Here is a 70,686-nt window from a genome sequence, read left to right on the forward strand (position 1 = left end):
TTAAGAACGTCACTGAGCTTAATCTGCTGTTTTGTGCTTTATGCTTCTAGTTTGCAGAGAAGAAGTTCGAACACTTACTCCAGTTCAGTAATCAAGTATTAAATATAATTATGGATATTTAAATATGATTTGCTATAACCTGACATAAAACAGATAAACAACTTCAACATTATGATTCTCAATGAATTGGAAAGACATGGCAGAGAATTCAGAAAATTATCAAAGTCTCCTGAGTGCCAGCAGCTTATCATTCTACGAGTGATTTAAGATCAGTGCTCCTGTGTTTTAATCCTGCACATGAAGATGAATTTATGAGAAACAGAATAAAAAATAAATGGACAAAACTGAAAAGAAAGGGAAGTCAAGATAAAAAAAAGTGTGCTAGTACTTTGACGCTAAGAAATATTTGGTATAGATTTATGTTTTGGTATTTTTGATCATTTCCATTGTGTAATTCATAATTTGTTAATCGCTCTGAGCAGATATTACATGAATCACGTCTGTCATCATGGATCTATCAGCTGATTGATAATAATGTGGATGTAGAAACCATTTCAAACCTTTTGATTTAACAAAGATGGAAACTTTGTCCATCTAAGTTAATCTAAAGGACGGCAGACAGGGAGCAGGGAACGGCTCCAGCTGACCCCTGACCCTTGATAAGTGCTACAGATAAAGGATGGATGAACAGTGGAGGGAAGGGGGGGGGGTTAACTCTGCTCTCAAAGCATCCAACGCAGCCATAACACATTCGACCACAAGCACAGTCACTACTTGTCACGGAAGAAGAAGCCAAAAACCAAACCAGACTATGATTTCACACGTAACCACTGTAAGTGCTGCAGAGCACGACACTGGGAACAACACATTGGGTTGGTGTGTGTGTGTGCAGCAATAAACACAAAAGGGACTATTTTAAGTTTTATTGTTTATTAAAAAAAGAACAAAATCAGAATTGAATAACCTTGCATAACACACTTATGCATGTGAAGGACAGAAGAAAAAAAAAAAAGAGCCAGTCACCCGACATATTCCCCGACAACAAGTAGGAGGAAACAAATGTTATTTATTTTCTCGGCAAACACGAGACTCGAGTCCGACATCAGACGAGCGACCGGTGCAGCTCAGCCACAGGTTCACACACATCTCAAAGCTTCAGTCCAGAACATTATTCGCTTACTTTTTGGTTTTTCCATTTGATTAAAACAGTCAATTAGGATCATATTTTCCTAAATGTTCCTCAAATTCATGGATCAATTGAGCTACATCTATTATTCCCTCATTTGTTTTTCAGTTTTTCTTTCACAATTTTTGTCCCATTTCCCCAGATTTGCCGTTGGAGCCGTGCTAACATCTACCCCCCCCGTTTCAAAAAGTACAAAATGTCTCTTCTGCATATCTTGAAAAAACGATGTCTGTGTATAGATGAGAGGATTTGAGTTTGAAGAAGCATAGTTCGAGACAGCACCAGGCGAGCGTCATGACGGCAGCTGTGGCCTCAAGGTTCAGAGTTTGTGACCGGATGATCACAGGTTACAATCCCTGGACGTGTTTAAATAAAAAAAACAAATGACATCTCAGTCAGGGTAGAGAATGAAAAGCACATTTCTGTCCCACAATAACGACGACAACGACTACGACGACTACTGAAATGCCCTCGAGCAAGGCACTGAACCTCCAACTGCTCCAGCAGAACTGCTCAGTGGTCTCAGGTGCGAGTGTGAACTTTACTTCCTATGCAGGCTGTGAATTCAAAAGTGATTTAAGGGAAGAGTTAAGGTCAGAGAACACGGTGAAATCAGCTTCAGTGTCACAACAAAACTCAAATTTCTGGGTTTACATTTTTTCAACACAACTTTCCCACAGTTCCTCATGTTCAAAACATCCTGTTCAGTGCAAATCTTTCTGCCTGCGAGTCGCTCCGGGCGTCAGAGCTTCAGTTTGTGTCTAAAGTGAAGAAACGGGTCTGAACCGTTCTGAACAGCGGTGAGGAAACGCTCCGGTGACCGACGGCTCACACGGAATCAAACAACACATTTACCAACCGATCGACAACACCTATTATTGTTGAGTGTCCATTGGTGTGATGAAGGCTTTTCAAATCTTCGGTGAATCACGGGGGGGAGGGGGGGCATGTAAACGGATTGGAGATGAGGAAGATGTTTACGGGAAGATTCGATCCAGAGAATCACCTCCTTCTGCTCACTGGCTACCGAGCCTGGGTGTCCATGAGCAAGGCACCTCCTGCTGAGCCCCAGCTAGAGTGGTTGGACTGGGAAGCTCCCAGATGTGTGTGTGTGTGTGTGTGTGTGTGTGTGTGTGTGAAGCAGGGCGCTGCAGGAACGAGACGCAGACGAGCTCTTGAGAAGCTTCCCTGGATAAAAGGTCAAATCTTCTCGCTAACGTTGTGCCTGAGACCGGAGACCGAGAGATGACGTCCCGAGTCGAGCCAGAAATGTCACTTCTTGGTTTAAAACAGACGTAAAATAGCTAAGAACAGCTGCTGTGGGGAAAACCCTCTCAGAAAGAAAGGCAGAGCAAAAACTACATGTGTCCCATCATCATGAGTTCTTAGGGGGGGGGACGCGGGGGGGGGCGGGAGTGGCCCCTGCAGCATCCTGTGTTCCCCCCGGCTGTGAAGGGACGGCTCTCGTGTTGTTGGCCAGAGAGCGATGTAGGTGAGGGTCGTCAGCCCAGCGTCCTGCTACACGTAGAACTGGTGCAGCGCCAGCTTGTCCATGAAGGGCCGCACCAGGTTGTCGGTGGCAAAGTAGAAGACCAGGCCGAAGAAGATGGAGATGGGCAGAGCCGGGAGCGCCTTCTTGAAGATGGCGAGGAGCAGCAGGGTCAGACAGAGGCCCTGCAGACAGACGGAATCACACAGGAAGTAACACAATGAGTGAGTGCTTGTGTACCAAACACCCTCAGCTCTGTTTACAGTTCACATGACGTGGAGGATGGATGTTGTGCTGAGAGACAGAGATGAGGTTGTGGAGACTTGACTCAGACATAAGCAGCTGTGGTCACTCACGATGAGGATGGCGACGAAGCAGGCGAGCGTGGTGTTCCAGTCGCCGCTGGCTGCGGCCGAGGCCTTTCCCACCAGCATGCTGTAGAAGATGAAGTCTCCGAGGCCGAGCTTGACGCCCCCTGAGAACACGGGACGACACCACATTCAGGGTGGAGTTAATTCGGACACAAGAGTTGCCCCACGCCCTCCAACCCCTATAGAAATCCTTTTCTCAACTGTAATTACTGTACAGCCGGGAGCGCCGACCCGGTACTTACTGAAGCTGTAGGTTAGAAAAGAGCGCCGGCCCTCAAATAGTACAGACATGAAACCTAGCAATTGTAGTGAATAATCGTTTCCTAATCTGAGCCGAAAGCCCAAAACATGGAGTCGCATTTAAAAAAACACAAATTTCACAGAAACGAGAAAAAACATTCTGGAAATGTTTTGTGTGTTTGGAGAAGAGGGAACAGAGGGATGATGATTACGCAGTGAGGAGGAGGAGGAGACAGTCAGATCATCTGGGTTTGAACAACTCAAATCTGCAGAATGTAAAACCTAGAAACTAATATTTGAAGACACTTAAGTCCGTTTATTGAATTTAGTCTTTTCTCAGACCCTGTGGATAGATAGATAGATAGATAGATAGATAGATAGATAGATAGATAGATAGATAGATAGATAGATAGATAGATAGATAGATAGATAGATAGATAGATAGATAGATAGATAGATAGATAGATAGATAGATAGATAGATAGATAGATAGATAGATAGATAGATAGATAGATAGATAGATAGATAGATAGATAGATAGATAGATAGATAGATAGATAGATAGATAGAGTACTTTATTCATCCCCGAAGGGAAATTAAGTTGTCATAGCAGCCGGTATATTTGAATACAATACAATACAATACAATAAAATTAAAAGGTAGAAAGAATAAAAAAAACAGATTCTAATAATAATAATCACATGGTTGAATAAACACTGTGCATCTGTGTTTGGATAGAAACTCACTCTCCTCGTCGTCATCATCCACCACAGGAGGCCGCTCGGAGGGCATCTCCTGGACCTCCCGCCGGGTGTCGTCTGTGGACTGGAGCGGTCCCAGCTGGTGCTCCTGCAGGTTGACCCAGTTGGAAGTGAAGCCGCCGTCGTCCTGTGACGGGCTGGAGGGGCCGGGAGACGCCACGGCTGCAGACGAAGGGGGTTATCAGTTAGACTAAACAACTCATCGGGAGGAGAACTTCCAGCCACAGGTTGGAGCCTGAGAAAAAATAAACACTTGGACACCCACCTTCTTGAGGGACTTGTTGTGGCGAAGCTGCTTCTGTGGAGTTCCTCTTCGGCGGCCACTCTGTGTCGGCCATGTTGACGAGCCACACCATCGTAGCTGGGGAAGAAGAGAGCGAGTCAAACTGTCAGTTTTAAGGTTTGTTTTAACCAGAAGAGTCTTGGATGGTCAGAGTCTGTCTTACAAGAATAGATGAGCGCTGGGAAGATGGGCTCGTTCCTCTCCTGAGCCGTCTCCACCAGGATCCTCAGCGGTCCTTTGGGACAGAGCACCGCTAACAGATCTGTGAGAGGAGAGGAGACAGAGACCAGAGGCCGATGAGCAGAGGACACTTTGAAAAGCTGAGAACACGTCAGCCGGACATCTGAGAGATCAGGAGGCTAAAGACACTGAGTGGAGAGCTGGTCTACAAGTAATGTTGAGTGCATTTGACTCGTATTTGATTTAGCCACACGCAGAACTATTTCAACATACAAAATGAATATGTGATTGTTGTTTTATCAAAAACACTCTTATTATCTCCACCAATCTGCTACGGCATCTTAAGTCAATAAGCCAGACTCATTATTATCCACAAGCCACTGTTCTGACCAATCCACTCTTCAGCAAGAGGGAAGCTTAAGAGAAGTTGTTCAAGCAGCGGAAGTGTCCACACTTCCTTTCCTGGTAGATCGGTCTTTCATCACACATTTGCTTAACGTGTTTGGGTGAAGGCTTTAGGGCTCGACACACGTGTTGACTTTCATCACACCACCTCTTTCTTTCATTAACACATGCAGCCGGAAAGAAAAACAAATCCTTACAATATATGAGGTCCTACTGGAGTTGTTGCATTTTACTTTTGGATAAACTATGCTTTGGTTCAGATGTTTTAGCTTTTTACGAGTTTGAAAAGGCTAAAAAGTTAAAAATTCTTCTGTATTTTAAAAGAAAGTCATGTTGCACATTTTGAGTTTCCCCTTTGTCTTCACGCACTAAAAGGAAGCAGATGACTGAACGCTGCAGCACAAAAACATCTTCAAGCAGTTGATTAAAGACGTATTTCTTCCTTAAAAAGACAAAGGTCAGAGGAAGCAGGAGAGGACAGGATTTACCGTAGACTGAGATGACAGCTAATATAAGCCAGGCGGTCCACTCTGGCAGGTACTTGATGAACACCAGGGCCATGAGGGCGCTGATCATGATGAGGTAGGCCTGCTGAAGCCTCAGAGGTCCTTTCCAATGAATACATATCATGCCCACCACGCCGAAGTTCCAAATGATTATCGACAGGGTGAGATAGTCCATGGCCACATTGTAGGTCTTGAAAACCTCTCTGTTGGACAAAGGAGAGACAGGGTGGAAACAACCTGGTGAGACTCCATCCATCATCGTCCAAGAAGGGACAACGTGACATGAGAATCTACGAGAGAGATCAAACGCTCGGGGGGCGGGGGCTTACTTGAGGTAGATGAAGGAGAAGAAGAAGAGCAGGAGGAGAGAGGAGAGGAAGAGCCAGCCTTGGATCACCTGTGGAGGAGAAGTCATGGGAATGTTTCAACTTGCAACTTGTTTGTTTTTCAAACTACCAAGGCGCCCGGGTGTGTGTGGGGGGGGGGTCATTGTCCTGAAGAGCTCGGCCCCACCCGTCTGCTGCTCAGAGCGAGTGGCTGGAACACGAGTTTAACGGATTAAAGGTTTAAACCATTAAACATTAGACGAAACTGTCATTAGTTCAAACTCAAGCAGGTTATTTTAAACTTAGTTTAAATGATAAACCTCCACAAGGAATGTGCAGCTTCACAGAAAGTGCTTCATGAACATTTTCTTTAATATTCTATTGGTTTCGGTGCAGAGGTTTCACTTCTCTTTCACATCTGAGTGTGAAGCAGCCGTTTTACCAGGAGGTGAAGTCGTACCTTGTAGCAGCGGTACTTGTATAACAGCACCAGCACCAGCGTCATCACGATGATCACAGTGATCATGATGGTGGCGTTCAGGATGGAGTTGAGCGCTCGCTGTCCCACCGTGTCCGTGTCTTCAGGGAACGGCGTGTAGATCCTGAGGGGAACATGTCAAATAGAAAGTGTTGCCTGATGAAAAAACTGGATTTGTCTGTAGCTGTTTTCAATGTGGTTCATGATTAAAATGACTCTGGATAAGAGGTAAAGATATTAAATGCTTTAAGATCTTATCTAGTAACACTGACAGTAACGTCCTGGTATTCAAACGATGTAGGACAGATACAGTCCATGTTGCATTGGCTCCACCTAGTGGCCGTGCAGCTGTATTGTATTTTCCTATGTGAATATAGAACAAGTGCCACATTATTTCCCAGCCTATCAGCATCCAGCAGCACTTACAGTCTCTGTCCGTCGTTCTGGGTGTAGAAGCTGACGGACTTGATGGTTGCCACGACGACCACCATGCAGAGGGTGACGGGAACGAACAGCATGATGACGTGTTTGGCGCCGTACTTCAAGGTCAACTCCTCGTCCTCGTCCTCCTCGCTCTCCATCACGCGGGGCGGTCGAGCGGCGGGAGGTTGGCCGTTCTGCTCCGGTCCGCTGCCGTTGCCACCCGCCGCCACGCCGCCGCCTCCTCCACCGCCGCCATCACCGCCCCCTCCTTCCGCTCCTGAACTTCCTCTGGACCGAGCCCTGGTCACCGCGGCCTCCTGCGGCGGCTGGGCGGGTTCCGGAGGCGCACTGGACTCCTGCTGGTCCTGTGGGTCCAGGGAGGAGCTCTTTGAATACTGGTGTAGTGACAGTTTAAAGGGTATTTCTATAATTATATAAACACAAACAAAACTAAATATATGTATTTACAGATAATTATGAGAGTGTGGATTATGCATAGCAAAAATAACACCAGGAATTTTTCAGAATCAACAAGATCAAGCCTGTTGACCAAGTGTTTCATCTAGGTGTGGTCCAATAACTGTGAAGACTTCTGGGACGTCCTGATGGGCTGAGACAGAAAGATTATTGTGTAGCATCTGAACAAGAGCATCATTTTTACCCTCTGTCAAGGAGGTTGTGTTCATTTTGTTTGTCGGTCTGTTAGACAACAGGATGACACAAAACTACCGGATGGATTTTGTTACGTTCAGGGTGCTTCTCCGGATCAGATCCAGGAATATTTCTGTTTCACTTTCTTAAATTTAAAGATCTATGGGCTATTTTTTGACATTTGTGTTCTCAAAGAATAATTCATTGATCTTGATGAAATAATCAGACGTTTTTTGGGGGGGTTGGATATTTTTGAGTGGGTGCAATTTGGTTTCAAATGCAAATTAAACGTGGATCTAGTGAATTTAAATGTGGTTTCATTGGGGACTTCCAGTTTCAGCCGGAACAGTTTCTGTTGCCAGCTGCTTTCAGGTCATCTGTGTTAGCGGATCACAGCTCAACTGGCACATTTACACTCACTACACCAGTTCCCAGATAACAACACTGCGCTGGTTCCCGCCCCCAACCCTGAGGATCTGTTCAGTCAGGAAAACGAATAAAGAGAAAACTCAAGGAGACGGTGTGACCTGAAACTCTCAGGGCCGAGGCCGGCGAGTCGAGACACGAAGCGAAATCATCCGGTTCAGAGAAATGAAAACAGGAGGCATCTCCAGGGACTGATCTGAGTAGTGAAAGCTGCCACGGCTCTGATAAACAGGCTGCTGTACTAAGTGACCTCACTGTGTGGTTTGCTGCATTGTAGCCCGGTGCTGGGAATCAGGCCAACGATTAGAACAAGAGCAACAACAGACAGGGACTACTTTACTGGATCAGTGTAGGTTGACTGTTTGTGGAGGTGCATTGATTCTACAAAATGTGTCAAACCTCCTTTATAGCCTCATATTGACCTGTATGACCTATTTGAGACCCCCCCCCCACCCACCACACACAGATATTGTTGTACTGCACATACACAACTGTTATTGTGTAAACACAAAACAAGAATTGCTGAGCAGACTGTGACAGTAAGAGCACTTTGACCCCTTGAATGCACCAGAGGCCACACCTTTATTTAGTGAGAGCAGAGACAGAACTCTTGCATTCATATTTCTACTTTGTTCTGACACATCTTCCTCCTTCTCACAACTTCCTTTATGAAAGAGGCCAAAGTAATTTAAGACGGACTGACGGTGACGCCGACACTGATCCACTTTGTTGCCAGGAACTGAACTGTGGGCTAATCATTACACAATGCACCCACGCTGAAAGTGCAACTGCGACATTTTCTCATACTCACCATATTGTTTTCAATATCCATTTCAATGTTGTTCACCATCGTTGGCTCGGCAGACACTTGTCCTCACATGCAAACCAAATTCTTGTGCCCTGATGAAAAGGAACAGAGGACAATATTCAGCTTATCGCCCATAAAGAGGCCACAAGTCAATTGAGTTAATAAAACACACATTACACTGATGTTGGATTCAATAAAGAGCAGATTGATGCTTTAGTGTTTTAAGTCCCAGTCGGTCTCAATTCCCAAAGATCCACTGTAACGATCAAATACTTTTTAAAAGACATGATCAGATTTTCACAGTCTTGTATGGAAATGAATTAAATGGGTAATTCCGAACCTCTTCTTCTGAATTATTAAAACCCCTCTTTGTGTTCCACAGTGTGTTCTCTTGCTGAGCTGCAGTGAAGAGAGACAGTGAAATCTGTACTAAAAACACAGAATCTTTAGGAGACACCATCTCTTTAATTCTCTGGTCACTGGGGGGGGGGGGGGACTTGAGAGTTTCTCTTGACACAGCGAGAACTTTCACGCCACAGGAAGCTAATAAGACACTTAAGTTAATATGTAAGCCTGGTTATAGAAGAATAAATCACAGGGACTAATTTAGTGAACACAAATACATATCAGCTGTGTGAAATGAAACATACATGTTTTGTTTTATTATAAGTGCTTCACTTCAAGTTTAAGTCCTTCGTTTATATATTTTTAAGTTTGTTAAAGCACAAATGCATCATAAGCTAAATATATTTTAGGCATCAAAGTAAGGGGAGTAATTCTGGTGAAAAGTTGCACCTCTGGTTAATATGTTATTAAATATCAGGGCTGGTGGATGTGGCCAAAAACTATATCAAGATATAAATTTAAAATCAGTCCATGTGAAATTTATCTGGCACTGATTTTCTCTGATGTAGATTGTTGTTAATTGTCATAACTGTTCATGAAACCAGTTTAAAAGACAGAAGACACAGTTTTAACTCTTCTTTACGAGCAGAGTCATAAATCTGAGGTCAATCAATAATATGTGATACCTGCTCACACAATGTAGAAGCAATATATCAATTTAAACTGGACTTTCGTTATATTGCTATCGATAAAAATTATATTGTGATGATTATTGATAGTGTTTTATTGCCCCACCCTGTTAGATATGATATTATCAGATCATCAGTAAGGAAGGAAATGTGCAGCAGCGGCAGAATCAGGTGTAAACGACCTGAAATCTACATCTGCGATAAAACCAATAACCATGTGGTGCCTCAGATTTGAACCTGTGTGTGTATTTCCTTTCCATAGCACCATGTGAGTATTATATGAAGATAGAGTATTTATTATAATATGAAAGCATCTTCACAGCAAATCTGTGCAGCACTTAAACTACAGGTATAACCTCTTTAACTGAGCAACTTGCATTTCTGTCTGTGCAATTCAATGTCTAATGTGAAACCATCTTCACACTGTATATCTCTTCTTATTGAATATATATCCTCATATTCTCGTTACACTGGTTATTAGTTATTAAAGTGGTTATAATCCATGTAGGCTTCTCTCTCGCAGGTTTACTCGCCTCCTCACCTGTGTGACTCCACTTCTCCCCTGTGAGGATCACACTGAGATAAACATATAATCAGAATCATGTATAAAGTAAAACACTAACTACGACTCGTAACCATAGTAATGACTTAAACCGTTACACACCAACCTGTGGACTTCCCCTGTGAAACGCTGACTTCCGCGGGGGACGTGACGTGCACGCCAGCGGAGGAAACCCGCGGTTAATTGCTAATTGATGAACGAGTGAAGGTTTAAAGAGACTCGATGCTAACGTGGTTTCGGTTAATTGGGCCGGAAGTGAAGCTACAGCAGCTAGCTAGCTCCCGGTGCCGTTAGGACTCCGGGAGGAGGCAGCGCCCGAGCTAGGTGGCTAATGCTACATGTCTCACCCGGGGGACAGGGGGACACGGGAGACACAAGCGGGACAGACAGGAGACACACTCACCGGCTACACGCTGGAGAGGAGCTGCTGGGTGTAGGTTGCGGGTTTGAATCCCGGGTGCTTTCCCCTCTTTGTTGTTCCTGTGTGTCCACTGTGCATCCGGCAGCCGCTGGTTACTACTTCCGGTTTCTGATGCCGAACACCGGGGTGCGTTCAGGGCCACACCGCGTGTTTCACGTTTCTCTGTGTTTCGCGTTTCTCTAGTAAACGATCCAGGGAAATTATTAATTCAACATCCTGATCTTTTTTCTGTGTTTTGATCTTTTAACTAAAAAGGGACTGAAACACTAATGTAAGGAAATAAAGTGTGGTCGTGCTGCGTTCAAGTCCTGCTGCTGGAGCGAGGGTACGGTGGCCGAGAGAGATAAACGCACCGCAAATTAAGAGAACACATGCAAATAGATAATTAAAAAAAGGGCAAATTAAGAAAAAACCACTTCCTCAATTTGAGGTAAAAGTCCTGCAGAAATTGACAGCACATGCGAAAATTGAAACGTTGAAATGTTCCAACACAAGCAAATGTAGAAACTGCAAAAAATCACAACACAAGCAAATACAGAACACACATATTCAATTTCCATTTTCATGTGCCTTTATTCCATAAATTCAATGTGCAGGGTCACATTAATGAAGGGTTGAGTTAGTGTGAATACATTACATGAATGGTGTGATTATTGTGTATATTTATGTATAACTTTAACATCATTCAATCAAGTCACTCTCTAGTTATTTGATTTATTTACTCTGACTCAATATGATAGAAAACACTTAATTAATGTGACAATTTAGATTGAATTTAGGTAACACAAATGTACAACGGAATTTAATATGTAATTTCAATACATAAAGTCACTGTTTTAAGATAGGATAAGATAATACAGCTTTATTGATGGGGGAATTCAGTTGTAACAGCAGCAGGCAGATCAGAGAGACACGATCATAGAGCATATCAAATAATGATAATATAGAATAAATCATTCTGAGTTTGTTCATAGTTTCACTGTTTATTGGACATTGGGGGAGTGTACGCTCATTGGACTTAATGCTCTTCTCTCCCACTCTGCCTCGGCTACTTGAACGCAGCGTGCCCGGTCCCTTCTACTTCCTGGTTCAGAGGTCAACCCGCTGAGACGAGGAGCCCGAGAAAGATCCACGGAAACGGACTGAACCACTCGACAACATGGTGAGTTCCGGTTGTGGGTTCGATTTCCACTCGGCAGAAGTTTGTTCGCTTCCGTGAAACGTGTTTGTGTTGTTTATCTCAGCGGGAGAAACATCCGGTGACGATAGAAACGATCGTGTGTTAGCTTGAATGTAGCCGCGGCTCGAACCCGTCACCTACACAAACACGAGAACCACACAAACACAAGAACCACACAAACACAACACAAGAACCACACAAACACGTGAACCACACAAACACACGATAATCAACAAAAACACGAGAACCACACAAACACGAGAATCCACACAAACACGACAATCACACAAACACGACAATCTACACAAACACGAGAATCTACACAAACACGAGAATCAACACAAACACGAGAATCAACACAAACACGAGAATCAACACAAACACGAGAACCAACACAAACACGAGAACCAACACAAACACGAGAACCAACACAAACACGAGAACCAACACAAACACGAGAACCAACACAAACACGAGAACCAACACAAACACGAGAACCAACACAAACACGAGAACCAACACAAACACGAGAACCAACACAAACACGAGAACCAACACAAACACGAGAACCAACACAAACACGAGAATCAACACAAACACGAGAATCAACACAAACACGAGAATCACACAACCACACAAACACGAGAATCAACACAAACACGAGAATCTCACAAACACTAGAACCACACAAACACGAGAATCAACACAAACACGAGAACCACACAAACACGAGAACCACACAAACACGAGAACCACACAAACACGAGAACCACACAAACACGAGAATCAACACAAACAAGAGAATCAACACAAACACAAGAACCACACAAACACGTGATCCACACACACACGATAATCAACAAAAACACGACAATCACACAAACACGAGAATCTACACAAACACGAGAATCTACGCAAACACGAGAATCAACGCAAACACGAGAATCAACATAAACACGAGAATCACACAAACACGAGAATCACACACACACGAGAATCACACAAACACGAGAATCAACACAAACACGAGAATCACACAAACACGAGAATCAACACAAACACGAGAATCACACATACACGAGAATCAACACAAACACGAGAATCAACACAAACACGAGAATCACACAAACACGAGAATCACACACACACACAAGAATCACACAAACACGAGAATCAACACAAACACGAGAATCCCACAAACACGAGAATCAACACAAACACGAGAATCACACATACAAGAGAATCAACACAAACACGAGAATCACACAAACACGAGAATCAACACAAACACGAGAACCACACAAACACGAGAACCACACAAAAACGAGAATTTCACAATCATTAGAACCACACAAACACGAGAATCAACACAAACACGAGAATCACACAAACACGAAAATCACACAAACACGAGAATCTAAACTGCTTCACGTCAATTAGTCAGTTAATGAACACGTACTTGTGTTTATAGTGTAAAGAATAAAGCAACAATCCATATTAAAGTGTTGTATAAGTATAAAAGTATTAAGTGTCCAGAAATGGAAATGCATCAGAAAAATACCGGCTTTACAATACTTATATACTTTCTATTATTGTTTTTACCCTTATATTAGTGTTGGCTGATACATGTACAGGAAGATTTAGCTCCTGGCTTCCATTTTTCGTTTAATGAAATTCTTATTAATAAATTAATCTTCCAATATCACTTTGTAGATAAATGATTTTAATAAGTAGTAAATATGCTGTTTATAATTACTGAGAGTTGATGTCTTCAGTCTAAACCCCCAAAGATTTTCTATTTACCGTCATGTATGACAAAGAAAAAAAGCAAATCCTCACATTTTAAAGAGGGAAACCAGACAGTTGACATTTCTGGTGTAAATTGACCAAAGTGATTATTGAAAGAAAAACATCTATTTGCGATAATAACTCACTCATAACCTGCTGTTAGTCCTCTCTAACAACTTTAACACCGTAACAATCGAAAGTCTGTACTATGTGAATATGTAAATGTTGAGATGAATAGTGGAACCCAGTTTAACCTTGTGTGTGTGTGTGTGGTTCTCCAGTCCCACACCATCCTGCTGGTGCAGCCCACCAAGAGGCCCGAGGGGAGGACGTACGCCGATTACGAGTCCGTCAACGAGTGTATGGAAGGTGAGCTGAGAACATCCTCTTTACTCTGTGGTGCTGGAACTGCCTCAGGACTTTACCTTCTACTACCAAAACAAAAATAATCTATTGGATCCTTCTTCTTCTTCTTCTTCTTCAGAAACACTGTGAATCGTGTTGATATGCACCAGTTCAACACACATACACACAACTCAGACTGTATCTTTTAAAATAGGAAAAATCTGATTATTCTTATTGTCATGTTTTTGCCTTGACTGAAATACAATTACAGATGTTAAAGAAAGATAGATAGATAGATTACTTTATTCATCCCCGAAGGGAAATTAAGTCATCATAGCAGCCGGTATATTTGAATACAATAAAATACAATAGAAAAAAATTAAAAATATTGAGGTAGAAAGAATGAAAACAAACAAGATAAATAGGTAGATAAAGCATAATAATAAAAGTACTGATGATATGATGGTAATTTTATTGTTAGACAGTATATAAAAATAGTACAGTATATATATAGTATATAATATAACATAATATATATTTATATAGGATAGTAATTATACCAATATAATAGCAGTATATAGCAATAATGGCAGCAACAGTATATATAATAATAATAGTAAATATAATAATAATAATAACATGTACACATGTAAGTTAAGGGGTTAACTAGATCGTGAATAATTGATCTATAAGATAAGACTTGTTCTTGTGCCAGCTTGCTCTGAAATGACAGTACAGAACAATATAAACTAAAATAATATACAGGAAAGATAAATAACAGTCTAAATTGTAAGTGTATTGTAATGATATATAATTAAGCGTATTAAGAGAAACTAATACTACAGTGTCAGTAAGTTGGGAGTAATATGGGATACTGCAAATGATATTGCACACGATATTGATTTTAGAATTTTTCAATACAGATGTAATTACATTAATAGAGTGTATTAATCTGGCAGTGATCTTCTGTGATGTAGACGATTAACAGCTCTTCTCTCCTGCAGGCGTCTGTAAGATGTACGAGGAGCATTTAAAGAGGATGAACCCCAACAGTCCGTCGATAACATACGACATCAGCCAGCTGTTCGACTTCATCGACGACCTGGCCGACCTCAGCTGTCTGGTGTAAGTTTGTGAGACTGGTTTCTGTCCGTTAAAGCTGCTGGTGATAAACCGGCCTTTAGGGTTAGGGACACACACTGCAGACTGTAGATAAAGATGGACGACACATCTTCACTTCCTCCCACTATCCAGACATGAAGCCAAAAAATCCCCCACTTATAAACGCTGCCATCCTCGATCTAGAGGTGTGGCCTATACATAGGCTCGACCAATCGTGAGTCAGAGTCAGCTGTCAATCATGATGCATCAAATAACTTGTTAAAACCAAAACGATGAGAAACACAACTCAATTAAACTAAAGTTGACAAAAAGCTTTTGAGAAAACGTAATGGGAAGTGTAATTTGACTTCTTAGTTAGGTCCGTGTCCCCTCTGCTAACATGGAGGAGGTCTGGTTTATGACCTTTACTCCAGACAGCCACCAGGGGGCGTTTGGCCGTGTATGATCTGAACACAGTATAGAAGAACAGCAGAGGAAGCTCACTGAGCCTGAAGCTGTGCTGGTTCATCTTTGCTGGCTTCTCGTGGGAGGTTCAGACCCCTGGTAGTACAACTCTCTGCCTTCGTGCCCTTTGGCTAAACACCATCTCCAGCAGCTGCCGGGGGGGCTTGACTCTCTCTCTCTCAGTCTGTGGAGCTGCACGTAACATTTGACCTGACAGAGGGGATAAGTCAGAGAGCTCATGTGGAAACATTAGGGGTGGGAATTGGCAAAAATGTGAGGATTCAATAGTATTGCGATATTTGGGCCACGATTCAATAGTATTGCGATACTGCAAGTATTGCGATTCGATATTGCGATTCCGGTCCCCCATATTATTCAAAGGCATTACAAAAAATGAGGAAAATAAGACTGCTCAACTCACTTCAAATGTCACATTTAATTCTGTGAACAACATTGTCTTCTACACATTAACTGAAGTGCAAAAACTTTGTCCTTGAACATTCAGGACACAGGACCTTTGTAATTATTTTCTGAATAGGAGACCTCTCACATGAACACTGAGCTCCCAGCACATAACTCACAGTTATTAAAATACAGTAACATAAAGCAGACATAATAGAGTAACATAAACTTGAGAATAATCCTATAAATAAGAGTAACCTAGAGCTTCAATTAAATTGAGAAAAATAAACAAATGTTTACTGCTAGAGTCCAGTCCAGTTGGCTGCAAGGTCATGACCCAAAATGTTAAATTCATTTGGGAATATTGGCATTTTTGTTTAGAAAAAGGAGTTGGTCAACATGCTCAGATGTTAAAGTTCCTCTGGGCCGTTACTATATCTCCTGCAGTGGAGAACACACTAGGTATCTTTTAAACTCTGAAACTCCTCGTCATGCTTTGCCAGGCAGGGGCTGTTACATATATAATTGTAAATAAAGTAAAAAAAAAAAAAAATTGCAATTCTTTGTGCTACAGTATCGATATAATCGCGGGCGCAAGATATCGCGATACTGAACAGAATCGATTTTTCCTCCCACCACTAGGAAACTTGTCCCGTTAGATTCTGTGTTTTACGTTATCTGTGCAGAGTTTTCTCTTTAGCCCGAGTGAAACATCTGATTTCTGTCCTCAGGTATCGAACGGACACGCAGACGTACCAGCCGTACAACAAGGACTGGATCAAGGAGAAGATCTACGTGCTGCTGCGTCGTCAGGCCCAGCAGGCCACCAAGTGAAGGGAGGGCTGGAGAGCCCAGAGGAGGGGGGGTGTGTGTGTGAGGGGGGGGTTAGTGTTATTTTTACTGTGTAACATGTGTTGACAAAGTTTGACCGAACTTATTTTTGAAAATATTTTGTTTCTTCCTGCAGAGGGGGTGTATTTTCTATCTTAATGTTTGACTTATTAATAAAGATTTCATTTTAAATACGTCTCTGGAGTTTCTTTCTTTCTTTTTTTGTGTTTCTTTATTTCCTTTCATTTAGTTTCATTCTTTCTTTTCAAATAAACATGTCATTTAATTTAGATTTTTTTATTCCTTTTTTCTCATCTTTAATAACTCTTCAACATTCTCGTGTCAACTGCAGAAACCTTTAAATGAATGATGACACCTGTGCACATGTTTATGAACTTTTTATTTTCAATACAAGCAAATACATCTCTTAAATAGATTTTACCATTAATATCTTTATGATGATTTAAAGATGTAATCGTTCTTTCTATTTATTGTCTTTTATTGTCTTTTTACTTCTGTCACTTCTGTCTGATTTCAGAAAAGTGCATCTAAGAGTTTTTCCTTTTAAGTGCCTGAATTTATTTCCCTGGATTTAAAAAACAGTTGGACCGTGAGATTATAAGATTAAAATAACATGTCTTGTCTTTAATTTTTATATGATTTCCGAGTCTGTTTCTCTTTACTGGTTTTATTTATCCCTCATGTCTTTGGGTTTTTTCCCCATCATCTCTTGTTCAATGGGAATAAAACCTTGCAGATGTAATTCTCCCTCCTCCTCTGGTCACAGTCTGGAAATATTGATTTGACATTAAATTGATTTTAGTATATTTTTTTTTTTTTGAATAGAGATAAATGAAAATCGATAGCCTCCATGTGGACGAACACGTGTCTCCCCGGGCTGGAGGAGTTCCGCACCGGGTCGTGTGCCGGCTGACGGAGCTCAGGAGGCGGCCACTCTCCTCCTCCCTCTCCTCCTCCTCCTCCTCGGTTGTAACCCAGTTCTCCACCTTTGTGTTGTGATCAGTGTGTTTCTCACACCCCCCACCTCCCCATCCTCTGCTCCCCTCCTCCTCCAGCCCACCCTGCCCCATCCTCCTCCTCCTCCTCCTCCTCCTCCTCCTCTTAGCATCTGAAAGGACCGCTGAGTGAGAATCGATGGCGCAGAGGCCCCGCTTGACAGGACAATAAACCACAAAGAAGAAGGGGTGAGTTTCCTCTCCTCCTCCTCCTCTCGGTTGTTGGTTTTCTGCGGGATTTGCTCTCCCGGCTCATCGGGCTGAGGAACCCACTCGGTTGTGTTGGAGCTGGAAATTCAACACAAGGCACCTTTTGTTACCGAGCTGTGGTTTTTTTACAGCCGCTGCCGCGCTGCCTCCTCCTTCTGAGACGTGACACATTATTATTCTCTTTAGAAATAAGCGGCTGCGCGTCCTGCACCGCTGCTCGGGCACATTCCTCTCACATGGACGCACATGATTCACCTTACGTAACCTGCAGCAGATGCGTCGCTGCTGGAAGCTGTTGTTGCATGAGGCTCGGCTGCAGGTTTTGCGTGAGTCCGTGTGCGTGGATCTCATTGGGCGATGCGGAACCTGGAGGCTGATAATGCGGTGGTCGTGTTGTAAACAGAAATGTGTCAGAGAGGTTCGTCTCCTGTGTGTGTGTGTGTCTGTCTCTCTCTCTGTGTGTGTGTGTGTGCGTGTGTGTGTGTGTGTGTGGTACCTTACACCAGGCTCCAGCTTCTCCACATTGTGTGTTTCCTCCTCCTCCTCCAGCCAGGAGGAGAGGAGCAGTCACCTCCCAGGAGCAGGAGGAGTCGTGTCCTCTCATGTCTGGGAGAGACACAACAATAGCTTCCATTTTCCTCATCAGCCCTCAGGCATAATCAATACATCCCAATATGAGAGAGATGATGATGATGATGATGATGATGATGATGAAGAAGGGAGACGTCTGCAACCGAACCTCAGCAGAAACCCCACGGACCGCAACGTGATGTGTTGTGGCTTCTGCTAACCTCAAGTGACCTGATGACATGTGTGTGTGTGTGTGTGTGTCTGTGTCTGTGTGTGTGTGGTACCTTACACCAGGCTCCAGCTTCTCCACATTGTGTGTTTCCTCCTCCTCCTCCAGCCGTGAGGAGAGGAGCAGTCGTCTCCTCACAGCTGAGGCACCTCTCATGTCTGGGAGAGACACAACAATAGCTTCCATTCTCAGGCATAATCAATACATCCCAAAAAAGAGAGAGAGATGATGATGATGATGATGATGATGATGAAGAAGGGAGACGTCTGCAACCGAGCCTCAGCAGAAACCCCACGAACCCCAACGTGATGTGATGTGATGTGGCTTCTGCTAACCTCAAGTGACCTGATGACATGTGTGTGTTTGTGTGTCTGTCTGTGTGTGTGTGTCCCCTCTCGTCCAGCCTGTCCAACAGTGAGGACGCAGCGATGCCCCCCCACAGGGAGGAGGACCCGTCTCCGTCCCGCCGCCTCGGCCCGGCTCCTCGCCGCCGCCTCCACGCTCCGCAGCCCGGCCACGACTTCCCCTGAGGCCGCCACCAGAACTCAGCTCGACCTGCTCTGTATGGGGCCTCTCACATGTGAAGTAGGTTGTGTGTGAGTGTGTGTGGACCACCACCCCCCCACCCGACCCGACCTGGGGGTCAAAGCAGATGTGAGAGGTCACGAGACATTATGTGCCTCTTCCAGTGAAATGTACCTTTACCTCTAAAACCATTTAAAACACAATCTTTATACAATATGCAATTTGTTTAAACAATATTCAAACCATTGAAGTTCAACACCAGTGGATGTTGAGACAAATCTTCAGTTATTAATCTTGACACTCAAACAACGATCAACATTTGATAAACAGCAATTAGTTCTTTATTGATTTTCATTTTTTCTTAAGACACAATAAAGGAAAAGTAGTGGAGGAGAAGAGAAGACCCCGCCCCTTCTCAGAAAGACCCCACCCTCACTCCTCGGGGTGGAGGTCAATCAATCAATCAATCATATTTTATTTGTATAGCCCATATTCACAAATCACAATTTGTCTCATAGGGCTTTAACATGGTGTGACATCCTCTGTCCTTAACCCTCAGCTAGAGTGAGGAAAAACTACTAAAAACCCTTTTAACAGGTAAAAATACGTAGAAACCTCAGAGAGACACATGTGAGGATCTGTCTCTCAGGACGGACAGAAGTGAAATAGATGTCAAGTGTAGGAAAACATCATCAGGATTAAAGTTTTTAGCAGCATCGATGAGGGTTAAAATATTTTTCAATACTATATGTCAAGCAGTCCTGCTGGAAGCAAAGTCTCTGGTCAGCAGCAAGATCACGATCCAGCATCAAGATAAGAGGTGAACTGTTAGATGTGATGTTTCACTCAGGGTTCGTTTGAATAGTTAAATGTCGGGGGTCAGGGAAGCAGGATGCATTTCTTTGCCATATATGATATTATACCAAACTGTTTTGTAGATATATAAAGTCGAGTTTTCTGTCCAGTTCTTCACCAAAGAGGAATCGTGTCAGTGCAATGAAATAAAAACAAAATAATGACCGGTTGGATTCAAACAGAAATATGTGGAATAAGTTGCTTTTTACTTACAGATTAATTCTCCTTTTATGAATATGTGTCCTCCTCTTCCCTTCAGTTGACATGGAGGATGAAGATGGGACTTGTCTATTTGATGTTTTGTGGTGAGTTTGAAATTAAACACAGATAATTAAATAGAAGTGAAATACATTGAAGGGAAAAGGTTTGTTGAAATTGAAGTCTTTTCTCATTTTGCAACTTTCACCAAATATTCCTCTTCCTCTCCTCCTCTCCTCGTCTTCTCAGTGACCCCCAAGCCCTGAACGACTTCCTTCATGGGACCAATGAGGTAACAGACGTCGTGCAGAGACAGGAATCAAAAGTTCATATGAAACGTTGGAGTTGAAACTTGTGGGAGATGTGGAGGAAAGACAGTTGTAGCGTTTCACTGAATTCATGAAGTCGACTGTGCCCAACCCCAAATCCTGTGATTTCATCCCAGCAGCTGCCGACTGAGGACCTGCTCATTAGCTCCTCCTCTGGGGACACCTCCCTCTTTGCCGACGCCCCGGTGAGTGTCTGGAACCAACACTCCCCCCCCCCCCAAGAGGATTCCTGTTTCTCTGTGTCTGTGCCTGAAACTGCTTTTCCTGTTAACTCCTGCTAATCACACAATTCTCCTCTGCTTTCCACTCTGCTCCCCACCTCCCTCTCGCCCTGTCTCCCACTGTCTCCCACTGTCTCCCACTGTCTCTCGCCTCTGTCTCCCTCTGTCTCCTGCCTCTGTCTCCCACTGTCTCCCACTGTCTCCCACTGTCTCTCGCCTCTGTCTCCCACTGTCTCTCGCCTCTGTCTCCCTCTGTCTCCCACTGTCTCCCACTGTCTCTCGCCTCTGTCTCCCACTGTCTCTCGCCTCTGTCTCCCTCTGTCTCCCACTGTCTCTCGCCTCTGTCTCCCACTGTCTCTCGCCTCTGTCTCCCTCTGTCTCCCACTGTCTCTTGCCCTGTCTCCCACTGTCTCCCACTGTCTCTCCCCTCTGTCTCCCACTGTCTCTCCCCTCTGTCTCCCACTGTCTCCCACTGTCTCCCACTGTCTCTCGCCTCTGTCTACCACTGTCTCTCGCCTCTGTCTCCCTCTGTCTCCTGCCTCTGTCTCCCACTGTCTCCCACTGTCTCCCACTGTCTCTCGCCTCTGTCTCCCACTGTCTCTCGCCTCTGTCTCCCTCTGTCTCCCACTGTCTCCCACTGTCTCTCGCCTCTGTCTCCCACTGTTTCTCGCCTCTGTCTCCCACTGTCTCTCGCCTCTGTCTCCCACTGTCTCTCGCCTCTGTCTCCCTCTGTCTCCCACTGTCTCTCGCCTCTGTCTCCCTCTGTCTCCCTCTGTCTCCCTCTGTCTCCCTCTGTCTCCCACTGTCTCCCACTGTCTCTCGCCTCTGTCTCCCACTGTCTCCCACTGTCTCCCACTGTCTCTCGCTTCTGTCTCCCACTGTCTCTTGCCTCTGTCTCCCTCTGTCTCCCTCTGTCTGCCTCTGTCTCCCACTGTCTCCCACTGTCTCTCGCCTCTGTCTCCCACTGTCTCCCACTGTCTCCCACTGTCTCTCGCCTCTGTCTCCCACTGTCTCTCGCCTCTGTCTCCCTCTGTCTCCCACTGTCTCTCGCCTCTGTCTCCCACTGTCTCTCGCCTCTGTCTCCCTCTGTCTCCCACTGTCTCTCGCCTCTGTCTCCCTCTGTCTCCCACTGTCTCCCACTGTCTCTCGCCTCTGTCTCCCTCTGTCTCCCACTGTCTCCCACTGTCTCTCGCCTCTGTCTCCCACTGTCTCCCACTCTCTCTCTCCCCCAGAGCCCTGTCTCTCTGCTGGGCGATGGCGGTGATTCCCCAGACACGCCCCCCCCCGGGTGTGTGGACCTGTCCTTCCTGGAGGAGGCTCTCCTGTCATCGCCGGAGGGTGGAGACCTGCAGGAGGTGCAGGGTGGGCAGCCTGTGGAGGGGGGGTGTGAGGCGAAGGAGGGAGCGGTGCCGGAGGTGGAGGAGGTGGAGGAGGAGGAGGAGGAGGAGGAGGTGGCGTGTGACATCCTGCAGCAGAGCCTCCAGGAGGCCGACATCACGGAGCAGACCATGGCTCTGGAGGCAGGTCTCACCCACCCCGGGGACAGCCTCTCCCTCTACTCGCCCGCTCCTCTCCTCTCTCCTCCCCCGGCACATTTCCTAACCAAGACCGTGACCTTGCCCGCCCCCCCGGCGCTGCCCAGGGACACCCAGGCAGCAGTGGAGCCCCCCCAGCCCTCGCTCCTGGCTGTCGGGCCCGGCTGCCCCTCTCTCAAACCGGCTGCACCTCCTCAGCTGATGGGCCTCCTGCCTGGAAGCGTGTTCCCTGCTCCGTCCCCAGAGACCTCCTTCTCTCTGGGTCCCGCCCACGGCTCCAGTATGATCCTCCACAAGGCGGTTCCCAGTGTGACCAGTCGTCCTCTCTTCACTCCGTCCCTGAGACCAGGGGTCCTGCTGCCGAGGGGTCCGCTCCACATCCAGCCCAAGCTCCCAGTCAGCATCCAGCCCAGACTGGTTCAGATCAGCCCCAAGCCTTCCGGGCAGAAACCCACCCCGGGTCTGACCTTCGTCCCTGGGACCGGCTCACCAAATATCCTACTGTCCCAAACCCCCGGCCAGAAGCCCACCGCCCCCCGGCCGCAGCCCGGCCAGCAGCTCCACAAACCAGTCAGCCTGCAGCTGGTCAACCAGGGCGGCTCCTTCGTGCTCCGGCCTCAGGGACTCTTCCAGGGCCAGAACCAGTTCCTCCTCCCAGGCCAGTCCCCGGTCACCATCTCCCAGCCGGCCGGTGGGACTCGAGCGCTGCTGGCTCCCGGTCACCAGGGGGCGTCGGCCACCGGGACGCTGGTGGACGGCTCTCAGATCCTCACCGTGCCCCAGAGGCAGCTGAACTTCAGCCCGGTCTTCACCACCCCCACCGGGCAGCTCGCCCTCCGCCAGGCCACCGTGCTTTCAGGACCCTTGCATCTACAGTCGGCCCCCCCCACTGTCTTCCAGATGCCGGCCCAGCTGGCTGGAGCCTACACCGCCCCGGGGGGGCTGGGGCAGCGTGCCACCCTGCTCCACGGTCCCGCTCTGGGAAACCACATCACCTTGATCAACAGCTCGGGGGTGCTTCCCCAGGATCTCACGTCCATCTCCATCGTCAACGGGCCCTTCGCTGCCCAGGGCCCGGCGGGGGGGGCGTCTGTGGTGCTGCTGCCGGAGAGAAGTGTTCCGGAGGAGAGGAGCAGCTCCGAGGAGACGTTCCACCAGCTGCAGCAGGTGAGTTACCTCCTCTGCTTCAAGAGGAAACTCTCTACAGTGACATGTTGGATCTGATAGCAGATCTACTGGAAATCTTTATGTCCTCGGGCGAGATACTGAACCAAAAGTGCTGCTGAAGTATATTCTGGGAATCCAAGAGGTTGATGTGGTTGTCGAAGTTTGATGATGAAGGAAAGGAACGCGGACCCAGTACTTACAAGTATAATAATGTTTATTACACAAAGTAGAACAGGTCAGGACGAGCTCTAGAGACTCGGAGAAATCACCCAGGCCAAACGGTGAAAGTCTGTCTTCTCCCTGCAGGGCAAGAAGTTTTATAGGTGGGAGGTGGGACCCCAAACCTAGAGATAACATGACATCACACAACAGGGCCATCAGCCCAAATAAGGAGGTGTATGGCACATAAAGATGAAAATGCAATGGTCATGGACCTTCCCTTTACCCCCATCCATTTGCTGGTCAGAGGTCATTCTCAAAGTCAAAGGTCTTTCCAAAGAGGGACAGACCTACTTGAATGAATATCTGGAGGACTCTCTGGAAATTTCTGAGAGTCACGAAGATAAGCATCATAAATATCGGCCTGTCATTATATTTAAACACATGCTAAAATCATTTACTCTAGTGAATACACGACACTGCCCATAGATGCACTGTATGAGTGTGTGAAGGTAAAATGTTCTGTAAAGCACTTTGAAGGTCGTGAAAACTAGAAAAGCACCTTTTCAAAATAGATCTAATATGCTGATGTCTCTTGTTAATGCAGTGAATGAAATGCCTGACAAACAGATTAATACACAAACCCTCTAAATCCAGTGCTGCTCATTGATTTGCCCAAAATAACAACAACTACAAACATGAATTGAAAATTACTCTTTTAAATTTGTAAGCAGGAAATATTCTCTGTATGAGCATAAATCCAAACGACTGCACTGGTGGTTTCCCAAAGTTTAAAACTCTGATTTCTGTAAATGAATTTATCAAATCAACGCACTTGAAGTTAACTTAACAACGATTAACTCTTTCAAACTCTTCTGTTGTGGTTTAGTTTTCTTCCTGTATGTAAATTAGGTTAATAGAAGCATTCTGTCACAATATGTATTCTGATGAGGACCTGAATTTACACCACTTCATCAAAGGGTCCTGGTCTGTTCTAGAGTCTGATTTCTGCTGGTTTCAGTTCATCTAAGTATGGTTCCTCCCTCTGCAGCCGTACGGACATGTGCTCCAGCACATCTCTGTGCACCCCCCCTCCGCCGGGCCGCACCCCCCCTCCGCCGGGCCGCACCCCCCCTCCGCTGGGCCGCAGACCCCCTCTCCTCCTGTCGTCACCGTCCTGCAGCCTCCTCCTGAACCTCCTCAGGCCCCCAACCCAGCTGCAGAGATGCCCAAACTCCTGATGCCTCCAGCGGACATGACCCAGGTGGTGGAGGAGGTGACCGGGTCCATGAGCCAGGACCAGGACCAGAACCAGGCCTTTATGCAACATTTGCAACAGGTCAGAGATTCAGCAAGTTCTTGTTCTCTGTAAAGATAGTTTACAGTGTTTGTGTTTGTGTTTCGACTGTGCTTCTCAGATTTACTAGTACTACTGGTTTATTGAGTATTAGTGGAATTATATCCTATTTCTATGACCCTGCTTCTGACAAAAGGTTGAAAAACAACTTGCACCTCCAGTAAAATATATGTTGTTTGTGGCTGGATCAACAAAACTCATCCTTTTCTCTTTCTCTCCACCACAGCAAGCACTTAACTCTCCCATCGCCTCTGATCTGCTGGTTGGAGCGATGCCAGTGGTGCCGATGGAGATCCTCTCCTCCCCAGTGGCCGAGGAGAGAGAGACCCAGCCTCAGACCCACCCAGTCCCAGAGCCGGACCCCCACAGCGTGACCTGTGACCAGCGGGTGGAGGCTTCTCCGCTCAGCTCGGACCCTGAGGACACACTCTGCTCCTCCCCTCCTCCCCACCTCCTTCAGGACACAGGGACAACAGCTCCGGCAGCGTTCTCCCCCCCAGCCGCAGCTCAGATGACTCCTCCTGCACCTGAGGGGTCGGCTCCACAGCTCCTCATCCAGCCCCAAGCCCAGTATCAGGCCCAGCTCCAGCTCCAGGTCCCACAGGCCTTATTCGGCCAGAACCAGGTGTCCTCGAGCCACACTCCCGCCCCCAGCTCCTCCTCCTCCTCCTCTCCGGTGCTGGTCAGCGTCCCGGTGCCTCAGCAGCAGCCGGATCCCCCCGCTGCTCGTCTCTCTGAAGGAGGAGACGACTCCGCTGAGCAACAGCAAACACAAAACAGTGAGTGTCATCAGCAAACCAACAGCTAGACAACAAGGGCATTCTCTGTGGGATTCTAATCATCATCTTCATCATCATCATCATCATCATCATCATCATCATCATCATCATCATCATCATCATCATCATCATCATCATCATCCTCATCATCCTCATCATCCTCATCAACATCATCATCCTCATCATCATCAACATCATCATCATCATCATCATCATCATCATCCTCATCATCATCATCCTCATCATCATTCATCATCATCATCATCCTCATCCTCATCATCATCATCATCATCATCATCATCATCATCATCATCATCATCATCATCATCATCATCATCATCATCATCACCATCATCATCATCATCATCACCATCATCATCATCATCATCATCATCATCATCATCATCATCATCATCATCATCATCATCATCATCATCATCATCATCATCAACATCATTGTCCTCATCATCATCATCATCATCCTCATCATCATCATCATCATCCTCATCTTCATCATCATCATCATCATCATCATCATCATCATCATCATCATCATCATCATCATCATCTTATCATCATCATCATCATCATCATCAACATCATCATCATCCTCATCATCATCATCATCATCATCATCATCATCATCATCATCATCATCATCATCATTCATCATCATCATCACCATCATTCATCATCATCATCATCATCATCACCATCATTCATCATCCTCATCCTCATCATCATCATCATCATCATCATCATCATCATCATCATCATCATCATCATCATCATCATCATCATCATCCTCATCATCATCATCATCATCATCCTCATCCTCATCATCATCATCATCATCACTGTCTCTTCATCAGAGCCGACAGCTGCCTTGGCCGTGGAGAGTAAAGTGTTTCCTCTCGATGTCCGTCCTCGTTCTCCTGCAGACCACCATGTCCCCGGACCCCCGGCTCCCAGGGACTGTGGCCCCCCCGTCCAGACCAGCCAGCAGACAGGCACCAAGGTGGGAAATACAGTTACTCAGGTCGAGTTCTGTGATTATATTAGATTTAATTATATCAATATAATGTCAGAAGATAGTGAAAACATCCAAAGCTGATATATTTAAATGTCTTGCTTTGTCCAACCAGCAATTTAAACCACAGTAAAAAGAATTCACATATAGCAAATATTCACATTTTGGAAGCTGAAGCCTGATTTTGATTTAAAAAAACGTATTATATCTCTTGTGTTTTTAGTATTTAAGATTCTAAATCCTATCTTCTCTGGGTTTAGCTGAATTTGCTCCAGAGAAATCCCTGTGTAATTATTCACTGTTAAACGCAGAACATTTAATATTAATGACTTGAAAATGTCTGCGTCCTGTGATCTGATCTGGAATGTGATGTGTGTGCCAGCTGGCAGTTTGTCTGGAGCAGCAGAGAGAGGACAGGATCACACCAGCAATACGCCGGCACAGGTAGGAGATGAAAGTCAAGCTGAGATCCTCCCGTCCTCCCGTCCGACATGTCTCCTGTTCGTCCTGTTCGTCCTGTTCGTCCTGTTCGTCCTGTTCGTCCTGTGAGGGTCGCAGGACGAGCTGGATTCAATCCAAACCAGCGTCATTCATAACGTCACAGAGGTTTAGAAAGAGAAAACCTCTCAGACTCACCACAGTCCTTGTTTCCCGCCATGAATTGTAAATAGATGTCATGGAATCATCAGCTGGAGCATGATAAGAAATATAAAACAATCAATGGCAGCTATCACATATGCATTTGAAGACACTTCAAGTATTTAAAGAAACTAACAAATAATGTAATGTATTACTTGAATTTTTATGTATTACGTTTTAACTGTCCTTTGGCCGTGCCACTCATTCTTTAAAGCACTTTGGTCAACAAAGTTGTTTTAAATGTTCTATATAAATAAAATTGACATTGACATTGATAAAAATACAAATCAAATACACATAATATCCAAATCATAGTAATGTAAACTAAGATACCAAAATAAGAGGAATCTCACCACGTATCCAGAGCATTGACTCAGATAGAGGATCACGGCTCAAAGGCCTCGAGGTTGATTGAGAGTGACCTGTCTGTACTGCAGAGGTATAGAGACAGAGGTCAGTACCTGTCAGTAGGTTGATATCAGAATCAGAATCAGAATCATTTATTGCCAAGTAGGTTTACACCGACCTGGAATTTGCTCTGGTTAATGGTGCATACAATGAACATAGAAACATAAAAACACAATAAATACAACACACATAAGAAAAACAATAAAAAACTATATATATTTACTCACTATTTACTTTTTATTACTCACTTTTTCTAATATTTATACAAAATAACATTTATTTAGACATAAACATATCTATAAAAAAATACATAAAAGATAAAAGCTATAAAAATTAAAGTAAAAAGTGAAATGCAAAACAGTGAACAGTGTCAAATTGCAATATGCAATGTAATGCAATATAATATAATATAATATGTGTTAATTTAACACATCCTTAAGGTGTGGGGGTGGAATAAAAGTCCAAGTCAGGTGGGGGGGTCCCATACAAACCTACTGACATGAATCACATCTTAATAACATGTGGAAGAAACTGAGGATTGATTCACTAACTAAAACCTTCACATGAGTAGTCAGTAGATAAATGTGAAATCCTGTGTATTCACTCCCGGCTCAGTCTCCTCCCTCCGTCCTCCAGGTTCCAGCAGCAGCTGTGTTCGGACCAGGCAGACGTTCAGCACCCGTTCACCGGCCCGGCCTTTCCCACCCTGAAGGACGCCGTCCGACGCCTGCTGCCGTACCACGCGTGTGCCGGTCACCTGCCGAGCCAGAGCGACTTCGCTTTAGGTGAGTGAGGCTGTGGCTGTTTGAACCTGACTTCTGGTTTCCACCTTGAATATACGATCACGTCCCTAAACAGAGAAACACAACCAGGTTAAATAATGAACTGCGATGGTATTTATACAGAAAGTCTTTGTGCCAAACTAAATCAAATTACTAAAACTTCACCAAATCTTCCTCTGGAAACAACTTGTGTACAAAAACATCAAAAATACATATAAACACTGGTTGTCTATGGAAACACTTTGCATCTAAGTATTAATACTTGTTCACTTTGGAGAGTTTATGTCTTATTTCACGTTTCTGATGCTTTTCCTCTGACTTGCCAACAATAATAACCCTTAAATTTAATGGTCAACACAAATATATAACTAAATGGCACAAATTAGAATGCATTCCTCTGCCTCTGCTCTTTCCACCCTCAGAGAAATCAGTTAAATTGGTGAAAAAGCTAAATAAACATCTCTCAACGTTAAAGAAAGTGATAAAGAACTTCTGGATCCAGACCAGAATCTAATGGGTTCCTTCTTGGCTCATGTCCTGTCTGACGATCTGCTTCCAAAAACTCCAATCGGTTTAAGATGAGCAGGGTTACAGACTTTATACGAAGGCCACGGCAGTAATGACTGAATCCTGAGAGCTGTGTAATGTTTCAGTCTCACTTCAGGGTTTAATTATATCATTAACATGATAATGATTAATGATGGATGGTGGTTTCTCTCTCCTCAGTGGACCAGGAGTTTGACTCTGTGTCCGGTTTCCTGCTGAAACGCACCAAGGACATGATCAACAAATACAGGCAGCTACTGGTCCGAGAAACTCAGGTGAGACACGTTGTTGATTGTCTTCAAACGATCTGTGTCCACAGTCAATCCCACATTAAAAAATATAACATTTTTCTCTTGTGTGATGGGGTTTCCCTTGTCCTCCGCAGCAGGAGAGTCCCTCAGCGGAGATGGTGATGCTGGAGCGTCTCTTCCTTCAGGCCGAGCGATTCGCCTTAGCCGAGGACAGACGCCGAGCCCGCAGAGACCCAGGTCAGTGTCCCAGCAGGGGGTCCGTCAGCTCCACCTACTTCCTGAGTGAAACACTTAACCTCCATATTTGCTCCAGAGCAGCTCCCAGGTGTGAAGCTGTAATTAAGCTGCTTCAATGTGGAGCGAGAAAGAAAAGTGAGACGTGAAGAGCTCATTAGAGCAGAGCTGTTAATGTTAATTAAAGTAAGAGGAGCAGGGAGGAAGCTTTTTAAACGGCTGGACTCTGGGACTTATGAATCATAATAATAATAATGAGAATAACTTATAACCCAATAATTGATCAATTACTTGTAACTCATAGACAGTTTGCATTTATCAACACGGCCCCTAAAGGGATTTTCATTCTTAAGCAGCTTCCACATCCAGTTAAAACAATTTTTCATATTTTTTGTCCCAGTCTGAACATTTTCAACACATTTCTCTCTAATTAAAAACACATATATTTTATATTTGGAAAGTTCCACTTAAAATGTTAAGTATCGTTTCAACCAAATTAAGAATCCCAAGGGGCTGGAAACGTGAACAAATATAAGACCTAAATTTTGTATTATTATTTCACACGACAGAACAAAGGTTACAAAGTACTTCACAATAAAAGCCTATATTAATGTAAAACGCTTACAAAAACAAAAGTCAGACAACACAAGAAAAAGTATAAAACAAATTAAATAAAAAGAAGAGCAATGAGATTAATATAATTTATTTTTTGTAAAACCTGAGAATAAAACCTGAGTACAGATCCTGCTGCTGTTGAACCTCTGACTTCACTCGTTCCCTCCAGAGTCGTTCATGATGGCCTTGACTACATCAGCGTCTTCCCCTCATGAAGCCCCCCCCTCCGGCCCCTCCCACCGGGTCTCCTCCGGCAGCCCCTCCTCCCCCCCGGCCTGGACCCGGCTCTCTGACCGCCCCCCCGGTCTGAAGACGTACCGCTCCAGCTCGCGCGGCGCCCTGCGACTCACCATCAAGCAGGAGGCGGGCTCCCGCAAGGTGGTGCACAACTCGCTGTGCGAGCCCGGCCTCAAGAGGGATCACACGGGCCAGCTGACCAACGGGGGCGGAGCCGTGAGCGAGCACCACTCCCAGCAGGCGCCCAACAGAGCGCCCCCCCGTCCCCAGCCCGAGGAGCAGGTGGTGAACGGGGGTCCGCAGAGCGACGCTGAACAGGAAGTCCCACCGACGGCACCCGATCCCAAAGTAAAAGCACCACGTCCTCTCTCTCTGCCAGAGCCTCAGGCCGCTTGCTTTGAGTCGCCCCCCCGAGACGTCAGTGCCCCAAAACTGAAATGTTACAGGTTGGAGGCGGGGCCTCAGCCGGAGCCGCCTCCCCCCCCCCTCCAAGAGGACCACATGCTCAGCGAACACCTGCAGAGCGCCATCGACAGCATCCTGGAGCTGCAGCGCCTGCAGGGCCCCCCTGCAGCCCCCCCCAGGGCCCCCTCAGGGCCGGCCCTGGACCAGGCGGTCACCAGCGTCCTGGAGGGACACCTGTGAGGTCACGTGTCCCCACAGACGTCCACACACATCCGTCGGAGGCGGGACGAAGGGACGTGCACTCGTCTGGTCCCCAGAGCTGAGAGAGGTTCTGGTTCTGGGTTTCAGATTTTACTTTAAAAAGGAACTGATTGTTTAAAAGAAAGAGGGAGGAGAGGAAAAAAAGACAGAGGCACTATGAAGAGATGCAGACAGCAGCACTATCTACAGGCGGATAGATGTTAGATTCTTCATTTTGATGTGTGTTTGTGGAAAAAAATCTATTTGAATAGGAGCTCTATTGTTTCAGTGGTAGTTGAGTCATCCAGAGGTTTACGACACTGGTGTAACCTTCATCAGCAAATAGTATATAAGTAATAGTGAACGGGAACCTGGACTAGACTGAGATTATTCAATAGTTTTTTATAAGATTCCTTTCAGAAAAAAATGTGGTTTCTTTTGCATAGTGCCAAGCTTCCAGGGTATTTATTTTGATAATCTGTGCCAACTGTGTTTTCAGATGAGTTGCATCGAGAAAGGCAGCGTGTGTGTGTGTGTGAGACGAGTGTGTGTGTGTGTGTGTGTGTGTGTGTGTGTGTGTGTGTGTGTGTGTGTGTGAGTGCGTGAGTGTGTGAGTGTGTGTGTGTGTGTGTCCACATTTGGGAATAAGTTGCGTGGATGTGAAGTGTCCTGCGACGCTACACGAGGATCCCTCCGTCGTCTCGGCTGAACGAATGAAACTCCAAAGAATCTGTGACTTGCTCCATCCTGAATACACCAGCAAACGTCCATGTTGTGTCTCTTCCCACAAACTGGAGTGTGTCTTTGTCAGAGCAGGAAAGAAAGAACCCAAGGGAGCACAGGAAAGAAAGAGAAGAAAGAAAGAGAGAAAGAGTCACAGGCTGTCGTTGTTTCTTCTTTTCTTTCGAGTCTGACGCTCGAGTCCGACTGTGATTTAGCTTTGTGTGCGTTCAGAGACCAGAGTCGTCCATTCTGTGTGTATTTACATGCAAGCAATAATGAGTTGGGGTTGTTTGGAGCTGGGGTGGTGCAGTGAAGAGGAGGGAGAAGAGGAGGAAGAGGAGGGAGATCTTTGCCTGTTTTGCTTATCGTCGTCATAGGACAAAAAAAAAGAAAGAGGAATGAATGAAGCTTGTTCCATCATCGCCGCCCGTGTAGTGTAGAAGTTGTGTCTCTAACATGTTTTAAGGGCTCGATGGTCACTGAGCGGCGAAATGACCACGAAACAAAACGTCCAGAACCTGAGCCTCTGCATCATCAAACAGCCTTTGACCAAAAAAACGAGAGGAATCATCCGCTTTCACGTTCCCTCATCTCCAGGTTCACTTCACTTCACGAGTTCTTGGTCCGTAGCCCGCTGGTCGAAGCCGAAGATTTCAGTTCACGCAGCCGTTCTGGAGCAATATTCACCGTTTTCCTTTTTTTTTTGCGGCGTCTTATGTTAATGTGACAATCTTATTGGTCTGAGTGAAAAATGTGAATTCTGTCCGTGTGAAATTCGTAGGAGAGAGTTGAGGTCGTTTGTAGGTCGAAAATTTCAAATCTGCAAAAACGTGTTTGTAAGAACAAGTTGAACTTTCAGAGTTTTCTGCTCTTAGAGATTCCACGAGGGGGGGGGGTCGAGGTTTGAACTCGCTATTTAGGAAAAACGTTATGAATGTGCCTTTAATTCATTCATACCTTTAAGGAATCTGATGAAGAAGAGATAAGTTATGAGTGAGTTTTTAAAACCTGTTACGTCTGGTGTTCAGAAATGTGAAAAGGTGCCTGTCCCTTCAGAAAAGAAAAGAAACAGACGTGGGATGAAATCAAACAGGACTTTTCATTTTCTTAAAATGTTCTGTTTTTTATTATGTGAAATTGTCTTTTGTTGGAACGAACAAAAGAAGTTTATAATATGCAGTAATCTAGTGTTGGAACTCTCCGCAGTAGTTTGGGTGGAAACACACACTCGAGGATTCACGCGGGAATAATTGGACGTTTTTTGGAAAAATTCAGTTATTATATTTTCAGGGTTTAAGGAGAAGATTCACATCACTAATGTCTGAGAGGTGGATACAATGGAAAGCTACAGTTAGCTTAGCATGAGAATTTGAAAATATATATAAAGATGGACAGCATTCCAAAAAATAGTGGATGGAAAAGTCAAAGTGCACATTAGGTAATTTTTCTCGAAGATGGTTTCTGTTATTTTAGGAAGTGGGAGGAAGAGGAGCTGCTTCGTCCATCTTTATTTACAAAGTATAGATTATACACAGTGATGGAAACTGTGGAAAATCCTCAAACTTTTCCAAAGATCGATGATTAAAATATTTAGATCGACATTATCCTGCCAATGAGAAAAGTTAATTTGTGCCCCAAGTGGTCGAAATATTGCAGGAGGAAGTTTTTTTCTCAGAAACCATCTGCAGCTCTGGTTTTATTCTAATTAGTCACAATTTGACCTTTGGATAAAACCAGACCAGCTGTTTCTAGTCTTTATGCTAAGCTAACTAGCTGCTAACCGAACAGACATTAGTACAGATTTTCTCCTCCACGTCTCAGTAAGGACACAAATTAGCACATTTCCCCAATTTGTCCAGAAACGTGAGAATCTCCAGCCGGATGAAATCCTTCCGTGTGTTTCCGCCCTCGGAGGTTTCGCTGTAATGCAGTAAAGATGTCAGAGTGTCTCTCACCACACGGGGGCGCACTCCTCGTCACCGCTGAAGAAAAAGAAACGAGGGAGATTCCACAAACTTTACTTGTGTTTATTTATTTATTTTTACGCAGCACTTCCAAAGGTTTGCCAAAAAAGAAAAAATCTTGTTTAATGATAAAGAAAGAGAAGAATAAATTCTCAAGCGAACTTTGATGGAATCCCCTTCAGTGAAGAAGCCTCATGTGCCATTGTTACTGTCGTGTTCACGTCCGCAGTGTCCAACACTGACCACTAGGGAACATGCTTCTGTCCGCATCGTGGAACCAAGGGATGAATTCCATCTGCATGTCGAGCCACTTTGTTATTTATTTGTAAATGTGCTTTTATTTTTCTGACTGAACTGTGAAACCAGGGGAGCTCAGAACTCTTACGCCGATTCAACACTAATTCAACTTCAGATACAAAACATTCGACTGACAGATTGTTCTGATGCCAAAATCAAGAGGCCTTAATTCAGCAAAACTAGATTGTAAAAAGTCATTCCTGACAAAAAAAGAATAAAAAAAAAACGAAAGACTCCTTTGACCTGAAAGTCACGAGTGATTCATATATGAAATGTTAAGAAAAAACACTTTTGTACTCATTTTTACAGACTATTTATTAAACTGTGATTTTGTAAGAAATAAAAAAAAATCTAAAACTATCTGTGGATCTGTCGTTGTGTGAAGATTTGAGCGCCGGCAAAAACACGTCGCACAAGATTTATACAAACAAGACTTTAATTTATTCTCTCACATTCAGAATTTTAGACAAAAGCAGAAACAGCCTCGGGCTCGAGGTTAAGACCAAGCAGCTGTTTTCATGAATCACACGGACATTTTAATGCATTAGACTCAAACTCGGGTTTAGGGTCATTTTAAGAACATTAGAGTTTTCACTTTTTCTTCATGGTAAAGTTTTGGATTCTGGAAAAATGATGTCGGGGTGGCGGGTGGGGGGGGTGAAACTGCTGTGGATTCAGGGTTCGGGTTCGGGGATTAAGAGGCTCATTAAAACACGAGCCATGGAGTCGCCCCCGACCTTCGACCTTCAGGGGAATCAGCAGCAGGAGCACGAAACATCCACAAGTTTTAAATGATCCACGGTTACTCTGCTGGGATTCATTTCCCCCCCGCAGAGAGAAAGAAGGGATTACATTTGATTTCAACTTCATCCTTCATCCATCGACTTAAAACAGACAATAGAGTGAAGCAGCAGCAGCAGCCGGGTGCAGCACGTGGTTGAGTATTTAAACTGACCCTCTCTCTACGAAGCAAAGAATCACAGACTGATTGAGGCTATAAGCTGCTAACCTGCAAGGGGGGGGGGGCAGAAGTTACATTCATGGGGAAAGTAAAGAGCAGGAAGCAGCTTCTTCTAAAAATCTCTTCAGAAATTTAAATATCTTAATCTGTTCATAAATAATCATTATACATCTTTTATGATAAAAAAAAAGTGTCCGTATGCAGTTCCACGTTAGTGTTCGTCAGGGTCGGAGCTGGATCCTCTGCTCGAGTTCATTCAGGCTCCACCTCGGGTTCTCAGGTGAACTCCAGCGCCCCCTACAGGTCGAGTGTATTCTCTCACACACTCGGAGCAGGTGGACAGACGCCACGTGTGCCGGCAGCGGTTTGGCTTCTCCACGACTTCCCTCCGCTCTCTCAAGAAGCTCTTTGGCTTGTCAGATTCACAAAGTGGCTCGGAGGCTTCAAAACCATCCGACCACTTTGACCAGCAGAAGAGAAGAAGAAGAAGAAGGAGGAGGAGGAGTCTCCCGTCCCCGGGCCGCGGCCGCCGAGCAGCGTCCGACCCTCAGTTGAGTTTGACTGGCAGGTCCTCTCCGTACTTGCGGAGGAACTTGCTGTGGTTGTGGTCCACGGACCAGAGGGGGGGGAGGTGGCGTGGCTGCATGCTGGTGAGGAAGTGCTGCCTCCAGCGGCGCTCCAGGTCCATCAGGCCCTGGAGGCCGAGGCCGGCGTGCGCCTGCACCAGCTTCAGGCCGTGAGGCACGTACGCCTCGTTGAAGATCCTACAGGGGAGAGAGAGAGAGAGGCAGTTAGAGGACGAGTGAAGCTTCTACTTAAAAAAGGTGAAAACAACTAACCGCCTGTAGAGCGCTCACAAGGCGCTGGCTGCTTCCTGAGCCCCCCCACGATAGAGTGGAAAGATATAGTAAATGATATTTATGTCATGGAAAGGATTACTTTCTCCCTTCGTCTTCGGAAAACTGTGTTCATCCAATTATGGATCAAATGGGTGAGATATGTAAAACCCCTCAGGCCAGACTGTGTGGAAGGATGGAATGAACGACCCTGTAACCGCCCTCTATCCCATTCTCGCTCAAATCAGCCTCTAGCATGTTGTTTTTTTTATTCGGCTTGTTTTTTTGTTTTTTTTTTAACTTAAATTCTTATTAAACTTTTCTTAGGCATGGTACATGGCAAATTAAACATGTTTCTTTATACAGGAACAAGCAATATATGGTTGAGAATCGACTCTAATAACAGACTTCGCACATATTTGTCTCAAAAATAGGCAGCTATTACAAAACAAAGTGAGTACATAATGATATTCACTCATACCTTCATTGTATACCTGCACACCCCACCATACATGATATAGCATACATCATATAGACATGTTGCTGAGGTATACAGTATTACAGGATCCCACTTGGGAGAAACACAGCAAAACAATAAAACCAGAGTCCTAGTGGGGATCATTATTTACTTTTATGTAGTTCCAAAACCTGTCTATTCAGCTTGTTTTTATTCATTTATTGGTTTTATCTACTGATCTGTGATTATTGTCTACATGTACACCGCACTATACACCTCCCAAAATGTACAAAGTTACCCAATTTTGAAAAAGGTTGACAGCAGAAGAGAGAAAATTGCCCTTGGGCTGATGTAAGTTTTTATAAACTACTGTCAAAAAAAAATAAAGAATATATTAAAAAAAAAAGGCGACAAACTCTAGAATGAAAATGTTGTAAAGTTTTGTTGGAGTGTAAATCAGTGAGTAGCCGGAGTGTGAACTCACCTGGTCTCCAGCCCGGCGGCGTGCTGCAGCGCCTCCTCGCTCAGCTCCTGCCTCTCGTTCATGTTGAGGAAGCCTCGGATCAGAAGCTGCAGCTCGTCTCGCCGCTGCTCCGGCAGCCCGTCGCCGGCGGTGAGCAGAGCCCGAGCGGCCGACCGCACCCGCCGGCGGTCCGAGTCCTCCAGCAGGCGCACGCCCTCCTCGCAGCCCTGAGGGGCGGCGAAGTCTTCGGCCAGCTGCTGCTTCAGGAAGCCGTCGTGCACGTTGGAGGCGGCGTGGCAGCTGGTGCAGAGCAGCAGGATGTCGTGGGAGTTGTGGTCCTTCATCTCCGTGGGGAAGTGTCGCCGGTACTCGTGTGGCACGATGTTTTTTCTGTGTGACCACAAGTAATAAAGTTTTTCTTCAACATGAGACGGATGAGATTCGAAATTTGAATCACTCAGTGTATGAAGGTTTTCTAATCAGCGCCGCGAGTGTAATGGAAAAATTAACTAAGTACTAGAGGTGGGAATTGGCAAAAATGTGACGATTCAATAGTATTGCAATTCGATTCTGCGATTTATTGCGACTCATGTCCCCCTTATTATTGAAACGCATTACAAAAAATGAGGAAAATAAGACTGCTCAACTCACTTTAAATGTCACATTTAATTCTGTGAACAACATTGTCTTCTACACATTAACTGAAATGCAAAAACTTTGTCCTTGAACATTCAGGACACAGGACCTTTGTAATTATTTTCTGAATAGGAGACCTCTCACATGAACGCTGACCTCAATCATATAAATAAGAGTAACCTAGAACTTCAATCAAATTGACCTGCAAGGTCATGACCCAAAATGTAAAATTCATTTGGGAATATTGGCATTTTTGTTCAGAAAAAGGAGTTGGTCAACATGCTCAGATGTTAAAGTTCCTCTGGGCCGTTACTGTATCTCCTGCAGGGGAGAACATCCTTTCCGCAGACACACTAGGTATCTTTTAAACTCTGAAACTCTCCTCATCATGCTTTTCCAGTCAGGGGCTGTTACATATATAATTGTAAATAAATATTAAAATATTGCAATACTTTGTGCTACAGTATCGATATAATCGCGGGCTCAAAATATCGCGATACTGAACAGAATCGATTTTTTCCCCCACCACTAATAAGTACGTGTGAAACCTAAGTTTTTGTATCTCTGTCTAAAGGCTTTTATGACCTTTCTACATTAGGTATTCAAACTGTTCAAAAAGTTTATGACCTGGCCTGTTTTAATGGTCTGAACTGTGCATGACCTGAAAACTCTTAGACCCTTTAGACTTCCCAAAGAACTGAATGTATGTCTGCTTATCTCCAAAGGAAACGCATGTAAATCCGTTGTCTGTGTTTAGATAGCTCTCTCCCTGCGCCTACAGAACCAGTCTGGATTGGCTGAGAGAGATGGCCTCAGTCCTCCAATATAAGCTCATGTATTTGACTGTCCTGCATCTTCACTCTGAGACCCTTGTGGTTTCCCTGTGTTGATCCTTTTTGCAGAAAGCCCCTTATTAAATACACGTAGATAACTTTGTTGTTTCTAGCCTCTTGAATCTCCAGATTTACATCACACGAGCAACTAGTTGTAGAAGCTTTTCCAATGTGAGGTTTTACTGCTCATTCTTACAAATTCCTGGACTTGAACTGATTAATTGATAAACACAATCAGTCTAACCTGATGTAGGAATCAGCTTTCCCACAGACGACGCACAGGTTCTCCTTGGCGGTCAGGTAGTAGTCCTGCTGGGAGTCCGGACGTCCCGACGGCTCAAACAGCAGCTTCACCACGAAGGGATCCTCGCTCTGAAGCACTGAGTCAGGAACAGATCTCGTTAGAAGACATTTCCGATTTTCCCAAAGTGTTTAGGTTTGTAAACATGGCGGCGTACCTCCTATTCCTTTATCCAGGTACCACTTGGCTTTCTTCTTGTCGCAGGTGCACAGCGGCTGGCCGTCGGGAGCGTAGAGGAAGCAGTTATCATAGAGAGGAGACTTCCTGTGACACAGACGGACAAGGTTTGGATTCAATGAACCTGAACTCTTACTTTTAATCAACGGTTGATGAAAGCAGATGATTTTTAGCCCCCCCCCTACCTGGCAGAATAGCCCACACCCAGCGGTTTCCTCTTGTTCCTTCGAGGGTCTGGGACTTGCTGATCTCCAGGCTCTGGGCTTTCATAAGTGGGGGGTTTCCGCGTCCTCCGCCTCTTCTCTCCATCTGCAGCCTTGTCTTCTCCGTCTCCTCGGCCCCTGAAGGCCACGTCCACCAGACCCTGGCAGCGGGACGCCAGCTCGGAGTAGGAGCTCCCGCTGGAAGAGGCGGGTCCGGCTTCAGAGTCCAGGCCGAGGAGATGGAGGAAGAGGGCGATGGAGACTTGAGCATCTCTGGCAGCATAAGTCATCTGGGACCAAGAGAAGAGGAAGACTTTGATGAAAACAAGAACATCAAAGAAAAAGAGCTGCAGGAGATATTTGAGTCTCAGCTGCTTCTGCTACAGAGAAGAAACCAATCGGATGTGAGAGCTGCACGATAATTAGAGAGCTCTCATGAGACGTGTCCATTTGTTGGAAACTGTGGCTGAACAAATTAGAATATGTCCGGCGTCAGAGTCTAGATCATTGATGCATTTACTGAAGTAGATCTGAAAACTTAATTTTCAAAACCAGACTCGTACCTACTCCAGAGACGAGAAAGATTGAAAACACTAAATAAAAAAGAGCTGCAGGAAATATTTGAGTCTCAGCTGCCTCTGCTACAGAGAAGAAACCAATCGGATGTGAGAGCTGCAGGGATTTTAAAATACTTTGTGATTGTAGGACGCTCACGTGAAAAGGTTTAACCTCAAGAATCAACGCAGCAAAACAATAATTATGAAACTGTGGCTGAACAAATTAGAATATGTCCAGCGTCAGAGTCTAGATCAGGGGTTTTCAACCGGGGGTCCGTGGCCCCCTAGTGGTCGGCGACGGCATTGCAGGGGGTCCGCGAAATTCGCTTTGATATTTCGACACATTTCCAGATTACTCTTGAATATCTTGAAAAATATATATAATAAGAAAAATATGTCTAAAATAATATAAAGGTGCTGGTGATCATGAGGCTAAACTTAAGCAGGCCTCAATTGTTCGTGTGATATTGTATGATTATCATTTGTGACATATTCTGCATTACTTTGTCATCTTCCCTCTTCAGTTGTAGCCCCAGTTTATGTTGATTGTTATTGATCACCGTTTCTTTAACGTTCTCTCAGCATGTCAGCTACATGTCTGTACATTTAAGTCATGAACATTATATTGATGTTCATATGGTTCTGAGATGCAATACAACTACATTTTAATTTTGTTTCCAATTCTTAAGCACTGAAAATCAACCGTTTTTGTTGTTTTTACACAGATTTTTCTAGATTTGTTTGAGGTTTTTAGGCAGATATAGATTTGTTTGAGGTTTTTAAATAAAACCAACATGGAAAACCAAATGTTAAAACTTTCTTCTATACACACGCACACGCGCGCGCAGGCCCATCAGTGGGCCGCGGATTACTTTCTAGTCAGAATGGTGGTCCCTGGGACAAAACCAGTTGAAAACCCCTGATCTAGATCATTGATGCATTTACTGAAGTAGATCTGAAAACTTAATTTTAAAAACTCTGTCCCACACAGACTCGTACCTGCTCCAGCGTCAGTTGCTCCGCCTCCCAGTCACTGCAGCGCAGCGCCAGAGATTTATCCAGAGACACGTTCAGCAGATCTGCAGCCAGCGACTTCAGACTCAGTCCATTCGTCACCGCTTGTCTGAAACAAGTGAGAACGATCATTTGGATTTGACATGAATAACTTCTCAAAGTGTGGAGAACTACAAACCAGAGCTGCACACATCCCCCCCGAGCTGTACCTCTGTCTCAGGGCCAGGTAGCGCAGGTCCACGGTGCACGTCACCGAGAGGCCGTAGTCACGCGTCAGACGCTTGCCGTCTTCGTAGCAGCCGACGCCCACTTTCAGGATGTGGGGGTCTCGGAGGACGTCCATGAAGCTGAGAGGGAAGCTCTGCTTCCCGCTGCGGAACGGCAGCAGCCTCACCAGGATGCACAGACCTGAGTACGAGGCCATCTGCAGCAGGGAGACCGCCGAGGTCTGGCCCTTCACCGAGACCTGGGGGGGGGGGGGGGGGGCAGCAGCCGGTGAGACGGGGACATGAGACGTCAACTGTTAGAGGACGACTGAGGACAACTGAGCTTTGAAATGTCATGTTTGTATCAAAGAATGAATCCAAATGCTACAAATATTTTTTTCAGAATATAAAGATGGACGACATGACAGCTTCCCCCAAGGTGTTGTGATCGCCCCCTGGTGGCTGGCTGCAGTTTCACCCATAAACCCTGATGGGACAGGACCAAACTTGCCAGTCAAAGGACACGTCACATATATATTTGTGTCTGTCCTTTCAGGTAGTTCTTATCACGCTGATGTTTTGTGTTCACATTTCTGATTTATATAGTTATTTGATGCTATAACAACTGGGTGATTGATTCTGATGACGTGATTGACAGCTGAGACTAACACGTGATTGGTCGGGTCCGTGTTTCTGTGGAACTTCGCTAAGGTGGCTGCATTTTTCTTTAATTTCTGGATAGTGGGAGGAAGTGAAGACGTGTCGTCCATCTCTAAATACAGTCAAAGGTCTATTTTATACTATTTCTATTTAAATTTTAATTTTTTTGGTTGTAATTTCTTAGCATTGCCAAAAGAGAGCCTGTGACCCAAGCATTTCATTGCCAGTAACTGCTTCATTTTATCTCTGTGCATTTTACAATAAAAATCTTGAATCTTGAATCCAAACATGCAGGATCTACTGAACAAATGTCCACTTGTTCCTGTGTGTAACCGTGGTCGCATGCAAAGAACAACAACAGGTGAGAAACCGCACGAGCACACGATACCGTACTGAATCACCCGGGGTGGCCTGGTCCTCTTCCCAGTTTAAAAACATGAGAAAGGTATTTCTTACGCCTCTGGTCTTTACCCATTCACAGTCGAGCCCGAGAACAGGAAACACCGACAGCTCCTTCTGCATCAGCGGCCACAGCTGCTGCCATTCCTCTTCAGAGCTCACCATCACTGGTTTCACCCCCAGCAGGTCGTCTGGCGGGACCGGCCCGGGCGGCGGGTGGGTGGTCTGACACTCCACGGCCTTGAACTCCTTCTCCTCCATGTTCTGCGGTTGGATGCAGCGACACTCTGCGGCGGGGACGACCACGACCTCGGTTTCCACCGGGGGAGGAGCCTCCACGGGATCAGCCGCCTTCTGGACGGAAGGCAGCCTCTTCCTCTTGGTTCGGTAGACTCGCCATATGAGCAGCCCCCCCAGCGCCGCCCCCAGCACCGTGGTGACGACGGCAGCTAACGGCCCTCGATGAGACATGTCGACTTGGAGTGACTTTTAAAAAACAGGCTGAAAAAATGAAAAGCAAAAGGTCAAAAAACACAAAAGCAAAATCAGTCTTCAGCTGCCAGATGATAAGTGATGTGTTTAGGGTTGCAAAATTCCGGGAATATTCAAATTTGGAAACTTTCCATGGGAATTAACGGGAATTAACTGAAAATTTTGTAGATAATTTATACTAACTGTATTTACCTTGTCATACACAGACATAAATATAAACATTTTGTTTTGTCATAGGCTGATTTGAGCCCTGAGGAAACTTTGGGCACTTGACTATATGCTTCTGCATCTTTGTGTCATTCTTAACAAAGGTCTTTGCACAGTATTTGCAAATGTACACAGCCTTTCCTTCTACATTGGATGGGGTGAAATGTCTCCACACATGAGAGAGTGCACGTGGCATTGTTCTGTAGAATAAGATGAGAAAAAAGTTTGTAAAAACACACTAACGCAATGCCAGAGATATAAATAGTTAGCCAAACAATTGGAATCTTCTGTAAACATATTTTATAATTGATGGATAAATGAATGGAAATAGGCTAGATGAACAGATGAACAATCCTCAATCAGCATGCTAATATATTTTCCCCAGTAATATCATGGAAACTTACCTGACTAGTCCTTCACTCTACAGCAGGCCTCAATAGCCCTGCTGTAGAGTGAAGGATGCTGGGAGTTATCTGTGCATGTGATGGAAGAATGCACAGTGGAGGGTTGAAACTCAACGTGCCAAGTGTGCTAAATTCCATACATCTTTAAAATAGAATTTTGAATGATGATTTTATTGCTCAGCGTTTAATTTGAGTAGTTTTTTTTTTTTTCAAAATTCCCAAAATTCCCGAGCTTAACTTCCCATGGAAAGTTTCCCGAAACTTTCCGCCCCTTTGCAACCCTAGATGTGTTACCTCTCGTGTGTCAGTGAGATCCCATGTGAACCTAGTTGTGTTTCTGTGACCTGGACCGACACTGCATCTGTGGAACACAACAAAAACACAACACAAATCACATCCGGTCAGAAACTGTAGAAACAATCCAACTGTGTGTACTTGAGTGGAAAGTGTTATTAAATCCAGACACAACATGTCACTAAAAACAAGGTGACACGGCTTTGAGGGGAATTTGAGTGTCTGGGCTTCCGTACACTTTGATGGCAACACACAAGCCGGATGGAGGCATGTTGTGTTTTATTAAGTTTGAAGAATCGATCACGATTTAATTCAATTGTTTTTGGATTTGGCTGCAAAGCTGTTTCCCCCTGAAACTCCAGAATGTGTGTTGTGGACTCACACTGAATCTGAGTGTGATGCAAAAGAATCTGCAGATAAACAGAATATAAAACCGCATCATTATGACATAATTCCCTGATTGTCACTATGCATTAGATCCTCAGGAGCAGGAGGAATAACGCAGGCTAGCATTAGCTTCACCAACTTAGCTCTCAGGATTCTGCAGGTGAAGTTAAAACAAAACAAGCTAACGAGATAAAAACCCACAAGTTTATTTTCCTATACACAAAAAAAAACAGCTCTATAGTATATGCTATTACTAAATATAAAATACTAAATAGCTATGTGTGTGTGTGTGTGTGTGTGTGTGTGTGTGACGTGGGGGTCAGAGGTCACGAGAAACAACCAACTCCAGTGGGTTTGTCACTGTCAAAACGTGAAAGTTGAGCTACCACTTAGCAGCTAGCATTACCCGGGTCAGGAGGCAGCAACTAACCCGGGTTAGCTTCCTCGTTGCTGCTGACATTCCCTTTAAGAGGCTAGCATGTCCGCTGTCATTATTCCCAATGAGTTGTTCTGGTTACAGTGGAGTTAAACCAGTCGTTAGCACTGGTTTTAGCACCGGAGCTAACTTGCTAACTGGCACCGGGCAGGTAAGCACGGGTCTGACCCGGAAGTGCGGACCCAGGCGGACTCGGTGCTGGCTCGGTTCCGTTGCTCCACGTGTTTTTTTTAAATCTTACCTTCACGGTTTAACTCGACAGCAGCACGTTTGTTTCCGTGTGATCAACTGGACCCTGACTTCCTGCTGCCTTTATATGGACCGGGGGGGCTGCGCCGGGACGCGGCTCTGCGGCCAGCGCCACCTGCCGGGAGGGCGGACTAACGCCAACAACAGTGTTTCTCCTGCAGGACAACTGGACCAAAGGATGAATCTGAAAGAATACAACGTGACAGTAGAGCCGCTGGGAAAGATACAGCTTTGATTTTATAACCTCATTCAGTCTGGGAATAGTCTTCATATAATCTGATATCATAGTTATATTAAGATTAAGATACATGTATTTGTCCCAAACACATGCACAGACATGCACAAGCACACTCATGCAAGGAGGGAAATTTAACCTCTGCTTTTAACCCATCTGGTGCAGGACACACAGAGCAGTGTGTGAGCATGTACGGCGCCCGGGGAGCAGATGTAAGGTGCCTTGCTCAGGTGCACTAGACAGGGTAGGGAAAATCCTCTTGGATTTTTGGACAGATAAATCCAGGTTCGTCTTTTTGTTGTTTCTCCGTGGAGTCGAACCAGAGACGAGCCAGAGACCTTTTCTGCCCATAGTCCAAGTTTCTGCCACTAGTCCACCGCCTCTCCCCACATATCCTACATGTTTATTGTTAAAGTGCAAAGTAGTGAATTGTTTCATGTCAACGACTATCTCTTAAAAAGATTTAAATCATTGTAAAAGAAACATCTCTTCTCTTTGGCCTTTTATGTTATTATCATTATGATATTTCGCATATTGATGTTTTCTTGATACACCTTTTACTTTGTAAACCACTTTCGCGATCAAGTTGTTTTAAATGTGCAATATAAATGAAATGTGCATCTTCTCACCTATTACCTTTCCCCCTGATATTCATTACATTTAATATATTGTATTATGTGTAAATATTAGTTTATGAAGTGCAACAAACAGAATAAATCCCTGAACACTAGGGGGCGTCCTTGAATTCTGTCTAAATAATCAGCTCAAATCTTAATCTACAATCAAATAGAGCAGAAAAAGTGGTAATTGTTTTTATTTGAGAGACTGGAACTGAATGTTTATGGTGTTGATGTTTACATTTTTAATGCACTAATCTTGAGGAGCACTGTTAATCTCATTGTATCCTGTACAATGACAATAAAGCTTTGTATTCTATTTGAATATTCGTCATTTGTAGTGTCATAATTCTACAAAAAAGGTTCTAAATATTTTCTTTTCATATCCAGCTTGTGCCCTGAAGAATGGAACCTGTGACCTCATGAAGGTGAAACAGTTTTACTACTTAACACAAATAAAAACACTTATTTGTTCAAGAACACAGACAAGTCTTTCCTCTACCACCATCAATTTATTCAATCTTTTAGCTTCAGTATTTCTCCAAAGAAGTGGAATAAAGTAATGAAATAATTACAAAATGGAAAAATAGATCAGAGAATAGATCGTATTCACAGGTTTGATTAAAAAAAATAGCAGGACAGAGAGAAATCCGACAGTGAGAGATAAAATCATCTTCTCTCGCTGCAGCTTTGTGCTGAGCGTCAGCAGGCTAACGGAGGTCGGGGGGGGGGGGGGCCAGACCATGTGGATCAAGGTCACCTGGGAGGTCAAATCATCTACTTTAGTGCTTGTGCAAAATTAAAATTCCGAAATCAACTACTAAAAAAAAAAAAGTGAAGACATCCTACTATGTGTGTTAAATAAAAAAAAGAAAAGAAAAACAAGCAAGATTGTTATCACACAAGATGAACGACGGGGGTGGGGGGGCAGAGGGAGGAAAACGTTAAGTACTGATGTGTACTGAACTATTAAAAGTACAGGTGAGAGAGGCCACCAGGGGGCACCACCACCACTGCCAGGTCCACATTGATTGTTGCTGCAATGAAACCGTATTTACAGTGAGATGCTTCACATCCAATCACAGGATGCAGGAGACGGCAATAAAGAGATTTTTTTTTCTTCAAAAATAAAACAGTAAAACACAACAGTAAAGCAGCTGTCCCTTCACAAAAATCTCTTTACATCACATTAAAAATTAGCACTGCTGTGAGCTGTGTACAGTATAGATTCTTTATAGATATATATATTTTTATGTATAATATATAGGGTCATTTCTTGTATACACGAACATAAACTTGTCTCATTGTAGCTAGCCTGTGCCTTTGGCAAGATTACTTACAACTCTTCTGTTAGATTCCAAAGCTATTTAAAATATACTTAATGCATAAAAATAAAGATTTTGGCATTGTCTCACTCCATTCTTCTGCTTGGAAAGTTAATCATGAGAACTTCTCGTCTGGAAGCCGAGTTCTCTCAGTGCTGCAGTTCCTCTGCCAGGTGATGGAGGCGTCGTCCTTCCAGCAGGGGGCGCTGGGAGCTGGACCAAGCAAAGGAAGGCAGGGGACGGGAGCCGGCCCCACCTGGGCGGGCGGGGGGGTCGGGGGGCTGGGTGTGGCTCTGCACAGTGATTCCACAGGGTGATGACGACCCGGAGCTCCACAGCACAAACAAGACATGACAGACGATGCTAATGAGAAGCCTGGGGAGCAGCTGTGCAGAGTCCTGCTCCCTGGTGGTTCACCCGCTGCTCTCCGGTTTCGGCCGGTTCTCTTCAGCCCGGCTGAGATCGTCCGCTGAAGAGCCGAGATGAGGCCGAGAGACTCCTCCCTCTCTCTTCTGTTGTCGCTCGCCCACCTGTGCTCATTGTCCTTTACTCTCTCATCTCGAGCACAATCTTCAGAGTTGAATCTCAAAGGTCTTGTGCAGCTCGGTGGAGAAGGGGTTCGTCGGCGAGGGCGTGGTGCGCTGGCGGGAGCGGCCCTCCAGCGCCGCCCACTGGGCCTCGAAGACGTCCTCCTGCGGCTGGGGGGGCGGCTCGGTGGCGAGGGAGCACGGAGCGAGCTGGGAGGGAGAGGCCCAGCTGTCTGACCCGTTAAAGGTCACACTACCATTGGATGGCTGGAGGTGTACAGGGTTCATGGCGGCGGGCGGGGGGGGTTTGATGAAGGGGCTGATGTGGCCCACGTGCTGGATGTGGTGCTGGGGGGTGTGATGCTGGGGGGGCGTGGAGGCGGCCACGGGGAACGGCTGGGGTTGCGTGGCTGAGCCGAACACGTTGGCCACCATCTGCGACGGAGTGATGCCGACCACGGGCGCGCCGGCCTGAGGGAACGGCAGCCCGTTGGACATGGGGTAGGTGGGCGGAGCCTGACCATGGAAGGCCAGCTGGCGGGGGGGCAGAACGGGCACGACGGGGGGGGGCAGTGAGGTCATGTAGGGAACAGAAGGAGCAGACGCCACAGGGATCTGCACAGGGGGGGGGAACGCCTGCGTGGGAGGCGCCATGATGGGATTGGGCAGCGGAGGTCGGACGGACTTGGTGACTTCGTCCAACCAGCGGTCGGCTTCTGATGGCGTGCGCCTGTGAGACGGGAGGACCGGGGAGCATGGGGGGGGCTCCACTATCACCGGAGGAGGCGACGACCAGTCACCTCCTGTTGTCGGCGAGCACACGGAAAAGAAAAGAACAGACACAAATATTACTGATAAAGTTACCGTTGGAAAAAAAGGGAATTGAACAGATTCAAGTTGAGTCACATCAGGTAAAATCACTTCCTGCTTCCAAAGTACTTAAATACTGAGGAAGTAACACAAAGCTCTGCTCCTCATGACTCCAGACCTGCAGTGTGCGTGACACTGAATCTACGTGTATCATATCTAGGGTTGCAAAGGGGCGGAAAGTTTAGCTCGGGAATTTGGGGAATTTTGAAAAAAAAAAAAAATACGCAAATTAAACGCTGAGCAATAAAAACATGATTCAAAACTCTATTTTAAAGATGTATGGAATGCATCACACGATGCACGTTGAGTTTCAACCCTCCACTGTGCATTCTTCCATCACATGCACAGATAACTCCCAGCATCCTTCACTCTACAGCAGGGCTATTGAGGCCTGCTGTAGAGTGCAGGACTAGTCAGGTAAGTTTCCATGATATTACTGGGGAAATATATTAGCATGCTGATTGAGGATTGTTCATCTGTTCATCTAGCCTATTTCCATTCATTTATCCATCAATTGTAAAATATGTTTACAGACGATTCCAATTGTGTGGCTAACTATTTATATCTCTGGCATTGCATTAGTGTTTTTTTACAAACTTTTTTCTCATCTTATTCTACAGAACAATGCCACGTGCACTATCTCATGTGTGGAGACATTTCACCTCATCCAATGTAGAAGGAAAGGATGTGTACACTTGCAGATACTGTGCAAAGACCTATGTTAAGAATGACACAACGATGCAGAAGCATATAGTCAAGTGCCCAAAGTTTCCTCAGGGCTCAAATCAGCCTATGACACAACAAAATGTTTATATTCATGTCTGTATATGACAAGGTAAATACAGTTAGTATAAATTATCTACAACATTTCCAGTTTAGTCCCGTTAATTCCCATGGAAAAATTTCAACTTTGAATATTCCCGGAATTTTGCAACCCTAATCATATCATGTGTTCAGATTTAAGGAGAATATGTTTCTCACAAATTCGCATCCACCAGGTGTGAAGAGTTTGAAAGTGCTTAAAACACCTCAGTGAGTCGCTGCTGCAACTGCTGACCTCGCTGATAAGAAGGTCAAATCAGAAGGTCAAACCACAATGATTAACCCCCGGTCGAACAGAGCAGCAGCAGAAGATCAAAACTTCGACCTCTTTTCAAAGTACAATCAGACTTCACTCGTCTAACTTGGTGACATTCAGTCAGTGGCTGTATCTCCACGTCTGTTATGATTCATCCAAAAGGTCAAAACCCCACATTTGTCCCGTCGGTATCTCACTCTCATGCATCCTGTTCTTACCTGGCTGAGCTGAGGCCGGGGCCCCTGCTGGGGTCTTGGCCCAGGGGTTAGTTTCTCGGGCAGGCAGGGCGGGGGGCAGAACTGGGGGGTTAGCGGTAGCAGCGGCAACAGAGAAGGCAGGAGCTGTGCTGATCACTACAGCAGATAAAAGACAGATGCTAGTACCAAGCAAGCGTGCGACTCTTGTTAGACATGCACAGTGCTACCGGGTCGTTAATTGGAAGTCTTGACGAGTGTTAATCACACATGTAAATTACACGGCAGGCACCGACTCTCTCACTGCAAATTCAATTGCACTCAGTATAATTTAAGTTTATTCTTTTCCTATGGAGACAAATTAATCACAAACTCAGCAGAAATGTGGGAAACTGATGAATGGGATTGATGCCCAGAGAAATTCTGGCTACAAATAACTTTTGGCCGTCAGCTGCAGTGAGCGACTAATCTGAGCTTCATCGTTTCTCTTCTAAACTGAGCAGTTCTGTTTGGCAAATGCAAAATGGCTGAGGAGCTGATTACTCTTATTACTCCGGTCTCTAGACTTTTAAACTAATAGCTGCAGGACACTAAAATGTTTTATAAGCACTTCTGAGCTGGTACAGTGAAATAACTCAAGGCAGCTATGAGACAGTAAAAAAAACAGAGGAGCAATGAAAAGCATCAGAGGACCGATGCAGACTGAGCCATGGTAAACTGTGATTTGTGAATATGGGCAAAACAAATACAACTTGATTAATTGCCTATGTTGTTGAGTTATTTCTAACACACACACGCAGCCTCTCACACAACACAGCTGTGCAGACGCCCAGTTACACACGTTAGATGTCGAAGGCGGAAAGAGGAGGTTTTACCTGGAGCTACAGGAGACTGGGGGGATGAGGCTGGCTTGGGCATTGGTGCCGAGGAGAAGGGGTCCTCCGGGGGTCCGCTGAACGCTGACGTGATCTGAGTACACAGCGAACTGATGCTGTCGCTCTCACCTTCCACCTCAGCAACTACAGGAGGACACCAGGGAGAGGATAACCAGAGTTAATAGAGGGGAAAATATCAGTAAAATACCTAAAAGAAAGGACACGACTCATTAGAAGAGAGAAAATGGTTGAGTTCTGGTAATGTGTTCATGTTTGATTAGTCAGTAATGCTTTATATATTTCTAAAACCAGACTGAAAAGAGAGTTAATTCAGGATCCCAGTCCAACCTGTATTCTTCATGGGGAAGTCGGACTTCCGCTGCATGGTGGAGGGCAGCTCGTTCATCCGCAGCGACATCTGTCTTTTGAAGGGAGACGTCTTCTGACTGAGGACGGGGAAGCCTCTGAAGGAGCCCTGCCTGGCCAGAGCCTCAGCTGGGGCGTGTCTGCGTGGGATCGCCTGAGCTCCCAGCCCGGGCATAGAGAGAGGGGGGGAGGACGAGGGAGAGGGGGAACCTCCTCCCTGTTGGGCGGAGGAGGAGTTTGTCACCGAGTTCCCAGAAACCGTCACCTCCGTCTCTGCTGTTGGGAAAGAGCAGTGAGACAAAACTCCTCAGTTAAATAACCCAAATTACCAAGATTTGTACAGATGGTTTGCATGCTGTTGTCTTTGTGGTTTCACAAGAACACCTCAGTGAAACTGGACAACCAATTCCCCAGATCAGGGAATAACAACACAATAACAACGGACCTTTTTTAGCATCCTGTAGCTGCCGCATCACTTCCTCCCGCTCGGCCGCCTCCGTTGCTGTGGTAACACGAAACGAGCCCTCGCGGGTGAAGGTGGTTCTGTTGGCGTCAAAGGTCGCCGTGACCCCGCACTCCTTCTCCCGTTTCTGTTTCCGCTCCAGACAGGCGGCGAACGCACAACCCACAGCGTGACTGAGGCGCTCTCCCTGGGAAGAGACCATGGAAAACAAATCATGTTTACATGAAACAAATTTACAGTAACAAATCACAAGTTACTGGAGGATCGACTACCGACCACAACCATCGCAGTGTGACATTAATATAACGGTCTCTCCTTCACCTGAGCTCACTAACAGTTAATTCATATAATTAAATGATATAAATCTCATTTACTTTGGAGCAACAACAAAATTATTTGAATCATGTTTCAATCATTCGTGTTCAATTTAACAGAAATGGTGACCAACAGTTTAAACCCCAAAATATTCTATAAATTTTGATACTGAAAGAACAAAGTACTTGTAGAGATGAAAAGGGAGCATATTCAACTTAATAAACCTTGATAAATTGCTTTATTATAAAAAAAAATCAATCAAAATGCCGTTGTATAAAAATATAATGATAGTGTGGTAAAAAGAATATATGTAAATGTACTTTATTATGTACTGTGTGTGGTGCTGAGCCATCTGTTTGTTTTCAAGCTGAGGGAATAATCCCTTTTCCTCTTATATGTGTATTAGTGCTGATGAGGCTTCACAATGATTTCTCACCGAGTCTCTGACGGCCATGAAACAATGGCAGATCCAGCGCCGCGTGGTGCCGTCCCTGCAGATGTAGGAAAACGCCCTCTCGAAGTTCCGGTCCGGAGCGCAGAACGACACCTTCTCTATTGTCTGGTCTAAGATCAGGTCCTGCAGAGAGAAGAACCATTACCTCATTATTAGCAGCTTCGAAACTGTGGTCAGGGTCAAGTGACTTTCACTCCAGTCTGTTCCAAGTGCTGCATGAATGAAGGGTACTTCACTGAGAAGATCACGAGGGGGCTTGAATAAAACTGAACTACAATGAGCTCCAGGAGCAGCTGTCTGCACCTGAACACACACAACGCTGAACCTCACAAAATCCTGGATCCTCTTCTTGCTTTTAACACAACAAAATAAATACAAACAAAGAACAGAACCAGGTCTCAAGGTGAGATACAAGATCCTGGACCTTTAAACAATATATTTCCTGAAACTACAGCATTTGCTCACATGGTAAAAGAAGTCTCATGAACGATTATCACTTTATTATAGTGACAATTTAACAATTAACTTACGAGGTGTGTGTGCACAGAAATTAACACACACCTCAGAAAGACTGGTTACAGTCTATGGTTCTTACGTAGGTACACTTTAAATTAGATGTGCACACAAAACAATGGCCTTTGTTTATTCGAGGGAATTTAATAATGAAACTTAAACAGATACATTATGTAGATATAGAAAACACTACAGCCATGTTCCTCCTCTTTTTATTGCTCTTTTGAATTCCTCCTGTTTATAACCTACATCCTCGAGTTTTCTTAAACGAGTGCAGGTGCTTTGAATGTTTAAACACACTACATTTGATGCATTACCAGCACTTTCCAGCAGGTGTCCCTGTGACCTATAATGTGAAGGCGTTAAATCAACTCGCACTTCCTACAGGTGCCGTGAGCACGTATTTCCAAAAGGGCCTTTTTCATTTTTTAGGTCTCTAGACCAGACCAGCTTCGCCACCATTATTAACTCCAGCAGCTCAGCAGCTTCCAGCTCTAATGCTGCTGAAGCCACATGTGCTTCCTCCGGCAGCGCTCTCTGTTTGATCAGGCCTGTGATAAGAGGAACGAAGGGAGTTATTATTACCTTTGTTTTGTCGTCTACAACGCGAAGACCATCTGCCGACACCCACAACACGGCCCGCGTCGGCTTCTTCCCGGCCTGCCAACACACAAAAGGAACAGGAACGAGTTAAGAAACAAAAGAAACCGCTCCACTACGTCCATGTCCTCCATGATTAGCTCCCTTTGTACCTATTCAACTCACACACACACAAACAAACACACACACATAGAGAAAACACACCTGTAAACAAAGAGAAAGCACCAGGTAAGAGACAAAAGAGGAGACACAAATTAGGGATTTGGTTTTTTTCTGAGTGCTGTGTCATTCACTAGTTCCCCAAAACTGAATCAAAGACAAAAAAAGGAGATTTGGTGCACAGATGCAGTCGACAGTGGTGGTCACATGGGTTAGAATTACAACAAAATATCTGTGTGTGTGTGTGTGTGTGTGTGTGCACCAAAAAGTCACTTTTCATCCATACAAGCCGTTCATTGTTCCATTCTTGGTTCAAGGAAGAAGGGCTGAACGGAGAGAAGGCACGCCTGTTAATCCAAAAAAAACAACCCACACACACACGTAGAAATACACACACTAACACAGAGAAGTGCCCCACCCCACACTAAACCACCCCCACCTGCCCGCAGACACATGCATCAGTGTGTTTGCCTCTCTGCAGACAGATCTCTCCCGTGCATCAGTGTCTGTGTGTGTGTTGCTTCCAGCCTTCAGACGTGATCAAAAGGGTGAAGTGTTACGTGACAGGAGGGAAAAAAATTATATTAATAATAGGAATAAAAGAGAGAGAGAGAGACACACTCAAGACACACACAGCAATAACTTACTTTTGCAAAGAATCCTTTGAAGAATTTCCTGTCCTGGAGGGTGGGTGAGAGGGATGGAGGAGACGGAGGGAGGAACAAGGCATGAACATGTTACCTAGGAAGGCTAAAAATTGACTGGAGCCTACGGGGAGGGATTTGATTTTGGGGGTTTTGTTGAGGTGAAGGTGGGTTATGAGCGAGTGAGTGAGTGAGTGAGTGAGTGAGAATAGACTGTATATGAAGATGAACAACATGACGGCTCACAAAACAGAAGCAAATTCATCTGGATGTCGGCAGAATAGATAATAAACCCCCTCTCCGCCATGTAAGCAGATGGGACATGGATCAAACTTAAAAGTCACTTAAAAAAGGTACACTTCAAATTCTGATGCTTTTAATTATTTGATGCAAAATGAGGGGTTAAATGTCATGATTGACAGCTGAGACTGACTCGCGGTTGGTCGAGTGCAAGTATCAGCAAGTGACGTTGAAAGCACAAGATGGCAGCGACTGTATCTAAGACATTTTAGCTTTATTTTGGTGAAAAGGGAGGAAGAGGAGACGCATCCTTCATTCTTTATACAGAGTTTATGTGTAGACTGTATATTAAGATTGAAGACATGACAGCGTAATATTTTGTGTCTGCTGTAAAAATCATAAACCTCACCTCTTCCATGTCAGTGGATTGGAAACTGACCAGACTAAAAGTCACGGTACAAAGCTGTTTGTACAATTTGAGGAAGAAATGAAATCGTTCATCTTCAAATACAGTCTATGAGACAGTGATTGAGTGAGTGAGTGAGTGAGTGAGTGAGTGAGTGAGTGAGTGAGTGAGAGAGAGATAATGGAATCATGAAGCTCCACATGATTCCAAACTGACAGATGTTTGAATGTGGTTGTTACTGTTTTTATGAGTTTATGATCACCGTTAGTACTACCACAACACGGGAAACCAGTAAACCACATTACTGTTGCCCGCCCGATCACCCCGGCAGCAGGAAGTGACGCCCTCAAGTTCTTCTGTGACAGAAATCGACAGCAACAAGTCTGCAACACTACAGCAGTGACACCCAGCTGCCTGGACAGAGGAGATACAGCCTGCAGACCTTCAGGTGGGTGTATCTGCGGAGTTGTTAAACCCATTTCATTCTTTCTCCTCTGACTCCTAGGTTCAGCAGACAGAAACAGATTCCCACAGGCGGCAGCTTGACCTCTGAGTCTGTGAATGTTCACTGGTTGGAGTCAGGGTCAAGTTTAGGCCGACCACAGCCGCATAAAGACACCACAACCAGACCCGGCCTGGTGCTAATCCTCCCTTTCTCCCCCCGGCTCCCTGATTGTTCCTCTCCTCCCCATAAGCTGTGAAAAGGAGTGCCACTCCGCTCCTGTTACACCGCCGCGGTGGAGACAGCACCCACAGCCCCATGTTAATGCATGATTAAACGTGTTAACCAGCTGTGGAGATTCATTCCAAATGAGCTCAGCACTTGATAGTGTGCTAGTATTAGTATGCTAGGTGGTTAGGGGGGGGGAAATCTATAAGGTTGTGATAACTAGAATGGGAGGTTACGTGAGGGGAGGGGGATTTGAAGGCATTTCTCTGCATTAAAACCTGCTTAAAAAAGACACAAAAAAAAGTGTAACACCAGCAAAAAGAACATTATTCTTTGGTATTAAATAGGTGATGAAACTATAGAAGGGGAAAAAGCTTTGTGGGCAGGAAGGAAAAGCTGAGGTTTGAAAGATTAAAATGAAGCCGACACGTCCAGAACAAAACAACTGGAGCACGAAACTTACTTTGTACCCAACAAGGGTTTGTGTGTCGATAAATACTACACCTCATTTTAAAAGACAACGTCAACACACACAGTCGAAACCTCTTGGTGATAGGATCACTGTGACACTACCAGACTGGTGCCCAAAAAAACAGCATGAACCACCAGCTGGATGTGCGACAATAAAAAGCACACATCTCGTGTAACATCTGTGACAGTCACACCTCACAACCGGAGCTACAGATATCTCTAGTCCAAGATAAGAGTGTGTGTCATCCTATTACTTTACCGGACACGGACAGCGGTCAAGCCACCACGCTGCAGGACAGGTGCATGTGAGCTGTTCGGGGTCCGATGCTGATTTGAACCATGACAGTTGTTTCCTTAAATGTTGTTTTCAAATCCTTATGGCAAAGGACTGTGATTGAGGCCTGACAGTTCATAGATTAACTATATACTTTGTTGTGAATACAAACAAATACAACCAAATATATAGAACTTGAATTCAGGAAAACCTAAACGCATAAATTCTGCAAAATAAAAGTTGTTATCCCAGCACATGAGGGTCATACTGGCCGGGCTCTAATGGTTGTGTTGAGTGAGTTCAGGACATGCTCTGTGTTGGATGAAGACTTTGTTGTGTAGCTTCCTGACTTTGGTGTTTACACAGGAAATATCTCTAGTGAGGGTGAAAAGGCGTCAGAGGCAACTCTGCAAACCATGTGACACCAGAAGCCCTAATTGAAACGGCCAGGTTACACAAACCACCCGACGGACTCTGATACATGTCAGTGATGCAGCCTGAGGCTACTGGGTGTTGATGTACCAACACAATTGAAATTCTGCCAGCATCATGGTGGGGGAGCCTCACCCAGTCAACACAGAGGAAACAACCTTGGTTTCTATGAGCTCCTGAGAAGCAGCTAAAACATTCCCGCTGATGGAACACGGAATACACCACAACACCGGGCCAGTGGCCAAATGCAACGGCAGGAAGTGACAACACAATGACAAAAAAAAAAAAGGGCAGCTTGGAGGTTGACGCTACCGCAATGCAGCCTCCTGCTCCTCCTCCTCCTCCTCCTCCTCCTCCTCCTCCTCCTCCACCCGCCTCCATCCTTCCCTCTGAGTCACAGGTCGCAGAGCCGCGAGAAAACTCTCATTACTGTCCCAAAGGTTGCTGGGAAAAACAATGGAGTTGGCTCAGAGCTGGAGTCTTCACACAAAACACACACACTGACTGACACACTACCAATACACACCCTCCAGCTTATGGCACATGTATTTCCCTGTTGTTCCTACTGATGCAGCAGAGAGAATTATCTCTCTGTTGTTCTTCATCTCTCTCCTCTGGCCCGGGAACACTCGGCCCGGTGCTGCCAGATTGTGTTGATGGTGTGGCTGCTGTCTGGCAGATGCTAGCTGATTTTCAGGAAACAGCTTCCTTTACTTAGTCCACATGAGACAATGAGAGCCCACAGGTGAGGGCCTGGTTCCAGACAAATGTGGGTTATTAGTTCCTGGAAATAAGAGTTTACACTGGCAGTATTTGTTGCCTGGCAACAGTTAGCTGCAACAGCAAGCTAATTAAAGAGTCCGTGAGGATGAAGTGGGATCTGTCAGGACCTCGCCAACTGTGTTCAAAAGAGGGAGGACCCGGGTTGGTCTGGAAGGTTTAGCGCTGACATGGATAAATGGCGTCAGGGGAAAGCCTTCCTGCCAGCTTCCCCTCTGCCGCATGTTATGAGAAGACGTCCCATTAAAATGATGCAAGATGTAAAAACAGAAACCTCATTTGGCCCCAGGCCCCAAACATCATTGATCAGGAATCCATGACTCAATCCTTGTTCTGTTGATCCAAATCACCGTATTACTCTTTTTAAGAAGATGAATGTGGAGCAAGGCAGGATGAAAGTGCAGAATTAACAAACTACTCTCGTCTGAAAAATCACTGAACTCCATCACTAATTATAATGGAAAGAGAATTAGAGAAATGGAAATGAAAGTGCAGAGCGACGCAATGCAGCACAACACTTCTGTTATTCCACTGCTCTCAGCCCCGGTGTGAATATAAATGTTACAGAATTATGAATTTTTAAATAAGGAAAATTATGTAGTTGAAAAACTTCCCCAAAGTCTGGAAATTCTATTTTTATTGTGCGATGGCATCTTGATATAAAGATTATGGGGTAAGTCAGCAGACTATGAATGAGACAAGAATGCTTTACAGCCACAGATTGCACAACAAGGAAACAAACCTGGGAGGGGACTAAACAAATGCCTTTGATGGGAATGAATGAAAACCCTCTTACAGTAAACAGCTCCCAACCAACAGTGATTGTTTTATGGCATTTCCTGTAAGACGAGCCCCTCAGACACACAGGTGAGCTGCCAGGACTCGACCGGAGGAAGCCCAGTTCCCAGGAAAGATGATGTGAAGAGAGAAACAACCGATGATGCCAATCGATAAAATCGTCCTGTGCTAGCTTACAAATACGGTCTATAGGATTTAGGATTTAGGAAGCAAGGAGGAAAAATGTCGGAGAAAGCAGATGAGGACATGTGATTAGGTTGAGGAGGGTCAGATCGTCACGGTCTTAAGGAGAACAGGAGACAGGAGACAGGAGACAGGAGACAGGAGACAGGAGACAGGAGACAAGAGATAGGAGGATAGGAAACAAGAGACAGGAGACAGGAGGATAGGAGGATAGGAGACAGGAGACAGGAAACATGAGACATGAGACATGAGACAGGAGGAAAGGAGGAAAGGAGGACAGGAGACAGGAGGAAAGGAGGACAGGATGACAGGAGGACAGGAGACAGGGGGACAGGGGACAGGAGACAGGAGACAGGAGACAGGAGACAGGAGACAGGAGGACAGGAGACAGGAGGACAGGAGGACAGGAGACAGGAGACAGGAGACAGGAGACAGGAGACAGGATGACAGGATGACAGGATGACAGGATGACAGGATGACAGGAGGACAGGAGACAGGAGACAGGAGACAGGAGACAGGAGACAGGAGACAGGAGACAGGAGACAGGAGACAGGAGACGGAGGACAGGAGGACAGGAGACAGGAGACAGGAGACAGGAGACAGGAGACAGGAGGACAGGAGGACAGGAGGACAGGAGGACAGGAGACAGGAGACAGGAGACAGGAGGCAGGAGGACAGGAGGCAGGAGGAAAGGAGACAGGAGGACAGAAGACAGGAGACAGGAGACAGGAGACAGGAGACAGGAGACAGGAGACAGGAGGACAGGAGGCAGGAGGAAAGGAGACAGGAGGACAGGAGACAGGAGACAGGAGACAGGAGGACAGGAGGACAGGAGACAGGAGACAGGAGACAGGAGACAGGAGACAGGAGACAGGAGACAGGAGACAGGAGACAGGGGGACAGGAGGACAGGAGGACAGGAGGATAGGAGACAGGAGACAGGAGACATGAGACATGAGACATGAGACATGAGACATGAGACAGGAGGAAAGGAGGAAAGGAGGACAGGAGACAGGAGGAAAGGAGGACAGGAGGACAGGAGGACAGGAGGACAGGAGACAGGGGGACAGGGGACAGGGGACAGGAGACAGGAGACAGGAGACAGGAGACAGGAGGACAGGAGGACAGGAGGACAGGAGGACAGGAGGAAAGGAGACAGGAGACAGGAGACAGGAGACAGGAGACAGGGTGACAGGAGACAGGAGACAGGAGACAGGAGACAGGAGACGGAGGACAGGAGAACAGGAGGACAGGAGACAGGAGACAGGAGACAGGAGACAGGAGACAGGAGGACAGGAGGACAGGAGGACAGGAGGACAGGAGGACAGGAGACAGGAGGACAGGAGACAGGAGGACAGGAGGACAGGAGACAGGAGACAGGAGACAGGAGACAGGAGACAGGAGACAGGAGACAGGAGACAGGAGACAGGAGGACAGGAGGCAGGAGGAAAGGAGACAGGAGGACAGGAGACAGGAGACAGGAGACAGGAGACAGGAGGACAGGAGGCAGGAGGAAAGGAGACAGGAGGACAGGAGGACAGGAGACAGGAGACAGGAGACAGGAGGACAGGAGACAGGAGCACCCGCCTCCTCCTTTTGATTTGGCTCTATGTGCCTTATGAAAATGACTGGATCTCAATAAGATCTCACGGCCTCAGGCTCTGTGTCTACACCATGTGACCTCATCAAGCTCCAGAGTGCATGTGCTGTGTGTGTGTGTGTGTGTGTGTGTGTGTGTGTGTATATTAGGCTTGCATGCATGTGTGTATTCACAGTAAGAGCATGCATGTGTGTATATTCAGGGTGTTTGTCGGCTGTTTCTATGGGTACACGTTTTCCAGTGTGTGTGGCTGTGTGAGAAAAATTATTTGCCTTCAGGCCATCTCGGAGTGTGTGATTTAGTTGTGTGTGTGTGTGTGTGTGTTAATTCTCACACCCACACACACACACACACACTAACAGGTGTCTACAAGTATGTGCATGTTTGTAAGTAAATATGTAAGCATGTATAAAACGTAATGCTGTATAAGTGTGTGTGTGTTTGTGTTGCTTGATTTCATATGAACGTCGTCCACTTTTATTATTATCTCCAGCAAGGATTTGATTTTTTGAGAGCACTGAAAAACAAACAAAGTCAGCCATGAGTCGTGTCTTGAAAACGATGACGTGTAAAACACTAACGGGTGAATCACGCAAAAGTTACACCTGATCTGAAAAGTACACACACACACGCTCATGACGCATCAGGTGGAAGTTGACTCAGCATATGCAGTTCAACTTAACGGCTCTGAACAGAATCCAAAAGTGTTGATAACAGGAGAAACAGGGTGTGGGTCCTACTGAACGCTTACTACAGGAACTATAAGCAGGAGTTTCGCAACTATGATTCCTGACATGAGGATCCTCCTGATAAAGATATCATCTAATCATTCAGACCCCGGTAACAGACCTGTCGACTCAGATTTGTCTGTGACTTCATAGTCAGCCTCATATACACACACACACGACTATATAAACTGGGTGGGGCCTTGGCAAACAACTGACAGCATGGAAAAGCGATTGCTCTTCAGTTTCTCCCCCTTCCCCTCCCCTGCTCCCCAAACTGGAATTTGCTCCTTTTTGTGCAACTCCGCTGGAATCTGCCGCAGCAGGAAGTACACGCCGGCCTATCTACTCTGCTCGGAGAGGAAGAGACGTCTCAGAACAGACCCCAGCACCCCTGGAGGTTGTGTGCAGGTCATGCTGGGTGGAGACGCTCATTGTCAAATGGTAAGAATCAGCCCCACTCAGGCCTCTAAGCACAGAGGAATGAACACAGACGAAACACTGAGGAGAATAAAAGTGACAGAAGATAGAGGGCTGTCGTGAAACAGTCGTTAGAGAATGTCAGTTGCATTCTGGTTTCAAAGAGACGGAAATTAATGGAGGAAAAGATAAAAAAAAAAAAAAAAGAGAGCAGATAAAGAGGAAGGAGGATGTCTGGTGTTTTAACAGCCTCATTCCTGGAAGTACTGTGAAACGTACCGTCTTCAGCCGCTTCACTGCATCCTCGCATATGTGCATCCCCCTGGACTCCTCCACTTCCACATGTCCCAGGTACTGCAGGAAAGAGGAGAGAGAGAGAGAGAGAGATTAAGTGAAACTGTGACAAACCTTTCCTGTGGCTATCTCTAATCAAGTTTAAGTTTATTTACCATAATAAACTCTGGAATTAGATTGGGTATTTAAATAAATATCCCCCTGGTACGCTGGGACTGGTGAATTATAAACCTAATTAATTAACATTTTGAGGTCAACCACAGTTTAATTGCTCCCTGGTTAATCTTTGAAAGTGCTAAAAATTGCTATTGAAAACACTGAACCCGCCAAAGAACTATGAATAGATGCAACACAGAGTGAGAGAAACAAACAGAAACATGGAAGGAAGCTGGTGGACAGGCAGCCGCCTCCTGTGGCTCCGTGTGGACGGAGAAACCCGACCTGCAGCAGATCATTTGTTTTGGATCAAACGCAAATACAGATGACATCAGATCAGGTAACGTTGTCGATTGCAGGAAACTAACTTTCCTGGAATGATTTACAGCAATTGTTTAACCTTTCTAGGATCAGTTGTATGTCTAAGGAAAACATATCAAATCTCACAACCGTTGTATCACAGCACCACCCACTGACTTATGACATTAGACCAATATGTTTCAGCGTGTGGCCTTCATCAGGGTCAACCCCATCCTGTGTTTGTTGGGTAGAAGAAGAATAGAAGCTGGAGGCGTGGGGCATGACCCAAAGAAGAATCATTAACTCTAGGTGTGGATCCAGGAACTCTATTTCACTTTCATTAAATGCAAGATAGCAAGCCGATTGTTGATTTCTCTTTCTAATAATAATACATGGATCATGATCAGGCACATTAAGGGGACTGATATTCATGTGTGTGCAGTTTAGTGCAGAAACAAATATAAATCCAGTGGTTTTAAATGTGGTTTTATAAGGGGACTGCTGGGCCTTGGCTGAGTTGTACACTGACAGCCATTAAAGTTTTTATCAAATCACCTGGGCATCAGAAAGTTTACACACCTTCAGCTGCAAACTAAAAACACACCTCTTCCGACTTTACCTTGAATAAATAAATTTTTTAAAAACTAAGAATTTAGTAGTGCTTAAATGGCAGTTACTTATAGCATTTTGTAGTTTTTCTTTATTTTTGAAGAAATTGTACTTTCTCGATTCTTGTTGTTCTGGGTTTGTACCCTCGGTGTTGAATGCACTTATTGTGAGTCGCTTTGGATAAAAGCTTCAGCTAAATGAAATGTAATGTAATGTAATCTGCAGATCATTCTCTTGACTCATCAGTTTATCGTTCCGTCTATGCCAGGAAAGATTTTATATACATTTGCCAGCAGTAGCTGAGGAATTTACAGTGAATGATTGACAATACTTTTCCTGGGGGAAATCCTGTCGTCCAACCACGTTACAACACGTCCCTCCCTCCCTTCGTCTTAGACTTGAAGCAGCATCACACCCTGCTGTGTGTCACCCCAGAGTCCAGACTTGTAACCCTGACCGGCCCAGAAGCCATTGTACATGTGGGGCCGGAGAGGAAGTCCTTACCCTTTCCTTGCACATACACACACAGCAAGTGATGTTGACCGCCGTCTGACACCCCCCACCCTCTGTCCAGGCTATTTTGAGAGTGTGACGCCACGACTTTGAGTCACACCACGGTACTAGAACAAGTTGTGTGTATACACTCCTGCACGTTAAAAACAGAGATGTGCACAGAAACACGTGTTTTAAAGACAAGTGATGTGAGGGAGCAGCTGTGGGTAGTGAGGACAGTCGAAGCTGCAGAGCCACTAATGAAGGGATCTGCCAGGAGACGTCACTAAGGTGAGAGGAGTAAACGCAGGGGAGGCTTGAAGTGTCACAACAGATGGTTTGTTGTACCATCAAACTCCTGGTAGTAACTAGCTGGCTGCGACAATCTGGGGGCTGCGACATTCATATTTAATATCCGTGCTTAACAAAAGCAACTCGAACAAATGGAATTAATATCTCCTGAACAGTCTGATGTACACGCAGAGGCTAATTAGGATCTGAAATCCATGTTTATTATTGGGCCGACCACAGGATCAGTTTAACTGGGTAACTAATCCTGAATTGGGCTACATAATATATATTTGTATTAAAGTGCTGTAGGTGCAATACCAGTTTTGGTAAATTAACATAGCAAATACAGAAAGACAGAAAGTGCAACATGTGCTTAAATCTACATTCAGTAAACATTTGAAATAGCAGCTGACGAGGAGCATGTGAGGTCAAGAGCAGCCCTGTATTGTTTGAATATTCTGTACAGATTTTGCTGATAGGAATCCTCCAGATGTGTTCCAGATGGATTCCAGGAATTAACATAGGGTATTGGCCATAAGTTAGCTTGAGAGACAAATTCTGCCAGATTCCATAGAAAGTCTGTGAAAAGAAGACTTGTATACATGTGACTTGTTTCCAACGTGAGGATACTTGCAGTAAACAAGCCTACACGAAAACCCACATTCATTTTTATGCAAATAAGTCTACATGATTTAAACTTAACGAGGACATGCAAGTACACACAAATAAACACAAATGCTGCTTAACATACAAGCAAATAACAAGCTTTACTAAATCAGGGATAACATTTTTAATGTGATCAGTGACAGACTGGGTCTATATTAAAGATGCTAATGCAATGGGGGGAATCCCCAAGCCATAACATAATTTCCAACTTCCCCCAATCTTTATATCACCCGCACCCCCCCCCCAGTGCGACTTTAAAACCGACTCCTCTGATAATTAGTGTGTTGTGCGTTAGTCAGTGATAATTCCACTGCAACTATCCCAACCCACACACAACTAGGCTCCTCTGAGGCACCTACAGCAGCAGTGAGGGAGCAGAGAGAGAGGTGGGGGGGGGAGGCACAGAGGAGTAGCATGGTAGGTTGCATTGGCACAGTGAAAGCCAGTGCAGAGGGGGAAAAACTGCTGGCGGAGAAGTGTGTGCGGCTGCAGAAGTAATCGTGATAATCTAAACAATCTCAGAAGAGCTTTTTAATTGTTCGGGACAAAGTCTGCGTTTCGCTGTCGGATGTAAATATGTAAAGAGACGATCTTTAGAACAGCACAAGGACGGTCAGCTACCCAGGTTTAGATCTCAAGGTATTCCACTGGCTGGTGAGAGTGGCAGAGCAGGTTTCACTTTGTTGGTTTGTTGAGTTATGTAGAACCAGCACTTTAACTGTAGGAGAGAAATCTACAGAACTTTAATGAAACTTCTTTCCTTCAAGGCAACTTGCAAAAGATAGAGCTTGAAAATAATGAGCACATCATGAAAGTAGTAAATTAAAACTCCTAGTTCATCTACACCTTTACAGATGTGTGAAGACAGAGTAGAGCAGTTGCTTAAAGACAAGTGTTTCTTTGAGATCAGCGTTGAGAGACAATTTATGGGGAGCGTTTGGGGGAGGGGAGGTATGTATGAGCACGTGTGTCCAGGGAACATTTGGAAGTCAGCTTAAGGGGAAATTCACAAACTGGCTGAAATGTTTGGCAGCTCAATTTGAGGCCAGGAGCCAACCTGTTGACACACATGTACACAATGAATCGAAATATTGTTGAAGTTTGAAATCACAAGTCTCGGCTGTCGATCCTGACGTCCAGGCCTGTTTTTATAGCATTAAGTCACTAATTAAAACCAACAGATCAGAAACATGATCACTTGAACACAAACTTCAGCGTGATCACTTAATTACCCACGTAACGTGACACACAACATCTCTGAGTCTTAAGTCTATGTATAGACCTGAACAAAAACAAAACTAAGATCCCACATAAATCATGACTCATTACAATATCTGTATCCTACAAAGTAAGAGCTTTTTTTACACATCGCTCACCCAAGAAATATTAAAGGAGATATAAATCCTGCTCTTCACTACCTTCCATTATATTCACACCACTAACCCCCCCGAGTGCATTTCCAATTCACCTTCCTTTCTCAAATGAAACACAGGTAATATAAAAAAACATAACCTGTGCTCCGGCTTATGTGAGACACACACTTTGAACCGCACACAGAGTTCGTCTGCTCTCAGATAAACATTCCCGTTTTCAATTCCCCTTTAGAACCGAGCTAAGGTGAACATTGGACCCCTGCGATGAGAGGAAGCGTGACTTTGTGCTTCTGTTTGCAAATGGGGAAGGTTTTGTTGCCACAATACAGTGAACTCTCCACTTCATCCACTGCAGCACCGCAGGTCGAGCACCGGAGACTGCACACACCAAGGTTCTGCATCAGAATTCTACCGAGTTGAGGGACTCGCTCTTCAGTTTGACCCCAGTTTATTTGTCAAGTATAATGGAGGATTTTTCTTTCATTTTGTGTGTTTAACGTAATGATTCAAGTGTTTCTGAAAACTCTTGGAGGCCACAAATCAATAGTGCCCCCCCAATTTACTGTAGAAGGATACAGTATATAAATTTGCAACCTAGATAAAATATGTGCTCACACTCTCTGATAGCTTATGATTAATTACAAGCAGCGTCCTTGGGGAGCAAAGCCAACATGAGAGTTTCTCAGGGGTGTGAGTGTGCTACAGTGAGGTCGGTGCTCTATGTGAGCGTTTGTGTGTTTGTTAAAAATGTGTGATATTTTGTGTATGCAGGTGTGTTTAAGTGCGAGGAAACGGGGAGGGTCACCTTGACTGCAAAGCTGCATTTGCCGGTGCGGACCGCCTCCTCATCTGTCTGCCACTGGTGCGGCCGACTCGACTCCGGCACGTAGATGTCTTTCTTCCGCCGGAAGCTCTGCCGTAGCTTATTCATTGCTGAGCTCCCTGTGAGGAGAAAGAGATATTTTATTAAAACACATTGGTGAAAACTGCAAAGTCATCGGCAGCAAAACATAAAAAAGGTGCAAAACTGGTGGGAAAGCTGGAGAAACGCTAATAATAGGAGCGTCAAAGACAGTTATTAAGAAGTAATGAAAGTTTCTAAGTCTGGGAAATGTAGCAGTCAATAGTGTCTGTCAACACAGAAATGAATGTCTGTCCCGTGTCTGATGATGGATGAGACACTGGGGATTGTGCAAAAGAACATGTGTCCTGTTTATTGTCTCTAAATTTGAATTCTAAGAGATTAAAACATAACACAGTAAAGTGTTGTCTCGAGTCTCAACAGGAGAAACACATTCTCATTGATGGATATGATTGTGCTGAAGACACCAAAGTGACCGCTGAGATCTTGACAATGAGGATTATTTATTTATAACAGGTGAGATTGATGGTGAAGAAATCTATCTCCCTCTGTGTCTATCTCACCTGTTACTCCTCCTCTCCTACATCTCTCTCTCTCTTCATTAACTACAGCGTGCCCTTCCTGAACCTCTGGCTGCCTCCGCTGCTACAGCAGAACCGGTTGATGCCAGGAAATATTTGAAAGTAATTAATTGGAAAAACTGGAATGGCCCTCAGTAGAGCGCCGACCTCCGCCAAGGCCCAGCCGTCCCCTAAAATCCAACCAAGCCCCAGCAAGTTGCAAACACTCATAGATTATTTTTCATCAAGTGCAATTGGTGACAAGATTTAAAAAGCAAATCTCACAAACAAAGACTTATGACAAATTCCTGGATGTACCCTTTTGTCCAGTTCTGTACCAAATGTTATTAAGTTCTCTTTTTGCTTATGTGCCATCCTTCCACTGAGTTTCGTGAAAATCTGTTCAGTAATTTTTGCATAGTCCTGCTGACAAACAATGTGATGGGGCAAAAACTACAGAGGGAACAACAGATAACTTATGAAATCCAACTGTTAAGCTTACACACGTTTTCCTAAATTTCTACAAACTCTAGAAATCAGTCCCTTCCGTCGTTGTGTCTCTTCAGGACGAGCTGAATCCAAGGAGCAAACATTAAGATTCAGAGTTAAAGAATCTAGATTAATGTTGCATGCTTGTATGTATAGTCGATAGTCTTCTCTGTAAAGAAAAACTTGTGACAATCCTTCCTCCCACGCACGTTTGTGCATCGAGAGGAGAAAGCACAAGAGAGAGACATTAATGGCTTAATGCACTTCTATAAACAGACAGCGCATGCATGTCTTCTTGGCTTTGGGGGGGGATAATGGGAGGCACAAAAAAGCCGAGGCCCAATTAAAAGTCGCTGATCCAAACTGGAACTGAGAGGTGCATCCATCATAGAGAGACTGGCTCGAGTCTTCTGGAGTAACTCATTAATGGGGACCAGGAGTCGTTCAGCCGAGCAACTCTGACTTTTAACACATGAGCAAAGAGCAAACTCCTCGACTCACAAGTTGTAGCCACTAACTTCTTAGCTGATGAGGATCTGGCTGGATTAAAGGTCTTTAATCCATGTGAACTGACTGTCCGCAAACACACACACACACACACAGGAGAACAAGTAGCAACACAGCAGCGTGCACTCACATGCTCACAGCGATCACACACATATGCAGCGACTTAACTACACAAACACTTGCATGCATGCACGCACATGCACACACACACACACTCACAGGACTGAGCTGTCTGTTTGCATAATGCAACCTGTCCTGTGAGCCGCTAATGGCAGGGGGTGTAGAGTGTGTTTGAGGTGAGGCTGTCTTATCTGTGCCTGTCAGGCTCCAGATCAGCGACACAATGAAGCACAGAGTCCTGACCTGCTCACTGAAACACACACATACACATCAAACTTCCTACTGTCACGACAGGAGGAACCCTGGAGTGGACCATGGACTCAGGTAGCATGTTTCCGCACTTTAAACAATATAAAACCTGTGGTGGAGCTTGGTACCACTCCAAATATGACAGCTCGTCACTTGGCCAAATGAGTACTAGTGTGGCCAAGCTGGCAAACAAGATGCCAAGTTCACGCAGAGATTTTGGCTATAGTTGGTGAATTTTTGTCACCTCTTCTCTAATAAAAGCTATTCCGTGGCACAGCCGACACCTCTTGTCTTACACCTGTTATTTGCAGCATAATTCACGGACGATTATGACCCCTGAGGTATAATGTAGGTACTCGGTAGAGATATAAATTTGCAAGATGAGCTGTGTGAAATGGGAGCCGGAAACAAGGTCCAATAAGAGCTCAGAAGAGTGCGAGCACCTGTGGAGTTGAAGCCAAATAAGCTCCTCAGGTGCCAGGACGTAAACACACTCGTTCCGACTCCGATGTGTGCGTCTGCCATCTCACTGTGCACACGGGCATGTGAGAGGTCTAAGCCCGCAGTAGAATGAAGTGTTTGAAAACAAGACGGCTGGGTGAGGGAGGGAAAGAATATTGCTTCATCCCTCACTCCGGCTCTCCTAACGCACTCGTTTATTTAGGTCATATCATGTTTGGGCTCAGTGCGGTGCCAGTGACAGGCTGCCTGCTTCCAGCCTGCAGAGTGAAGAGGAGGAGCAGGCGGGAAACAGATTTGTCTGTTGTCGAGCGCCTCGTCCTCGGTGCAACAAATAACAGCATTTGTGTCAAGTGTGCTCTATACGCATTTATGAGTAAATATTATAACCTCAAATCCACTCATCGTATTGTCACCAGACACAAAACAACACCCACTGTGCTGGTGTTTTTAAACATATCTTTACTAATTTATGTATATTTTGTGACTCTTTGGAGAGAAGGAGTTGTTCAGGAAAACGCAAATTCAGAACCGAGCACATTTGCTGCCAATTTGAAGAGCATCTTTGAATTTATCCCAGGGACAAACAGATGCGGGAAACTATTATTCTTAGATAATAGGGTGTTTTTTTGGTCTCACAGGCAGATGTAAATCATTAATGTCCCATATATTTTGCCTCAACTCCCAGCGCCTTACTAAACTCACCTTCTAAATCACTTAACACAGTAAGCTGCCAGCTTACAACCCACACACCTCCTCTCCTGACGACTGCAGAGTCTAACAGAGACAAATAAGGAGGCAGCAGGAATGTAGGTGAAAGCGCATTCATATTCATGTACGTGGGAAAGAGAGCATATCTTCGTTATGTTTGTGTGTAACAGGTGAAGTGTGAGCGCTGAGCCAAACATATGCACCTGATGGACTCGCTGTACAACATGTGTAACCATTAGCAGGAATCTGATGAGCAGTGTTGCCAAACAAACAAGATAATGAGAATCCCCCAACAACACGTTTCCTCCCACTGAAGATTTTTATCATTTTGATCTGTTATATCCAAACAAGACAAGACAATTCCTGCTCAGATTTAGATTTTTAATTTGTGTTATAACTTTAAAAAGGCCTCTATGCTCAGAAAACCCATCACTTTTTTCAGGCTGTCTATTGCTGCGGCTCCTCTTTTCAGCCTCTGTCTGAAACACTTGGTTTTACTCCCGTCTCTTTAAGGCCCCCCCCCCTCCAACCGATAAAACCTAATCTGCTCTTATTGGTCCACTGGCACACTTTGTTGTGATTGGTCAACCTCTTCCAGTGCATGTAGGGAAATGTCAGGCCTCTGCTCTTGCTTTACCTGGCTGTGTAAGTGGGCGTGTCAGACTAGCTGCTAGGCATTCTTCATGCAAATGTGGGAATTGTGACATCTTGAGAATGCAAAAGAATCAGCTGGACGACCAACAAGGCATTTTGGTCGAGGAGAGGAGCTCCCTGAACCACAGACTTTTGGCGTTTTAACTTTGCTGAACTTTAAAACTCACAAAACACCTATATAACACACTAGAGGAAAAGAGAAATGAAAAGGCATAATATGTCTTCTTTAAGAATGCAGTCACAGCAAATGAACACCATCCATTATTTACAGCGCTCCTTTGGCTACCTTGGGCTCATCAGGGTGATCGATTTGAACGATTCCATTACAGATCATCTGACTCTAGTCCCCGACCTTGCTTGAGACTTAGACCCTAATCTGACACTGCTCGTTTGGTTTTGTCAAACTCTCGCATTGATTCCAAGTGTAAACCCTGCAGCAAAACTCTTTAATGAACCGGTCAATCCAAATACTTTGTTAAGCAAATATTCTCTATCGATACTGAAGCAGTGTACAATGTAATACAGCAAAGTGAATTTGTCTCCAGTTGCAGACGAGAGTGTGTGTCAACATCAGCAGCCGGGGATTAACCTGTGACAGCAGACTGGTAGGTCAAAAGCAGGTGGAACACATGGTTATTATCCCATGTCAAACACGGAGTTTGTGGATGAAATCAGCATTACCACGAGTATGTGTGTGTGTCTGCTGTGTGCGGTGTTGGCAGGTAGGGATGAAGGCCAGAGGGCACAGAGCGCAGAATGAGCAGTGAAGGGAAAAATCTGTCTGCGTCCGCCTGCTGCAGAGTGCTGGGCTGGGTGGGTGTGGGTCATGTGAGGTGGGTTTAGCACTTTGTTTGGCCAAGATCCAGAGGGAGGAGGGTAAGAAGAGAAGGTGCTAGACTGAGAAGGAGAAGCCACTTCAGATAGAGACGGGGGAGGAGAAGGTAAAGAGAAGTCAAGATTATTGGTAGTACGGGCGGAATGAAGTAAAATAATTAGGAAAATAGGAAAAAGTGAGCAGCTGAAGAAGTTGAAAGGTAGGAAGGAGAAGGCAACTGTGAAAAATGCATTAGAACCGTTTCCCCCAGGTTTGTTCTTACTCCAGACTCATTAAAATTAAGGATGACTTTCCTCAGTGCATTAGCATTTCTTCCATAGTTTTTAACTGGATTAAAATCGAAATCATTGCAACATTATGACCTCAAGGAGGTGACTCAAAGCTACAGGAAAACAGACACTGATAGTTTCTGACCTTATACATCAGAGTTTACAAACGTTACAGGCATTAGTGGCAGAGCAAAGAATTATA

The 70,686-nt window shown here is 45.1% G+C and overlaps 5 protein-coding genes across 9 annotated transcripts in view; 2 read left to right on the top strand and 3 right to left on the bottom strand.

The window, feature by feature from the left end:
• Positions 1-913: 913 nt before the first annotated feature.
• Positions 914-10,641, bottom strand: psen1 (presenilin 1). Its single transcript, XM_061082430.1, has 11 exons — positions 10,533-10,641; positions 8,537-8,625; positions 6,652-7,013; positions 6,208-6,349; positions 5,751-5,818; positions 5,404-5,624; positions 4,494-4,592; positions 4,313-4,408; positions 4,033-4,209; positions 3,032-3,150; positions 914-2,860 (listed from the first exon to the last, which is right to left on the bottom strand). Exons 2-11 carry the CDS (start codon positions 8,573-8,575, stop codon positions 2,705-2,707), a joined length of 1,479 nt encoding a protein of 492 aa, XP_060938413.1. The 5' UTR covers positions 8,576-8,625; positions 10,533-10,641; the 3' UTR covers positions 914-2,704.
• Positions 10,642-11,635: 994 nt separating this feature from the next.
• On the top strand, positions 11,636-16,854 carry LOC133015781 (enhancer of rudimentary homolog). Its single transcript, XM_061083051.1, has 4 exons — positions 11,636-11,712; positions 13,800-13,887; positions 14,868-14,988; positions 16,563-16,854. Exons 1-4 carry the CDS (start codon positions 11,710-11,712, stop codon positions 16,663-16,665), a joined length of 315 nt encoding a protein of 104 aa, XP_060939034.1. The 5' UTR covers positions 11,636-11,709; the 3' UTR covers positions 16,666-16,854.
• Positions 16,855-20,331: 3,477 nt separating this feature from the next.
• On the top strand, positions 20,332-31,199 carry si:ch211-168d23.3 (BRD4-interacting chromatin-remodeling complex-associated protein). The gene is made up of 12 exons (XM_061083448.1): positions 20,332-20,372; positions 20,515-20,557; positions 20,714-20,779; positions 22,048-23,517; positions 24,728-25,015; positions 25,260-25,812; positions 26,685-26,830; positions 27,225-27,286; positions 28,526-28,674; positions 29,398-29,492; positions 29,603-29,705; positions 30,487-31,199. The coding sequence occupies exons 1-12, from the start codon at positions 20,332-20,334 to the stop codon at positions 31,197-31,199; spliced, it is 3,729 nt and encodes a 1,242-aa protein (XP_060939431.1).
• Positions 31,200-34,601: 3,402 nt separating this feature from the next.
• exd2 (exonuclease 3'-5' domain containing 2) lies at positions 34,602-43,346 on the bottom strand. The gene is made up of 9 exons (XM_061082762.1): positions 43,284-43,346; positions 41,959-42,387; positions 40,831-41,087; positions 40,607-40,730; positions 39,033-39,340; positions 38,828-38,934; positions 38,614-38,749; positions 36,922-37,290; positions 34,602-35,908 (listed from the first exon to the last, which is right to left on the bottom strand). Exons 2-9 carry the CDS (start codon positions 42,355-42,357, stop codon positions 35,692-35,694), a joined length of 1,917 nt encoding a protein of 638 aa, XP_060938745.1. The 5' UTR covers positions 42,358-42,387; positions 43,284-43,346; the 3' UTR covers positions 34,602-35,691.
• Positions 43,347-45,709: 2,363 nt separating this feature from the next.
• Positions 45,710-70,686, bottom strand: part of numb (NUMB endocytic adaptor protein) — a 41,036-nt gene continuing 16,059 nt past the window's right edge. For 2 of the 5 annotated variants that reach the window (XM_061082930.1, XM_061082931.1), the window contains exons 2-11: positions 65,575-65,711; positions 60,868-60,942; positions 53,594-53,626; positions 52,773-52,847; positions 51,657-51,797; positions 50,888-51,092; positions 50,425-50,718; positions 50,077-50,220; positions 49,226-49,360; positions 45,710-47,862 (exon numbers count right to left, since the gene is read on the bottom strand). In XM_061082930.1, the coding sequence (XP_060938913.1) occupies positions 47,105-47,862; positions 49,226-49,360; positions 50,077-50,220; positions 50,425-50,718; positions 50,888-51,092; positions 51,657-51,797; positions 52,773-52,847; positions 53,594-53,626; positions 60,868-60,942; positions 65,575-65,700 (1,986 nt within the window). In that variant the 5' untranslated portion in view covers positions 65,701-65,711 and the 3' untranslated portion in view covers positions 45,710-47,104. The remainder of the gene's footprint in view (positions 47,863-49,225; positions 49,361-50,076; positions 50,221-50,424; positions 50,719-50,887; positions 51,093-51,656; positions 51,798-52,772; positions 52,848-53,593; positions 53,627-60,867; positions 60,943-65,574; positions 65,712-70,686) is intronic. The other 3 variants (XM_061082933.1, XM_061082932.1, XM_061082935.1) reach the window with 3 other exon arrangements.

The sequence above is a fragment of the Limanda limanda genome, chromosome 12, assembly GCF_963576545.1.
Source record: "Limanda limanda chromosome 12, fLimLim1.1, whole genome shotgun sequence".
NCBI lineage: Eukaryota > Metazoa > Chordata > Actinopteri > Pleuronectiformes > Pleuronectidae > Limanda > Limanda limanda.

Bases quoted from the DNA above. Each gene is read 5' to 3' on its own strand.
- si:ch211-168d23.3 (XM_061083448.1), top strand. From the start codon at position 20,332: ATGGAGGATGAAGATGGGACTTGTCTATTTGATGTTTTGTG. The intron at 25,016-25,259 runs GTCAGAGATTCA...TCTCCACCACAG, and splicing joins TTATGCAACATTTGCAACAG to CAAGCACTTAACTCTCCCAT. The intron at 26,831-27,224 runs GTGGGAAATACA...TGTGTGTGCCAG, and splicing joins GCCAGCAGACAGGCACCAAG to CTGGCAGTTTGTCTGGAGCA.
- exd2 (XM_061082762.1), bottom strand. From the start codon at position 42,357: ATGTCTCATCGAGGGCCGTTAGCTGCCGTCGTCACCACGGTGCTGGGG. The intron at 38,935-39,032 runs GTAGGGGGGGGG...TCTGTGTCACAG, and splicing joins GGTGTGGGCTATTCTGCCAG to GAAGTCTCCTCTCTATGATA. The intron at 37,291-38,613 runs GTTAGACTGATT...GTGGTCACACAG, and splicing joins AAAGCTGATTCCTACATCAG to AAAAAACATCGTGCCACACG.
- LOC133015781 (XM_061083051.1), top strand. The intron at 13,888-14,867 runs GTGAGCTGAGAA...TCTCTCCTGCAG, and splicing joins CGTCAACGAGTGTATGGAAG to GCGTCTGTAAGATGTACGAG. The intron at 14,989-16,562 runs GTAAGTTTGTGA...TTCTGTCCTCAG, and splicing joins GCCGACCTCAGCTGTCTGGT to GTATCGAACGGACACGCAGA.
- psen1 (XM_061082430.1), bottom strand. From the start codon at position 8,575: ATGGTGAACAACATTGAAATGGATATTGAAAACAATATG. The intron at 6,350-6,651 runs GTAAGTGCTGCT...TGTTCCCCTCAG, and splicing joins CAGAACGACGGACAGAGACT to GATCTACACGCCGTTCCCTG. The intron at 3,151-4,032 runs GTGAGTTTCTAT...CCGTGTTCTCAG, and splicing joins GGATGATGACGACGAGGAGA to GGGGCGTCAAGCTCGGCCTC.